At 38.6% G+C, this 72,089-nt stretch overlaps 2 protein-coding genes across 2 annotated transcripts; both read right to left on the bottom strand.

Moving 5' to 3' along the window:
• Window positions 1–19,379: 19,379 nt before the first annotated feature.
• Window positions 19,380–25,473, bottom strand: LOC127660046 (neuronal PAS domain-containing protein 4A-like). Its single transcript, XM_052150103.1, has 8 exons — window positions 24,992–25,473; window positions 24,372–24,535; window positions 24,103–24,205; window positions 23,691–23,991; window positions 23,470–23,579; window positions 23,093–23,228; window positions 21,218–23,001; window positions 19,380–21,100 (listed from the first exon to the last, which is right to left on the bottom strand). The coding sequence occupies exons 1-8, from the start codon at window positions 25,164–25,166 to the stop codon at window positions 21,072–21,074; spliced, it is 2,802 nt and encodes a 933-aa protein (XP_052006063.1). The 5' UTR covers window positions 25,167–25,473; the 3' UTR covers window positions 19,380–21,071.
• Window positions 25,474–41,859: 16,386 nt separating this feature from the next.
• Window positions 41,860–71,393, bottom strand: LOC127659778 (EGF-containing fibulin-like extracellular matrix protein 2). Its single transcript, XM_052149733.1, has 11 exons — window positions 70,849–71,393; window positions 65,608–65,853; window positions 65,427–65,475; window positions 62,676–62,888; window positions 61,713–61,835; window positions 54,915–55,031; window positions 53,343–53,462; window positions 49,216–49,335; window positions 48,948–49,074; window positions 43,888–44,083; window positions 41,860–42,810 (listed from the first exon to the last, which is right to left on the bottom strand). Exons 2-11 carry the CDS (start codon window positions 65,701–65,703, stop codon window positions 42,649–42,651), a joined length of 1,323 nt encoding a protein of 440 aa, XP_052005693.1. The 5' UTR covers window positions 65,704–65,853; window positions 70,849–71,393; the 3' UTR covers window positions 41,860–42,648.
• Window positions 71,394–72,089: the final 696 nt, after the last annotated feature.

Genomic DNA, 72,089 nt, shown 5'->3' with positions numbered 1-72,089 from the left:
GTGCTAAGGGTCATTGTCTTGTTGGAAGGTGAACCTTCGGCCCAGTCTGAGGTCCAGAGCACTCTGGAGAAGGTTTTCGTCCAGGATATCCCTGTACTTGGCCGCATTCATCTTTCCCTCGATTGCAACCAGTCGTCCTGTCCCTGCAGCTGAAAAACACCCCCACAGCATAATGCTGCTGCCACCACCATGCTTCACTGTTGTCACTGTATTGGACAGGTGATGAGCTGTGCCTGGTTTTCTCCACACATACCGCTTAGAATTAAGGCCAAAAAGTTCTATCTTGGTCTCATCAGACCAGAGAATCTTATTTATCACCATCTTGGAGTCCTTCAGGTGTTTTTTAGCAAACTCCATGCAGGCTTTCATGTGTCTTGCACTGAGGAGAGGCTTCCGTCGGGCCACTCTGCCATAAAGCCCCGACTGGTGGATGGCTGCAGTGATGGTTGACTTACTACAACTTTCTCCCATCTCCCGACTGCATCTCTGGAGCTCAGCCACAGTGATCTTTGGGTTCTTCTTTACCTCTCTCACCAAGGCTCTTCTCCCCGATAGCTCAGTTTGGCCGGACGGCCAGCTCTAGGAAGGGTTCTGGTCGTCCCAAACGTCTTCCATTTAAGGATTATGGAGGCCACTGTGCTCTTATGAACCTTAAGGGCAGCAGACATTTTTTTGTAACCTTGGCCAGATCTGTGCCTTGCCACAATTCTGTCTCTGAGCTCTTTAGGCAGTTCCTTTGATCTCATGATTCTCATTTGCTCTGACATCAGGGGCGTGTCTAGAGCATTTTCAGTGGGGGGGCCATGCTGGGGCACTGCCTCCAAATGGGGTGGCCGCCAGTGACCAAAAAAAAAAGCGAAATTCTACAGTATATTACGTAAATCCTATTGATTTTATTATTTTTTTAACTTGAATAAAGTTACTTGTAAACAAAGGTAGTAATAAAGCACATTTATGATTAATTTAGTTTTTTGTCATCCCTGTATATATCCATTAAGTTAAATTTAAGAGCCAGTGTTTATTATTTTTAGTGTTTTCATAAAACTAACAAGTTTATAAAATAAAAGCAATTTTAATAATGAGCCATTTTAAAAACCCAGAAGCAGAAATGATGTCAACTATTTTCTTTTAATTAGTTTGGCCATTACAATATACAGTAGTTTTATTCACAATCTCTTTCAAATAATAATAATTAAAAATAAAAATTCCCCCCACTGTAATAATTCAAATGGTTTGGCCAAATCATCATAGTGTTTCATTCAACATTTCTTTCAGATTCATTTACAAAAAAGCTGAGTAACACAGAGTTAAAGTTTTAGCACTGTAACGGTTCAAATGAAAACACCACAGTTTAAAAATAAAATATGGAACCATTACATTGTGCTCTGCTAATATATTAAAGAACAGTCTTTAGTTTAGAAACAATAAAAACAGTAGCAGAAAGAGAGGAAAACAGTCGAAAAAGAAAGAAGGCAGACCTCATCTAAAACAGCTGGATTCTTCTGTTTCGGTGGTGACTGGCAAGCTCACCAGTATTATTTATAATGGTTGCAGAGTTATTATCTATATTGATTAAAAATAATGGTATTGAAGGTATTTCAGTGTTGGATAGACATGTACTTATAAGTCAGTTTGCTGACGATACAACATTGTTTCTAAAGAATGTATATGAAATTCCATGAGCTTTACATTCTATTAACCAGTTTTCTAAAGCTTCGGGGCACATTTAAACCTAAACAAATGTGTTATGTTAACACTGCATGAGTTTCCTTTGCAGTCATTATCTAATATACAAATTAAAAGGGAAGTTAAATATTTAGGGATTATTATTTCTAAAGATAAAGATGTTATGGAGAATAAAAATGTGTTGAATAACATAGATAAATGTAAGTCCATATTGAATAGATGGCTGCAGAGGGATCTTACAATTTTTGGAAGGGTTCTTTTATCTAAAATGGATAGTTTGTCCAGACTCATCTATCCAGCCTTCTCCTTGCCCATATCGACATGAATGATTAAATTAATAACTAAGGTGAATTTTAAATTTATTTGGAGAAATAAGTGTTTTCAGTACATTAAAAAGGAGGACATGATTAAAAAATATGAAGACGGTGGGGTGAATGCTATCGATTTTGACATTATGAATGGTGTTTTGAAATTGAAATGGTTAAAATCCTTCATTCCTTTTGGTTTATTGTCCCCAATGCTATCTTTAACAAACTGGGGGGAATACACTTTCTGTTATGTTGTGACTTTGAGTGCACCTCGTTACCAGTTAAACTTTCATCCTTCCATCAGCAAGTGCTGCTCTATTGGAAACTATTGTTCAAACATAACTTCACTCCTCACAACACTCCAGTTTGGAATAGTAGATATATAAAATTTGGCAGAAAATCTGTATATCTTGAAGAATGGATATCTAAAGGGATTTGGGCTATTGCCCATTTCTTGGATGATAATGGAAATTTGTTACTGTATAGAGAGTTTTGTGAGATATTCCAAGTACAGAGTACCGTTAGTATTTGTAATAGAATGATTAGAGCTATACCAATTCCGTTAAGATTAATGGTTAAAGAAGACATGTTGTACTCCAAAATCTCCCCAGTACTGAGACACCTCTCCTTAGAAGGTTGTGATTTTTGTGATAAAAAATGTACAAATAGAGCCATTAGAATTTTTTTTTTACAGGCATATTACCCAAACCCAATTAGATGGGAATACGTGCTTAAAGATTTTGATAAGGTTGAAATATAAAAAATTTGGAAAAATTATTTGTCTTTTCCTCTCCCTCCTAAAGCTAAGGAGGTGAACTTCAAAATTTTAAATGAGATTTATCCTACTAAAGAATTTTTAAGATTGAAATTTTATTTTGATGTGAATAATTGTGTTTTTTGTGAAACAAATATTGAAAATCTAGAGCATGTCTTCTTTGATTTTGATCTGGTGCAACCCTTTTGGAGTGAGGTGCAGAATTGGTTAAGGTCTAAAAATTAATAGTATTAATTTCTTGTTATGTTTTGGAAAGTTTTTCATTCATAAATGCAGATGGTTTAAATCTAAACCCAACTTTAATCACTGGATGAATGAGGTTAAACTCTTGTGCAAATCTTTAAAATTTGTTAAAAATCAGAAAGCCCTTAAACTGATTTCTCTTTTGGATACGTTTAAATTAATTAAAAAGTCCCTTTTTATTTATTTTTGTTTTTTTTCTATTTAATTATTGGTTTGTTCATAGTGTTTTCTGTTCTTTGTACTAGCTTTGCTCAACCTATGGCTGAACAATTGAGGTTATATTCAGAGATTTGTTGATGTACCTTGTTTGTTTGTGTTGTTGAAGGATAATAAAAATAAAAAGTATGTCGAAACAATTTACGGCAATTGTAGACAGTAGTTATTTGAGAAAATTTTTATGTATATTTTGATAAGTCACTTGTGATTTGTATTCTTTTTTTGGCAATAAAGATGACTTTATTAAGCTTTAAAAAAATAAATAATAATAAATAAAATAATTCTTTGAATCACGAACTTCAGTAGAGTCTATAACCTGATTGGCCGTAAAATGAACCAATCACAAGACATCTTATAGGGGGGGCACCTGGGGTGGCCAATCGAATTTCAGGGGGGGGCCGGTGCCACCACGTAGACCTGCCCCTGTCTGACATGCACTGTGAGCTGTAAGGTCTTATATAGACAGGTGTGTGGCTTTCCTAATCAAGTCCAATCAGTATAATCAAGCACAGCTGGACTCAATTGAAGGTGTAGAACCATCTCAAGGATGATCAGAAGAAATGGACAGCACCTGAGTTAAATATATGAGTGTCACAGCAAAGGGTCTGAATACTTAGGACCATGTGATATTTGAGTTTTTCTTTTTTTATAAATGTGCAAAAATGTCAACAATTCTGTGTTTTTCTGTCAATATGGGGTGCTGTGTGTACAATAATGAGGAAAAAAAATGAACTTAAATGATTTTAGCAAATGGCTGCAATATAACAAAGATTGAAAAATGTAAGGGGGTCTGAATACTTTCCACACCCACTGTGATATATATATATATATATATATATATATATGTATATGTATATGTATATATATATATATATATATAATATACATATACATATATATACACACACACACACCAAAAGTTTGGAATAATATACAGATTTTGCTATTTCGGAAGGAAATTGATACTTTAATTCACTAAAGTGTCATTCAACTGATTACAAAGTATTATCATTACATTAGTGATGTATAAAACAGCACCAACACTATTTAAAAAAAAGTAATTTTTGATCAAATCTTGACAGGCTCCATTTCCAGCAGCCATCACTCCAACACCTTTTCCTTGAGAAATCATGCTTGCCATTATATCAAACACAATTGAAAGCTATTTGGTTCATTAAATGAAGCTTAACATTGTCTGTCTTTTAATATATATATATATATATATATATATATATATATATATATATATATATATATATATATATATATACTTGCCACAGTATGCAATAGACTGGCATGTCTTAAGGTCAATATTAGGTCAAATATAGCACCAAAAAAAATAAACCGCTTTCTCTAGAAACTCATCATTCAATCATTGTTTTGAGGAATGAAGGCTATGCGATGCTTGAAATTTCATACAAAGGTGGATACTACAGTCTTCAAAGACAAAGGACAACTGGCTCTAACAAGGACAGAAAGAGATGTGGATGACCAGATGTACAACTAAACAAGAGGATAAGTACATCAGAGTCTGTAGTTTGAGAAATAGTCCTCACATGTCCTCAGCTGACAGCTTCATTTAATTCTACCTGCTCAACACCAGTTTCATGTACAACAGTAAAGAGGAGACTCAGGCCTTATGGGAAGAATTGCAAAAAAAAAAAAGAAAAAAAAAAAGGCACTTTTGAAACCGAAAATGACAAAAAGAAAATTCTAGAGTGGGCAAAGAAACACAGACATTGGACAACAGATCATTGGAAAAGAGTGTTATGGATATTAACCCCATTGAGCTTTTGTGGGATCAGTTAGACTGTAAGGTGTGTGAGAAGAGCCCGACAAGACAGCCACATCTATGGCAATTGCTGCAGGAAGTGTGGGGTGAAATGTCACCTGAGTATCTGGACAAACTGACAGCTAGAATGCCAAGGATCTGCAAAGCTGCCATTGCTGCATGTGGAGGATCTTATTATGAGAACTCTTTGAAGTAGTTTAAGAACTTCTGAATTTTTTTTTTTCAAATTGTAGTAATAATTATTAATGTTTTATATATATATATATAAAACTGGGTACATACAAACTGCCAGAAAGATTATTCTCAATACTTTAGTTATAATTACTAGCAATGTTCTGTTATTTCAAAACATGTATTGGGATACAGATTGGGGAAGGAACCAAATTAATGCTATTTGGATGAGCAAAACAGTGTCAGAATACAGAAATTCTGTGATGTATAGTTCCATCTGTGACAAGAGTAGCCAGACACCAATAATCAGTGATAGACTTTCAAAAGCTATCAAATCACTTACTGTAAAGTTTCTGAATGTTTACCAAATGCTTAACAAAAGTGAATAACGCACTAAGCCATTTTTTTCTGCCAATAAGTGTCACAATAAAAATGTGGCTCTTTGTTTGAGTTGAAAGAGATTGCTGTTCCTGGAGTCACTGACATTGAGAGTGCTCTATCAGATAAGGAAGCCTGGATTGAGTCACACAAATAATTACAATTTCACTAAGAACAGGTTTTCAGAGTTAAAGCTGAGGTGTGATATTTTTTGTGCCACTGAAGTCACCAAATGGAATTGCAAAAAAAAAAAAAAAATTCAAACAGGATTTCTTAAAAGACCATCTGGCTGTAATCAGTTAGGCAAACAGTCCAGGTTGCTATGTTGGGCTGGTTGGCATGCTCAAACAAACAGAGCATCAGTATTTACACTTTCTGTTAAATCAACCAACAAACGACATACTTATAGTTATCTCTGCTTATTAGGATGGGATAGGAGAAAGTATTTTAAGAGAAGACTTACTAATAGGAAGAGGACATGTAACGAGAATGTTATCTCACATGTGACCTTGTGTTTTTTTCTTTTTTTAATGAGTGCTTGCAGTAATATGATGGTGTTTTTACGAGTTAAGACGAGTCTCCTCTTGAGACACGGTCATAGAGAAAACTCGTTGCGGATCTCATAGAACAAATTTTGCATAATCCAACCCCATTATTTTTATATGCCTATAAAGACCCCACAGACTACACTACCTCCAAAGTTAAAGTAAGGAGGCACCTCATTAAACCACTCTGTGTGAATTATATAGTGGCTATGTACTGCATCCTGCATTCTGCATTATATACAGGTGAAACTCGAAAAATTAGAATATCGTGCAAAAGTTCATTAATTTCAGTAATTCAACTTAAAAGGTGAAACTAATATATTATATAGACTCATTACAAGCAAAGTAAGATATTTCAAGCCTTTATTTGATATAATTTTGATGATTATGGCTTACAGCTTATGAAAACCCCAAATTCAGAATCTCAGAAAATTAGAATATTACATGAAATCAATAAAAAAAAGGATTTTAAATACAGAAATGTCGGCCCTCTGAAAAGTATAATCATGCATATGTACTCAGTACTTGGTTTGGGCCCCTTTTGCATTAATTACTGCCTCAATGTGGCGTGGCATGGATGCTATCAGCCTGTGGCACTGCTGAGGTGTTATGGAAGACCAAGATGCTTCAGTAGCAGCCTTCAGCTCTTCTGCATTGTTTGGTCTCATGTCTCTCATCTTTCTCTTGGCAATGCCCCATAGATTCTCTATGGGGTTCAGGTCAGGCGAGTTTGCTGGCCAATCAAGCACAATAATACCATGGTCATTGAACCAGGTTTTGGTACTTTTGGCAGTGTGGGCAGGTGCCAAGTCCTGCTGGAAAATGAAGTCAGCATCTCCGTAAAGCTTGTCTGCTGAAGGAAGCATGAAGTGCTCTAAAATGTCCCGGTAGACGGCTGCATTGACTCTGGACTTAATAAAGCACAGTGGACCAACACCAGCCGATGACATGGCTCCCCAAACCAACACAGACTGTGGAAACTTCACACTGGACTTCAAGCATCTTGGATTGTGTGCCTCTCCATTCTTCCTCCAGACTCTGGGACCTTGGTTTCCAAATGAGATGCAAAATTTGCTCTCATCAGAAAAGAGGACTTTGGACCACTGAGCAACAGACCAGTTCTTTTTTTCTTTAGCCCAGGTAAGACGTTTGACATTTGAAGCCCATGTCCAGGACACGTCTGTGTGTGGTGGCTCTTGATGCAGTAACTCCAGCCTCAGTCCACTCCTTGTGAAGCTCCCCCACACATTTGAATGGCCTTTTCCTGACAGTCCTCTCCAGGCTACGGTCATCCCTGCTGCTTGTGCACCTTTTTCTTCCACACTTTTCCCTTCCACTTAACTTTCTATTAATGTGCTTTGATACAGCACTTTGAGAACATCCAACTTTTGCAATTACCTTTTGAGGCTTTCCCTCCTTGTGGAGGGTGTCAATGATGGTTTTCTGCACAACTGTCAGGTCAGAAGTCTTCCCCATGATTGTGAATTCAACTGAACCAGACTGAGAGACCATTTAAAGGCTCAGGAACCCTTTGCAGGTGTTTAGCTGATTAGAGTGTGACACTTTGAGCCTACAATACTGAAGCTTTCCACAATATTCTAATTTTCTGAGATTCTGAATTTGGGGTTTTCATAAGCTGTAAGCCATAATCATCAAAATTATATCAAATAAAGGCTTGAAATATCTTACTTTGCTTGTAATGAGTCTATATAAAATATTAGTTTCACCTTTTAAGTTGAATTACTGAAATTAATGAACTTTTGCACGATATTCTAATTTTTCGAGTTTCACCTGTAGTTATTTTGAATAAGTTCTTAATTTGTTACTCAAAAAAAGCAACTTGCTGTCTCAAGAGTAGGCTATTTACCTATACTAATTTTGCCCTATAACTATTATCTCTATACTTACAGAGTTGGGGAGTAAAATAATACATGTAACAGGATTATGTATTTAAAATACAAAATATTAGTAACTATTACAATTTAAATAGCTGCTAATCAGAATACAGTTCGCATGATATGAGCGCGAAGCGATCATCTGTGTTCCGCAACTGCTTTTGGGTCCTTAACGTATAACATGCGAGTAAGGGCAGCTGGTGGACTTTCTGGTGCCCTCCTAGGGTAAAAATTGTGCCCCCCTAGGCAGTTGGTGCCCTTTGAAGACAGTGTAGTCTGCTTATAGGGAGCCGCTGTACTGACTCTACCCTCACTTGCAACCTTGCCAATTTGTTTGCTTTGGAGACCTGGCTGGAGTCACACAGCATGCCCTAGATTCAAACTCGTGACTCCAGGTGTGGTAGTCAGTGTCTTTACTCACTGAGCTACCCAGGCCCCCCGAAAGAACCTTTTTGTAAATTGCCATGTGAACATTTAGCTTTATGCTATGCTAAAATGCTATTTCTTGCCATTTTACGTGCACCTGTGACCAGGCATGATCATATTTTTTTAATCAAGGAAATCCACCTTTTTTTTTCTCTCTAGTAAAATCTTTTCTATTAGGACAAACATTGTATTCTTGATGAGAATCTTTGTATTGTTTTTCTGTAAAAATATAAATAATCCTTAAAACAAGATCACTTTGCTTTATCTTGTTTTAGAAGCAACACTGCATGAGATATTTAGTCTTTTTTCTGATAATTAATAAAAAATAATAATAATTGTCTAAACAAGTGAAAAATATATCAGTGCTGAAGAAGTAATCCTAATATCTAGATTACATACCATATCTAACGGAATATATTACAAATGACATTTTACAGCACGTAATCTGAAGTGGAATACATTTTGAAAGTAACCCTACCCTAAGTTTACACCATATCACTATAAACAACCTTCCATAATTGTTTCTTTTCAAGCTAATTATGTTGCTCCGTTATTAAATTGACATTTAATTAGCTTGATATACTTTGTGACCAGAAAATAAATACTTTTTTTTTAAGCCCAACATTGAAAAGATAGGAAAATTTGCCTCGAGGACAGCCGCCTTTACAAAATATGCTGTCAGAAAGATTGCGAGTAAATTAGTTTTTATGCAAAGTTGCCATTTTATTTGGTTAATAAAATATATGACCAAATTGGAGTAGCCAAGGTTATTTCGAAAGTGAAAGTGGTCAAATATATAAACACCCGCAACGATCACTCCATAGCAGTTGGTTTTCTTTCCCCTCTACTTGTCCCTACAGCAACAGATGAGTTACCATCTTTTTTTTATGTTGTTGTTGTTGTTTAATGGGGAGGTGAAAAAATGGAGGTGATATTATGTTTAGCCTGTGACTATTTTTTATATATATATATATATATATATATATATATATATATATATATATATATATATGTATTTATCTCTCTCTTTTGTAACCTTTAGCCTGAATACTAAAATACATTAGGCTACATTTTATCTCTTTGTTTGTCTGGAAGGCTGCGATGTTAGGCCTATACCTGGAATAAGTAGCCTAAGTTGAGTAAGTTTATTCCGAATGAATAAGTCTTTTTTTTTTTTTAAGCATTTATTTTAAATTCGATGTTGAAAAATCTCCTTGAAAAGGACATAAACTCCTTAAACGGCCACACGGTGGCACTCCATCTTTTAGAAATGATGCAGAATCATCAGCGCTATACGTGGCACTTGATGAGTAACTGTATTTTACAAGAATGAAAAACAACATCTCAAAGTGTCTCCTGCATACTGCTGTAAGTTTAACTTTGCCACAATAAACCCCGCAAGGAAAGTTTACATTTGGCTATTTATTTACATACACTCTTGTTTGTGCATTGCAGAATAATTACAGTTCAATACAATATTTAACTCAATCAGGTTTTGTGGAATAATGTTGATTACCATAAAAATGTATCTAAACTCGTCCCTCCTTTCCTTTTTAAACAAAAATGCAAAGGTTACAGTGAGGCACTTACAATGGAAGTGAATGGGGCAGATATTTAGTGGGTTTAAAGGCAGAAATATGATGCTTATAATTCTATAAAAGTACTTACAATAATTAATCTGTTTAAACTTATGTATTATTTGAGCTTTAAATAGTTTAAATCATCATTTTTTAAGGATTACAGGGTACACAGCGTTATGTTGTCACTGCAACAATGCTTTAAAATTGGAAATGACTTTACACAGAAAGTTAGTAAGTAAAATAAAACCTAGGCAACATGATCAGGACATGGCTACTAACCAAATAAATTAATAAATGCTCATACAATATTGATTTGTGTCGAAATTATGTTGTTTTGTGAGAAAAAGGCAAATTGCTTGACAGCTGAATTCCACCTCTGGTTTGCGTCTGTTGGTGCTTATTTTGTAAATAAAGGCAGTTTGACTGCTTATTACTACTTGCCAAATAAATAAATGGACATAAAACTTTGATTTGAGTTTATATTATTTAATTACCTTACTTGAAGAGATCACACAGTTTTCTGAGGAGGAGGAAAGATGACTTGCAATACAAAGATGACCAGTTTGATGTGACTTAATCCCTGGGTTTGGAGTTGTTATTTAGAAATATCAGACCACTAGATGTCGCCATTGACCAATCAGAATCGAGTATTTCAGAGACCCGTATAATAAGAGATTTTATCACACTAAAATCATGTTAAAATGCATATTGTTATACTTTTGAAACAGTGAGTATTTTTACATTCATAAATTGGCTTCTAAAAATGACAAATGTAAACATAACATACTATGTGTTCTATGGACATAACAGTTATTGAGGTAGCAACCAGGTATAAAGTGATAATAATTAAAGTGCAACTCAGGATACGTGTGTGTGTGTGTGTGTGTGTGTGTGTGTGTGTGTGTGTGTGTGTGTCAGTCCAGTCTCTTAGTATTGAGGAGTCTGATGGTTTGGTGGAAGAAGTTGTTATTCAGTCTGGCCGTGAGTGCCCGAATGCTTCGATACCTCTTGCCAGATGGCAGCAGGGTGAAGAGTTTGTGTGAGGGGTGTGTGGTTGCTTTGCGGATGCAGTGTTTTGTGTAAATGTCTTTGATGGAGGGAAGAGAGACATGATCTTCTCAGCTGTCCTCATTATCCTCTGCAGGGCTTTGCGGTCCAAAACGGTGCAAGTCCCAAACCAGGCAGTGATGCAGTTGCTCAGGATGCTCTTAATAGTCCCTCTATAGAATGTAGTGAGGATGGGGGGTGGGAGATGTGCTTTCCTCAGCCTTTGAAGGAATTAGAGATGCTGCTGGAATTTCTTGGTAATAGAGCTGGTGTTGAGAGACCAGGTGAGGTTCTCCGCCAGGTGAACACCAAGGAATTTGGTGCTCTTGACGATCTCCACAAAGGAGCCGTCGATGTTCAGCGGAGAGTTTTCACCTTGTGCTCTCCTAAAGTCAACAACCATCTCTTTTGTTTTGCCCACATTCAGAGACAGGTTGTTGGCTCTACACCAGTCCGTTAGCCGCTGCACCTCCTCTCTGTATGCTGACTCGTCATTCTTGCTGATGAGACCCACCACGGTCGTGTCATCTGCGAACTTGATGATGTGGTTCAAGCTGTGCATTGCTGCACAGTCGTGAGTCAGCAGAGTGAACAGCAGTGGACTGAGCGCACAGCCCTGGAGGGGCCCAGTTCTCTGTGTGGTGGTGGTGGAGATGCTGTTCCCGATCCAGACTGACTGAGGTCTCCCAGTCAGGAAGTCCAGGATCCAAACTGCAGTGGGTCTAGTGAGGGGGGCAGCTGGGTCTTAATGTGCCTCATGACGAGCCTCTCGAAGCACTTCATGATGATGGGTGTGAGTGTGACTGTACGGTAGTCGTTGAGGCAGGACACGGAAGATTTCTTTGGCATGGGGACAATGGTGGTGGTCTTGAAGCACGTTGGAACGACAGCACTGCTCAGAGAGATGTTGAAGATGTCGGTAAGAACATCTGCCAGCTGGTCTGCACTTCCTCTGAGCACTCTGCCAGGAATGTTTTCTGATCCAGCAGCCTTCCGTGGGTTGACTCCACGTAGAGTTTTCCTCACATCAGCCATGGTAAGGCAGAGCACCTGGTCGTTGGGAGGAGGGGTGGTCTTCCTCGCCACCACATCATTCTGTGCTTCAAACCTAATGTAGAATTCGTTCAGCGCATCTGGAAAGGAGGCAACTTTGTCACAGGTAACTGATGTTGTCCTGTAGTTGGTGATGGCCTGGATGCCCTGCCACATGTGCTGTGTGTCGCCGCTGTCCTGGAAGTGACTGTAGATTCTCTTGGCGTGTGCGCGCTTTGCCTCTCTGATGGCCCAGGACAATTTGGCCCTCGTTGTTCTTAGGGCAGCCTTCATCGCATGCACCGCCACAGTCATCCACGGCTTCTGGTTGGATCGTGTGGTGATGGTCTTGGAGAAGGTGACATCATCAATGCACTTGCTGATGTAGATGATCACTGATGCTGTGTATTACTCAGAGTTGATGAACATGTGCCAGTCAGTACACTCAAAACAGTCCTGAAGAGCAGAGATGGCTCCTGCTGGCCAGGTTTTCACCTGCTTGTGGAGCGGTTTTGTGCGTGTGTGTGCACGCACGCGTGTGTGTGTGTGTGTGTGTGTGTGTGTGTGTGTGTGTGAGTGTGTGTGTGTGTGTGTGTGTCATTTTCACACTCACTAGATGCTATTGTTCAAAAACTGAGTCTAATTTCACAGACACTTCACATTTGAAGATTCTTACCTTCCTGACAGTCATAGTTGGGTACACTATGGCAGCGATCATGAAGAACAGTAATATTCAGTGCCACTACAGTGTTCCTATTTGCACATATTCTAAAAGAAAACATTTCTAAAAGAAATGAGATTTTCCATGAATTGCCAAAAGATGCTGAACTTTGTACAAGCTCGGTGGTTTCAGGCAATTAAACGCAATGGAGAATAACAAAAGAATAACTTTCGCCCAATGTTAGCTGGGATAGGCTCCAGCCCCCCGCGACCCTGTACACAGGATAAGCGGTTGACGATGGATGGATGGATGGATGGATGGAGAATAACAAATAACTTTGTTATTAAACAAAGCAATGATACCATGAATACTTGCGTACTATTGTTTATACAGATGAATGTGGTACCTTCAGGTGTTTGGAAATTGCTCTCAAGGATGAACCAGACTTGTGGAGGTCCACAATTTTTTTTCTGAGGTCTTAGGGCCTCTTAGGGGTGGCTGTGGCTCAGTTGATAGAGCAGGACAGCCACTAATCGCAGGATTCGGTTCGAATCTCGGCCCACATGACTCCACATGCCAAAGTGTCCTTGGGCAAGACACTGAACCCCAAGTTGCTCCCAATGGCAGGCAAGCACCTTGGCACTGAGTATGAAGTTTGAAGACCATCAATTACATCCACAGTTACACTTCCAATTCAGTACACCTCCTATCAGAAGCCTCCTTATCCTCTTGTTTAGTTGTATCTGGGCCTTCCACATCTCTTTCTGTCCTTGTTAGGGCCAGTTTTTCTTTGTCTTTTAAATCTGTAGTGTCCACCTTTGAATGAAATCTTCAGTTTTTTGGCTATTTCAAGCATTATATAGCCTTCATTCATCAAAACAATGATTGACTGATGAATTCAATAATTTCTAGAGAAAGCATTTATTTTTTTTGACCAAATGTTGACCTTAAGACATGCCAGTATATTGCATTCTGTGACAACTCAAAAACAAACACAAAGACAACGTTAAACTTCATATAAATATTCAGTACACCATTTGACCATTTCGATACACTGGTTCTAGTAGGACAATAAATCTGGGTGATGGAGGATGAATCCCAGCTGCCTCCACATCTGAGATGGTCAACTCGCACAGCTTATCACGTGGCTTGTTGAGCGCGTTGCCACGGAGACATAGCACATTTGGAGGGTTCACTCCATCCACCGCGACATCCTCAATTCACCAAGTGCCGCACTGGGAATGAACCACATTATAGTGACCACGAGAAGGTTACCCCACGTGACTCTACCCTCCCTAGCAATCGGGCCAATTTGGTTGCTTTGGAGACCTGGCTGGAGTCACTCAGCAGGCCCTGGTATTCCAACTAGCAAACTTCAAGGGGGGTAGCCAGCCTCTTTACCACATAGCTACACAGGCCCCTAACTGAACATTCACTTGACTGTTTGAGGATACTGAGCCGGGATTTTTTTTTTTTTTTTTTGTGCTGATTCCACCTAGAGGCTGGAGATTATTTTGTAGAGTGGCACACCATCGGGACAGGTTTTTGGATGAATCTACACACTCTTTGTTTTTGTTCTGCCTACTGGCTGGAGTTTGTTTTATATATTATCTTTTGCTGTATAATTCTCACAAAATGTGTACAGAAACACTGAAAAATTCCGATGGCAAAGTTATCACGGGGGTCCTCGTAGGCATACATGGATTGAGTTTGGAGGGATAGACGCCAATTGGCGCTGTCGTGCACAGGGTTAATGTGCACGTTTTTATTTTTTCTGTTTGGTTCTGGGGGAAGTTCAGGTTTTAGTGGCCACACCAATGTTGGAATGTGGTCTTTATTGTCTTGTTTTTGACACTATCTATTTTTTTCTTATATGTCAAATGTTAAATGAGTGGATTGTCTCTCTCCACATGGAATGTGAATGGGTTTGGCACCCCATAAAAAGAAAGAAGGTTATTTCTCTTTTTAAGCGTAAGAAATATGATATAGTGTTTCTTCAAGAAACACCCCTTTCTCTGCAGGAAGTGGAAATATTTGGAAAGATATGTGTGGGCATTTTTTATAGTGCTGGCTCGAGTAAGAGCAGGGGAGTCATTACACTGATAAGTAAATGTCTACAATTCAAATGTCTCAGAGTAAAGCAAATTAGGATTTTATTATTGAAATTATAATTGTTTTAGGTGGAATTCAGGGGTAAGTCTTATATTGGCTAATATTTATGCACCGAACGTTGATGATCAGGGCTTTTTGATAGATCTTGAAGGGAGGTTGCAAGTTGCTGGCATCCTCCATGATATAATTTTGGGAGGACACTTTCATCTTTTGATGGCTCAGTCCTTGATCGTAGTGAAGCAAAAGTGTGTAAGCCCCCTAGAGCAACAATTGATGCTTCACATGATGTGTAAAAATCTTTTGAACCCATCTGGTAGGGACTATACATTTTTTTTCATCAGTCCTTAAAATTGACTCTTGAATAGATTTTTTATATCTAAGTCCCTCATTTCATCTGTTGTTGATTGCTCAATTGGAAACATTTTAGTCTCAGATCACACCCTGATGTGTTTAGAGGTGTTGCCACATATGGAGAAAAAGAAATCATATAGTTGGCGCTTTAATGTATCCCTTTTGCAAAATCCTGATTACTAACCTATGATAAAGGCTGAAATCAGTGTCTATGTGGAGACCAACTAGTCCTCACAATCCTCTGTGGGCGTGGCTTGAGAGGCATTTAAGGTGGTTCTTAGGGGCCGGATCATACAGTATGCCTCATTTACCAAAAAATCCAAAGCACTCGTGGAATTGGAAGGGAATATTAAAAGTGCTGAGGCAGAGCTGAAGTGCCAAAAGTCGTCTAATGGCCTCAGGGAATTGACCCGACTAAAATACAGATGTAATATTATTTTGTCGTGGAAGGTGGAGTTTTGACTATTCAGGATCAGACAGATATACTTTGAGTCGGGGGACAAGGCAAGAAAACTTATTTTTCTACTATTCCCTAGATATTAATAATGCTTTTAAAGAATTCTAAAGTATTTGGGTATTTTATTCCCATCAAATTTGTATGATTTAGTTAGTTAATTTTGACTCTTTAATAAAAAGATTTTTGAGCAATGTGGGTAGATGAGCTTCATTATATTTATCTAGGATTGGGAAGGTTAATGTTATTAAAATTAGTTGTATTCCAAAATTCATTTACCTGCTACAATCTCTCCCTATAGATCTCTTATTTCAAGCAAGTTCATAGCATAGCGAAGTCCTTCATTTGGAATGGTAAACATCACTGATTACGTTTCAGTAAGTTGCATAGGCCGACTGACAAAGGTGGGCTAGGCCTACCCAAGATTTAGTTTTATTATTTCACATTCGGTCTCAGACATTTGGCTCATTGATCACTTCCACCTGAGAGAGCCCCTCCCTGGTTTTGTATTGAATAGGAAATTCTTGCCCCTATTTTGACATTGCAAAGCCTTTCTATGGACAAAAGAGGGTTTAATTTGGAGATTTATTTAAATGTTGTCTCGCGCATATGGCTGAACCCTAATAAGTCCGCTTTTTGGTCAGAGTGGATTGTGAGGGGGTTGGTACACTAGTTACTTATATGAGAGTGGAGTGTTGAGATCCTTTGAAAATATGGTTCAATATTTTTGGATTCCCAGGTCTCAATTCTTTAGGTATTTACAGCTGCGCCACCTGCTCTGTACTATTTCTGGGAGTAGTATACACCCCCTAAAGCGGCAGATATTCTGGGAGTGGTGATTACTGCTTTTGGAAAAGGTCATGAAGCATCAGTGTATTACTCCCTGTTAATTCAGAGTCTGAGGGGACAGAGCTTCAAGTTCTCTTAAATGATTATGGGAGAAAGATTTAAACTTTGAATTGGAGGAGGGAGTGTGGGCTAGGATTCTAAAAAAACCATCAAGTCTACATCTAGAGATGCAAGGGTGCGCCTTATGCAGTTTAAGATTTAACATAGATTCTGTTCGACCCCCTCTAGATTGAATATGCTTGGCCTTAAAGACACACCCACCTGCTGGCGATGCCAGTCAGAAGATTTGGACACAACCCATGTTTTTTGCTGATCAAATCACTTTGTCACTCAACCATATACACAAGTGCAACAGTGGGTGAAAGTTTTGGGTGCAGTTCCAAGCAACATAGCAGTCATGACAAAGATGAGACATATACCAATTTACAATAAACATCAGATTTACACAACACAATATACATATCTAATATACACATAATTACACACAACAGAATATGCAAGTAATAATATACAATGTAATGTATACAATACACACAATATAGAATACACAGTATTCAACAAAAATAGTATATATAAAATATACAGTAGGTTGTATATTGCTGTATTGACATTCAGCCTGTCAGTTGATAGTCAGTTGCCAGTGTGTTGTTAAGAGAGAATGTATATTGATCGTGAGAGATCAAGAGTTAAAAAGTCTGATTGCTTTGGGGAAGAAGTCGTCATGGAGTTGTCTGGTGTGGGTCCTGATGCTGCGATACCGGCTACCTGATGGTAGCAGTGAAAGCAGCACATGGCACGGGTGGCTGGAGTCTCTGATCCTCCAAGCTTTTTTCACACACCCCCTGGTATAGATGTCCTGGAGGGAGAGAAGCTCACCTCCGATGATGTGTCTGGTAGTTCGCACCACCCTTTGCAGGGCTTTGCGGTTGATGGCAGGGCTGTTACCAAACCAGGCGGTGATGCAGCCAGTGAGGATGCTCTCTACATTGCTGGTGTAGAACTGTCTGAGGATGTGGTGGTTCATTCCAAACTTCCTCAGCTGTCTCAGGAAGAGGGGGCGCTGGTGAGCCTTCTTCACAATAGCCTCAGTGTGGACGGACCATGTGAGTTCCTCTGTGATGTGGACAGAGAGGAACTTGAAGCTGCTGACTCTCTCCACCAGTGCTCCATTGATGGTGATGGGGCTGTGTTCTTTGTCTTTTCTCCTGAAGTTCACGACAAGTGATGATGTACTAAGATCCAAGAATTTTGGTTGAGGGTTCAGAGTTTTATGTGTGACGTATTGGACACTCAAATTTAATTTGGCCCCAGGCTCTGTATTTTAGGCAATGGGGCAGTCATTAATAAATATATAGGGGATAGCTATATCAAATTTGGGTCCTAGCCAGAGCTATGATTGGCAGATGGATCATTCTTAGGAGATGGAAGTCTGCTGGAGCACCCTCATTTCTGGAGTGGTGCACAGAGATGGGCGGCGTGGCGGCATTTAAGGAGGTGACATGTAGAAGGATGGGAAATTGGATTTGTTAATGGGGGGGGGGGGGGCCTGTTCGGAGGGAGTGGTTTAATTTATTTCATTTTTTTCTGTATTTTCTGTTATGTTTAATTTGTGAATAAAAAAATAAATTAGCAATGTTGCATGATTTCTCAAGGATAAGGTATTGGAAATGGGGTCTGTCTAGATTTGATCAAAAATTACTTTTTTCAAATAGTGATGGTGCTGTTTTTTACAGCAGTAATGTCCTGACTATAATTTGTGAATACCACTTTGGTGAATTATTGTAACAATTTCCTTCTAAAATGGCAAAATCTGTACATTATTCCAAACTTTTGCCAGTGTGTGTGTATATATATATTAGTCTGACTTTTTAACATTATTTTGTGTTTTTAGGAGTACTAAGCTCATTTTATTTGACACCAGATGGTGTAAGAGAGCCTATCTAGGTTTCTATGACACTTTTTAGTCTCAATAAGCTGCAATGGCGGAGCCATAAGGACAAAGGCTGGAACAAAATGTTCAGCACAGAAAATGCAGTTCTATTCTGTTATGGCAGATGGTATCTATACTTTGTAATGCTTGATATATCTATGCTCCCCAAGGTGCATTGTGCCTAAAAATAGAAGTAAAGAGTTAGTGGTGATTGCACTTCACATAAAATAGATAGAATGGGGAGGAGGCTTTGAATTGCAGCTTTTGGTGACTTAATATCGGTTGCTTTAATTGGCTGACTGGCCCTTGTACGTTAAATTCATTAGCATAGCAACACAGCTCTTCCCTTGCTTACTCTCTCTCTTTCTCTCTTTCTCTCTCTCTCTCTCTCTCTCTCTCTCTCTCTCTCTCTCTCTCTCTCTCTCTCTCTCTCTCTCTCTCTCTCTCTCTCTCTCTCTCTCTCTCTCTCCTTATTGGGAAGAATGCTGTGAGAAAAGGGAGGGGAGAGCTAAAATTGGTAACTCTGAGCAGGAAAGCCCATATATGGAGTCTTACAACACTGTCATACAACGTCAAAATAGCAGGTACATTGAGTGTGAGCTGAGAGAAAGAGAGCAGGGAGGGGGGCTACGTGCGTGTGGCATTCAGTACGTGTGTACGTCAAAGCGGGAAGCTGGCGGTCTGTGTGAGTGCCTCTATGTCAAGTGTGTGCGTCAGTCTGAGTCAGATAGCATCTCATCATGTGCGTGCGTCAGTGCTGTTACTGAGCAGTCCGCACTCCAGAGAAAGAGTTAACAGAATGCTTTGAGAAGAAGGGATGCAGGGACAAGGGTGATGGAGGGATGGGAATGATGAAAGAACAGTGGTCAGCAATGGAAGACATTAGGAGGAATGAGAAACCGAGACATGAGCACTTTTAAGTGCACTTTAATATAAATGCCTCCATTTTGACAATCAAATACACTTATCAGCGAGACAAAAGATCACTGATACACAATGTCCATTCTTCATAAATAGCATATGTCAACAATGTTTTTATCTCATTGGATAGAATGTCTCTGATATGTACAGACTGTTTTTTGTACAAATGTACAAATGAATACAATCTTTAACCATTCCTCAACATGCCTAGCTAGAGGCATGTGCATCAAGCATCCATTTTTTAAAACAGCATACATACAATAAAATACTTTTTATTTTTAAACTTAGCAGTTAAATAGCTAGAACATAGGAATCAATCCTTTACTTGACCGTAGATAACTCTACGTTAGCATGTCGACACCATGGGAATATAACCATTCTCAACCCATGTCGATTATTAACTGAATAGAAATAGAACCCCATCCCTATATTCCAGTGCATTTTTGTAAAACAAAACTTTTGCTTAGTTTTTTTAACCCCTCTCAAAAAAGAAGAATTTATCATTCACACAGTCTTTGTCACCACTCCACACTGCTGACAGCAAAGTTACGATGTCACCTTGGTATTCACTGAATAAAGGTGCTGTTTCTCTTATTTCTGCATCCTCTTGTTGTGCCAGGCACACAAGAGCTTCTACAGATTGCGAGCATTACAAATATTGATGCTGCAAAAGTCCAGTGCAACTTATTCTAGCCTTGCCGATCAGAGTAGCTGGCTGTGGGGTTTGTTACCCCATCTCTTAGTAGTAGCTGGAAACATGTCTGTCCATTAATGTCCATGCATGCATAGCCATGCACAATATTTTGACTCTCTCTCTGGTGGTGTCCTCTGCAGCTTGTATCCACCAGCCACAAGGAGATGTGAAATCTTGGCTTGTCTTGCACACAAAGTGGAATTTGTTCATAAATTAAAAAAACATTTGTACATCAGGTTGATACACATTTTAAAAGAAATGTCCAAGAATTGCATTCACAAACAGAAAGCCCAATGTAGTCTGGTTTCTGTCATTATATATATATGTATATATATATATATATATTGACATTCACATTACAGTTAAAGAGCTGAAAGTTTGGAGAAAGAATATGAATCAGCTGTGCTGAAATTAACAGCTGTGCTGTGCTGATAACTTTTTAAACAATCAGTGTTTGATCCATTATGTGAATCTGAATACTTTCCACACATTGGACTTTGTGAATGTGATGCTGGATAACTTGCACTGAGCCATAAGCTATTTGTTGTTAATTTATGAAATATTTTAGAATCTTTTTTTTCATGTCCTTAAAGTTCACAGCTGAGTTTTTCACTACAAGTGAATACAAATGCAAGATTGTAAGTCAGTTTGCCCTTACAAAGTCAGAGCTGTAACTCATATAATTAATGTTACATTATAGCAGAAAGACATAACTCGTAGTCCTGTTAGGACTTGTTTTTAAGACTTGTAAAATGCATTGCTACCAAAGGTTTGCACCATTATTAACATAAATTAATGGATAATTAGATAACAATTGTGAACATGACAGTTTACTCTCAATGGATTTGAGGATGTCCCAGTCTTTTTTGGCCTTATATACATTAGGTATATATTTATTCAGTTAAATAATATTCTCTTTTTTTTTCTTTTTTTTTTTTTTTGCAAAAGTAGCTCCATGAAATATGACAATATGCCATACTTAATGAAGTAAGTCACAGACTTATTTTAGAACGGAGAATCACTTCCACTCCCATCTGTAAGACATAAAATGAAGCAACAGGGTAAAATGTTAGAAAAATACAACATTCATTCAGGAAAATTGCAACTGAGACATGTGTCAAAGTGATAAATAAAAAAAGAACAACTCTTGCCTTTGCGAAAGCACTGTTGCGGGGCATGACTTTGGAGTTGATACAACTCAGGTTGTTGCCCCAAGTCAGGGGCGATCGAGGCACCTGCCCCAAACATGGGTTCCAGGATAGCCAGCTCCTCAAGGAGGGACTGGGAGCATGGCAGGCCGGGCGACGTGGGGCTGACAAGTGAGGAGACAGGCACCGAAACTGGGGAGGTAGGTGAGGCAGTCAGCTGGAGTGGTGGAGATGCTGGCATGCCTGTGATAAGAGGTGATGATGCTACCTGTGTCTCCATGGCACTTTCAGCTACCACCTTCCCATCTGCCATATTGCCTGTGCTGACTGGCGACATAGTAGCCCCTCGCCCGGCCACATTGTTACAGTGCGCCGATTGGACGCAACAGAAGTGGCCGGCACTCATAGCAGAGACCCCATCAAAGTGCAGGGGTGGGCACCAGCTCTCAGGAGTGGAGGGGGAGGAGGGAGGGCTGGAGGAAGAGGAGAAAGAGGGTGTTGTCGAGTGGGTAGGAGAGGATGTGAGGTCCTGAAGAAGGCTCTCTAAGATGCTCTCTTCAAACAGAGACTCATCATCAGGGAAAATGGGCAGGTCCAGGGCTTTCCAAGACTTGAGTGGGTAAAATTCACCCAATAGTGGGATTGAATCAAGTCCAAAAGAATCCAGAGACTGAGATTGATGGTGTGGAGAGATGGTGGAAGGAACCAGCTTGGCGAACAGTGGATCTAAATAGAAGCCTTCTGCTAGTGTGCTGATGTGCTGGGCTAAAAGGGAGATCTCTGTTCTCTCTTTTTTTCTCTCACGCAGTGAGGAAAAAAAGGATAGGCTGGGCTGTTTTCCAGGTGAGGCTTCAGGTGTAAGGAGACCCTCTGGTGGGTAAGGGAGGGATTCATGGAGGACATCAACATACAGTGGTCCACGGACCTCTGGCAAAGTCATAACTGTGCAGTCCCCATCACCTGGACTATCAGGAGTAGGAGGAAGCTTCTCATAGAGTGAGCCACTGCCAGGCATTACTGGGAAGACAATTCCTGTGATTGGAGATGTTATAGTGAGTGGCAGCAGAGTAGAAAGTGTTGTTGTTGGAGGAGGTGGGCTGCTTTGTGGGTTTGAGGGAGCAGATGGAGAAATAGTTGGAGCTACTGTGGTTGTTACAGTTGCAGTTGATGCAAGCGGAGGCGGTGAGGTGGCTCCAGTAGGATCAAAGCTGAAATGAGGTTCCCCAAATGGAAAATTGCTTCCACCTAGCTGAGGTGTATATGGGGGCGTACACACAAACTCCTTGGTCTGTTGGACTTGGGAGGTAGGAACAGGTGGAAGAGGAAGGGGCAAGGCTGGTAAAGGGGGGTCTATCTGGAATGATGGTGGCAGCAGAATATTCTGAGTGAGGAAGTCCAAATCAGACACTGTTGCAACTGTAACTGGAATGGGAGATGATGCAGAAGATGGACTGGCCAAGGGTTCAATAGGTTCATGCTGGAAGAAGCTCTCCTCTTCTAAAGAGGAGAGGCTAGAACGTGGGCCACTTTCCAGTCGTGTTGGCTCCAGTGAAGAACTGCCACCTTGCTCCTCTGTGGAACCTGCACTGCATGCAGCCATGCTGAAGTCAAAGGACTGACCAGAGAGGCCACTGCTTCCTGGTGTGAACACTTGGTCAGGGCTGGAGAGTGTTTCTGGACTCTGTAAGCTTAGGCTCTCCTGTTGAGAAGTGTTTGAGCCCAGCACCAAGGAAAGTTGTGTCTGTTCAGAGCTCAGCTGCTGCCTGATTGACCAAGCCTCTGTCTCACTGTGGTACAGATAAAGAAAAAATAATAATTAGTGACATTATTTCAGCTAAAGTTTTAGACTTGATTTGACAGAAACAGGCTGAGCATTACCTGATGATAAAATTGCTGCTGACAATGGGGTTTTCCCCAGTATCCATCTGCAGGACCATGTAAAGCCAGACCCAGGAGTGATCTGCAGTCTCTACACGAACCACCATCTCAGCCCTGCCCTCTCCTCCCTCTCTTACTGTGTGGAAAAAGGAAAGGAGTGGTAAGTCAAAACATATTCAACTTATAATGGGATTTTATGTCATATTTTGTCATGTTCTTTGTTTCTTCAATGCAAATATGTATTACTGAGTATTGCTTACTGCAAGTGTCAAACCCTGATAAACAGCTGTGTGGTGGAAGTGTGATTATGCTGGGCCTAACCAAGCAAATGTAGCTGAAAATATTTTTGTGTTGAATCATTCAGGAGTGATACTCACACAGACTGCAGTGCTGAGCAGAGGCATGTGTTAGATCCTGAGGATGGAGGAAGCTGTACCAGGAGTGTGAGCGCAAAGTCTCCACATTCAGACCCAAATAAACATTAACGCTGAAAGTTCAAAAAGGCAAAACATGAGACAAAATGTATCCTTCCATGATCATCTGTAAACTTTTATCTGTGCAGTACTAGGAAGTAGTTTGTCCAGGTATTTAACCTTACCTGTCTTGTGCCTCCTGTAGTCTCATGTCACTGCTATGCTGAGAACGGAAACATGGCTGGAAGAAGCTGCTCTCCAGTGCAGGAGCTGATGGTGTTTCAGGGGAAGTTCCAGTTTGTGATGTGTGAGCCTCCAGAGGAGCACAAAAACATACCCACACTGGGTTGGAAGTCCAGTAGGATCCTGGGGAAGATTGACTGGAGGTTTGTGACAGGCAGTGGGCTCGGATTAGAACGAGTTTATTGCCTGCACTCTGCCTACGCACTGATTTGGAGGTGTTGAATCTGCAGCGGAACAAGCGATCTAAGAAAGAAAGATGGAAAAATAATGAACACTTGAATAACTCTTGTTATCTATCTGTTTTTCTCATGATAATGTATTTGTGTGATGACAGTGTTTTTTCAAAGGTCTCACCTGTGTCCGGTGAAGCTGGAGGCACTAGGTTACTCCTCATAATATAATGGTCCATGGGGTCTATTATGTCATACACACTGTCCCCATGAGCAACCAAATCAACCTAAGTATTCAAAAGAGAATGAACTATAGGTGAAATGCCTCTTACACTTATGTTGTTTATAAATAGACTCATATAACCTGAGATGAAAGGCAGAGGATGTCTATAAGGATTTAATGTCATTTAAAAATGTAATAACTGTTTTTCTCAAACTCAGACTCTAGCTCACCATTGAGTGTCCGAGGTGTTCAGAGACGCTGTCTGACAGGTACAGTAGCTTCCCTTCTCCAGTCAACAGCAGCAGAAAACCTGGCATAACTTGCATCAACTCATTCAGTTCTTGAAATGAGAGGAGTCCCGCAGTTTCCTCAGCAGTGCTTGATTCAGCTGTATCTGGAAAAAGTACATTCAAGCCTGAATTAACTACTACCCTTTATTCAGTTATATAATGACGTTAAAGCAATGAATGAAACTACTACCCTTTATTTAAAAACTGTATATAATGACGTAAAAGCAATCACTGAATGCAATCGCACGATCAGCACCACGGCCAGCGATCGAGTTTCAGCACCATGGAGAGCATTGTAATTTTAAAGCGCTGCTCTCAATACAGTTGTATTTTTCAAAAGGATTCGTATTTGTATAAAGACAAGAGGCTCAGATATTAGTAAAAAATCAAGTTGTACATCCACCTGTTGCTGTAAGTTGCATTGTGCGTTGCTCGAGCCAATAATAGCGTAAAATGCAGCAACACATCAACACAAAATCATATCTTTAAAATCTGCTTCTAATTTCACGCTTTAGAATACTACTCGGCTATTATTGTAAAGATACTTAAATGATATTTACCTTGAGTGAAGAAGACAGACTTTCTCGTGTACATGCAGGCTAAAGACATGATATGAAGATAGGAGAGTCGAGACTTGTCCGCATCGGAGATGGGCAACAAGTCCTTCAGGTTCCTAATCTCCGAGTTTATTTGGTCCCTCCGAGCTTTTGACGCTCCTTTAGTAGACCGATACATTATGGTTATTGACGATAAGGATTTCTTCTGATCTTAGCTGAAAGTGTTGACTACAGCGCGAGTCGAGAAAGGTGTTGAAAAGTGTTGTTAGCTCTCTCTTAAGTTGTTTTCAGTGGTGTGTCATCTCAGCACATGTCCAGAGTAAGGCTTCGCTTCTCCTTTCGCATGCTTCTCGCGGGTGTTCCCCCGCGGTTCCGCCACAGCGCCTGGATCAGGTCGCGGACCGAAGACTGGATGGATCTCCCCTCCGGATCGGAGTTAGAGTCAGTCGGCTACCGCTGAAGCCGTCTCTCACCCAGATGTCTGGAGTCTGTAAATCTGGTGGAGATACTCTGCAAGCCGGTAACTTATATAGGCTGAGGCTCCACCAGCGTAGGGGGCTCCCAACTCGCCAACAACGACGTACAAAAGAGAGAGAGGGGAGGGGGGCTGGAGTAAAGGGTGACTTCCACACACACACACACACACCGGGTGGGGATTTATACCATTCAAATCTGTATTAGAAATGCTGAAACTCACTCCTATCACCCCTCCCAATCCTTGCGCTCTGACTCTGCTCCAACGTCAGCATCCCCTCTCTCCTTTGATGACGTAGGCTTGAATTCGGGAGCTCCGGCGACGCAAAAAGCCCGATTTGGACAAAACCGAGCAATGGGCGGAGACTGAAAGTGCAACGTAGACGGAGTCACCGCACTCCGGTGTATAAACATGTTGGGGGGGCTGTTACTGAGCTGCATACGAACGAGTCTCTGAAGCCACATCCTCTTGTGTAGCACCAAACGATCGTGTTCAGTTATGATTCAGAATATGATTCCTGCGTTGCATTCCAATGTCTTGCACTACATCTTCATGGATGCAGAAAGGGTTTTGACGCAAGGATACGACGTCTGACATTGACTAGGATTAGTGCTGTTTGTCTCATGCCTCACTGCATCATGTCAGAGCCTGTTTCCACATATTTGACCAGTTGGGTGGTTACAGAATTAATATTTGCCGTATGTTGTTGTGTGTTTGTGTGAAAGTATTTGAAATGATGATAAGCATTCATGCCTCTAGATGCAGTGGTGCAAGTGCCACAGTGAACCAGACAGCTGCGTAACCGAGAACACTGAACTTATTACATAAATCATTGCTCCCTCTCCTTATAAGGGAAACGTGGAGCGAGTAAACAAAAGGACAGCAGTTGTAATGCATTTTGTCTAATGAGTTTGTGTGCGTAGGTAGACATTATTGGGACAGGCCAGTGGCATCCTCCGAATCAATCAGCGCAAGATATTGCTTTATTATGAATTTAAGATGATCCTGACGAGTGATTAAAAGTTTACGCATTAAATTGACAGCAGGTATAGCGATTATCCATCACGCCCGGTTATCCATTTTGTGCATGTGTAATACCGTTTATCCTTCCGAATTTAGATACTATCATTATTTGATCTAATACACACGTAGGCCTAAAACAATAGCTTATTTATAGCACGTGATCTACTGACGCCTCTGTATGTTTGTTCAGCACAGGTTGTTCTTTCCAGAATATCCGAGAAGCCAAAATTACTCCACTTAAATATTGCATGCATTCACTAAGCCTCTGCCCTTCGATTAGCTCTCAGAAAATGAATCGAAATGTGGTGAACGTGAACTATTTTTAGCAACTTATAGAAACCCTAGTAGTGCCTTCGGGAACGTTTTCTAAATGTTATCTTTGCTATGCTCTTTATCAAGGCGATTCCTGCTTTTTGACTCTTGATAAATAACCAGGAGCCATTAAAGATATTTAAATTTGGAGAGGAATATTTATTCAAACAATAATGTTGACATGAAACACTACTAGCTTAAAATAATATTCTAGGTAGACTTTAGAGGTGGTAATAGTTAAGTAGTCATTCACCAAGGAACACGCGCGCCTCTGCAACCTGTTGCGCGCGTGAGGAGCGCGCTTAAAGTGTCCTTGTCGCTGTTTCTAAAAATAGCCCCCTGGCTAGAGTCTTACAAAGGCGCTCAAAAAGATTTACAAACCTCGGCGACACATTTAGTAATTTTAAGCACGTTTGTTTTTCATTGTCAAAAATAGAGCCATGTGCGTGGGTCGTTTGAGGTCTAGGTCGAATATATAAATTATCAGGACTATAAGTAATTGTGTGGTATTACATTTCTGGCCACAATTTATGCAATATTGATCTTCAGATTGTGGCAACACCTTGGTGTGCTCCAAACATTGCATTGTCACACTCAGTGGGCAACTTTTCAAAAACAGCATGAAAAAGTGGCATGTGCAAATGTGCATAGTGGGAATATCAGGAAGACACTTTGAAAACAAAAGAATCCCAAGAGAGTTGCTTTACACAGGGCCCTTAAATTGCCTTTAGCGTCTTTATTTTCAGAGTTAATGTCCTGTTATGTAGGCCCCCTAGACTATTAACTATTGACTGATTAAGTCTGAATTCAATGCAGAATTTAATAAAACTGAAGCTGTGGTTTTAGGCTGCTTTGTCATGAGAGAAAAATATTGAATAATTTATACTGATCAAGATGCAATCGTATTCAGTGGCAGAATCATGCATTAACAGATGATGGGTATAGAACAAACTTAAACGTAATGATGCTTTGTAATCGTAGTGCACCATCCATGATTAAGCTCTCTCAATAGTCACCAGTTAACAAATGTATATTGGATAACTTAAGTTAAATTTCACCTCTTAAAATTGTTGGTGGGGTGTTCTGTTCAGCAGGCCCACAGGGCAAATCAGAATCACCCAAGTGTGCAATGGTTTTTGTGTAGCTTTCTCAGGAATGGCTTGTATGATTATCCCCTATTTGCTATCTTCAAAACAGGGCAAGTACAATAGTAAATGCCAGTAGAGTTAAAGGAACATTCCGGGTTCAATATAAATTAAGCTCAATTGACAGCATTTGTGGCATAATGTTGATTACAAAAATGATAAGCATCACTTTTCTGCTTTAAACCAACCAAAAACTGGCCCCATTCACTTCCATTTTAAGTGCTTTACTGTAACCTTAATTTTTGCCTTTTTTATGAAAAGGGAAAGTTTCATAATTTCAATTACCTACATTAGGATAATCCTTCCTACTGATACTTTACTTTGAAAAGACATAAATGTCCCCAGCATCTCAAAACCTTGTGTCCTGGCTTTCTGTAAAGGATCCTGTCTGACAGAAATCAGCATACAGTATATTATTAAATCCACACACTTTTTTTTTATAATGGTCCTTATGTCACAATCTAGATTTTGCGGGTTTCAGGGGGTGGAAAATAGGAATTCAATGTTTGACTGGCGGATGTGAGTAAATGGAGGAAGAGGAGGTGAGAGGAGCAGGCACAGGCGGATGCCCAGTATGATATCCCTCTCTGTTAGCAGTATGTCCCTGCTGACAGGAAGGTGTCATTTAGCTTGTGCCCAAAGAGCACGACTCAGGTGACTGTGCCCAGTTGAAGCCATCTCTGAAATTATAGTGGATAAAAATAGCAACGCAGGAAGTGAAGTTTCATAAGTGTGTTTTAGGTTAAGAATTGGAGCAATAGTTCACCTAAAAATGAAAATGAGGTCACTCATCTTATTCATAACCTGTATTACCATTGATTAATATGTGGACTGAGGCGGTCATGCTCCAAAATGACAGGGGGAAAAAAGTGTTCCAAATGACTCATGCACTATATTCCAAGTATTCTGAAGTTATACAAAACTTTTTGTGTTCCACATGAGAAAGATTTGGAACATATGGTAAATACTGACACAATTTTATCTTGGGATTAACTAAGTATTCTTATAATTTTTAACCTTACTTTGGATGGATATTAAATGAGGGTACAATAACACAATATCACCATCATTCCATATTTTACTAGATGAATTTAATACATATTTGGACCCACTTTCTGTGGCCATAGACATTATGGTGAGATTATTCTTAAGTCATTTGTCCAAACATTAATTCTGCATTTCCACCAAAGCACATTGTAAGAACTGTAAGAGTGCAATCCAGCTGAGAAGTAAAGGATGCACTAAGAATAAGAAGTTGCAAAAAATGCTTTAATTAGAAACAAAATGTCAGTGGACACTTCTGCTGTTGAAGTACGCTTGTCTTCTATCTCAAGATTCTTTTTCTGCACACTGCTGTTTATTTTTACTCTGAGAGAATCAAAGTTTTCACTCTGCCTCTTGAAATAAAGGAGCTAACCTGTCGCCTAGCAACACCTCCCACTCCTGCTGGAGCTAAAGTGTGAAAAGAGAGGAAGAGGAAGGATTGAAGCAGTCTACAGATATAAAGGTAGAGAATAGGGTATGGGGTGCACTTTAAAAGAAGGAGAGGCTAGCCCATTGTACCAACATAGTCTATGTGCGGGTATATTCTCAAAATCATAGCCTACCATGGACTGTAAATAATCTAAATGTAAATGTAGTTATCTAATGCATTGTTCAGGCATTTATGCTGCTTGATTCAAAGACACATACATTATTGTGAATGAGCAGATGTAACACTCATCCCCCTACTTGTGTAGGATATTTTTAGACCCTGTTGGATCTCTTTTGTGCTTTCACTGTCTGTGAATGGTGGATACTAATTCATGTCTCAGTGCATTTTCATTGACAAAAGTCAGCACATATTTTTTCAGTGTATTAATTAAATACTGCAAATATCTCGCCCCTGATGTAACATTTTCTTTTTTTAAGTAAATAATTACTACCAGACTATTCATGTTCCAGCAAAGTACCATTACGGTACATTTTTGCCATTCCATTTTTCATAAGGTCTTTATTTTTCTCCTTGCTGTTTAAGCTTGCTACTCAATTCCAGTGCTACATGCCAGCACATTGTGCTCTCTCCCTCCTTTCGCTCTCTCTCCCTTCATAAGTTGTTACTGATGCAAGGTTGCTATGGTGACGTGATGTAGATGTGTGACATCAAAACAGACCTCGAGCAGTAGATTTTTTTTTTCCTCTTTCAGTCAGTATCTCTCTCTCTGTTCTCCCTCATTTCATATAATGCTAAAGGCACTGCATTACAAAACACCTCACAATTTCTCCTTTTAACTACACATCCCGTCCTCTTAAAATAATGCAACTCTCAGTGGCCATAGTAGGTCCATTATTCTTTGACGTTCAAGTCTGCCTTTGATAAACGCACGGAAATAATCAATGATTTTATTTGTTCTACCTCTTTAATCCTTTGCAGACTGCTTTCCAGTCTGACTGCAATGTGCTCACAAGGTTCTGTTGATATTTGGAATACTCCAATATATACTGTATATTACCATGATTTATACCATGATCAATGGAAACATGTAAATTCTTCATGCTGTAACACCCCCAAATCTATGCCATTGGTTGTAGTAGTTATCTTTTAACACCGTTTTAATGTGGGTCATTAGAAAACCAGCAGAAAACCTGACAAAAGATGGAAAAACAAGTGGCAATGACAGAGCATTGCATAACTATTAGAAGAGAATGTGGGCAGGGAAGTATAGAAAGAGGAAGAGAATGAGACAAAGGGAGGGTGGGAGAAAGTATGGCCTTTTTAAGCTCCAGGCTAAAGTTACAATTATTGCTTTTATCCATCCTCAATTTCCCCTTGCCTTTTCATGCTTTATATCCTCCAGGAACAAATATTTTCCTCGTGATTAGTGATCATCTCAGCAGTGTGGCTGTTCTGTGCTTTTGTTGGCAGTAGAGAAGCAGAAATGGGGTCTGTCATCCACTATGGCTGGATTTGAACAATAGCAAGAGTATTTTTGGCCCTCTGAATCATTGGTATGAATTTATGAATGGGGAGTCCATTACCTGACAGACTTCTTCAGTTCATGCTCTGAGTCATATGCTACAGACTGAAAGCCGCCCCTTTTTTTCTCCTCTCTGCATTTGTCTTAAAAGAGGTAATATCACGAGGAATCAAAATTGTGTTGATTATACCATGAAATACTTTCAGAAATCTAAACTTACTCCCCGGTCCAAAAAGACCATCAATTAAAACTAAGCTTCTGACCTCAGAAACCCGAAAAATTAACAAATAACTGCCCACATTTACAACAAAGCCCATGTTTAGAAACTTGCCTGTCCAGTCACAGTGAGATAACATTTTGGAAGTAAGATTGGCCTGTATACTATCCAGGCACGGCTCGTCTATATGGGCAGGTGTAGTAGTGTCTGAGTGTGAATTTATGAAGCGGTCTCTAAAATTCATTAGATCATATTTTTCACATAAAAAAAAAAAGTCCCACATGAAATTACAAAATGTATATCAGGGTAATTTTCTGGCATGGTGTACAGTACACTAATAAGAACCATGGTGTTCATTATGTATTTATATTAACAGGTGTCATTTATGTTCCTTTCATTAGGCTACTATGATGTTAATACTTTATAAGTACTCAATAAGTACAGTAATTAATACACTAATACATACAAAATACGCAATAAAATGTTAAGCATTGTGTAGCTAATATAAGTGTAGTAATGTTCAAGTTAACTTAACACGTTGTCTTGTATTACCATATATAGCCTACATAAGAATTAAGGGTTTTGTTTTATTTGTGTACTATAATGTGATTTTCTGTGTATAGTGAAATAGTTTTCCTACTTAGAAATGTAAACTGAAATTATTTGATTTCACAAGAAAAATGAAAGAAAAAAGAGACACGAAAATACATTTTACATAATTACGCAGTGGTGGCCTGTGCATTTAAAGTCTAGGCCTTCAGTGCAATTCATGCCATTAAGATGTGTATGTATGTATATTTAGCAGGGATTACATTTACAGTGCAAATTATGGTTACTCCAGGGATGCTTGTGAATCAGCATTAGACACTGGAAATGTCCTGCCCCTTACTGAAACAGAAAATATGATTGGTTAACAAATATCCAATCATGCCGGAAATGAAGGTTCTGATTGGTGAATCAGCTTAGTCGGACTATCTGTCTTGCCCGTGCTATCATTTGTGCTCCCGCCTTCCGCAGCTCTGTGCGCACAGAGAGAATCTCTTTACACTTAAAAAAATTATAATAATAATTGCTCAATGGTGCTGTTGCATTGCCTATTTGTTGTTCTGGCGGCCATCTATATAATAACGTTTAGGTGAGCATACACAAATGCTTCTCAATATGCTTTTCATGAATGCCCCCAACTTCATTCCCTTTGTGTCACAGGAAGTCGCTGTGCTATCATTAAAAATTAATGGGATGGTGTCGCTGTCTCACGTGATGTCACTACTGAATTCAAGCAGTTGGAGGGCTATATCTGGGGCCTATAAAATGAAAATGCAATGACAGAAACTAAAAATAAATGTGATAATGTTAATATAATTTATATTTGCCTTTTTGAACATTTTAATTTATTTATTGTTTTAACAGTGGTATTTGTAACAATACCATAGTAAACACATGGAAGCATGGATCTTCTACAATACCATGGTTAGATGTAACATGATTTCTATAAAACAAACTATGGCATTTTTGTAATTATAAACAGTAGACCTACTCTAAACACATGTAAAAAAAATTAATGAAAAATATGAATATTAATTAGTTGTAGCAAAAATGTATTATATTACCTCACTCCCAAAATGTAGCTTATGACAAATTTAATAGAGCTGAAGTAATGATATGATTATATATATTATCAATCTATTTCTCCCTAAAATACAGTTAGTTATACTATAGTAAATTCACGGGTGGTGATGTAAAATTCTGTGCCGAATTCAAATGGTTTCCGCTTCTCGCGCCTTGCTTCTCTCTGATTATCGCAAAGCTGCGCATTTAGGAGTTTGAGACCTGTCTGCGAGTAAAAATGCACCTTCTTTGCACTCGCGCTGCTCTGTCCTGTGAGCAGTATCCATCTACAGAGCCATACAGGTGGATTAGCCGAGGTTGTGCCACTACCTGTGTACAGTATATGACGCTGCTAAACCAGATACTTAACATGCGTCGCTAGATTTCAGAATCAGATAAACTTTGGAACAACACTTAACATTACAAAACAACATTTGATTTAGATTATGATCAACAACAAGTCAACATTTAACATATAAGATAAAGAATGCTTAATTAGAATATTATAAACAAAATTATGTTCTAAGAAAAATATTTTTTATACTACACTTAACACTATTCATTTATCCTGCTATGCCCAGGTGTACTTCCCTAAAATAATATTTTGTATTGATAGTATGTGAATAGAGATGCAGGGCTTGTTACTCCCCTCACATGGCCTGACCTGTGTTCTTGTTCATTGTGTTTTCTGACTTTTTTGACCAAGTGCTGCTTTACAGGTCACATACAGAGGTTGCACTATAAATAACTGACTGAGTTGTACATTTTCCATCATGGTCTATATTTTAATATGTCATATTAGTTTAAATTTCACTGAAGTCTAGTATATTTGATGCTTTCTCGATAGTCAACATTTCAAGTTAAAAATGACAATGCGTGGCAAACACGAGTGTGATGAAACAGGTATTCTATTTAATAATTCACAGAGTTGGGGAACTTACTTTTAAAAGTATAAATATGTTATTGATGTTTCTGGATGAGAGTGGCAGAGCATGTCTGGTGATCTCTTTCACGCACTTGTACTTTGAAAGAGTGAGTGAAAAAACTGATGTGCAGTAGCATATAAACAGAATGTATAATATTGCTAACAGTAGAGAGCCGATTGATATGAAGACAAAGCCAAATCCCCTAAAATGTTTAGCCAATTTTGAAATCCCGATTTTGTGCAGAAATCTGACCCCCCTTCTTTCTGATTTTTAATCAGCATGACACCAGACATTTTTTTCAGGTCCGAAAAGGCGGACATATCTGGGAAAAGCAGGACTTATCTGCGTGTAGCACCTGCGACTCTGCATATCTTTCAGAAGGATCCCAAAGTTAGAAACAATGGCTGAAGATTATTCTGACTCCCTGACCATTTCAGTCTGATTTAGTAGTTCATGCATCACATTTTAGCATAGATTGTTTTGTAATTATGCCATATAATGTAGGATTTTAAAATGGAGACAAAAAAAACAAAACACCCATTTTATTCTAAGGCTCAGAGAAAGTCAGAAATTGTCATTTTTTTGGTCCATAAATACATTACTAATATTATAAGTGGACCTTAATGAAAAAGACATATGTTCCCTTTAATTTACTACACAGAGGGAGAGTAAAAATAATATTTTACCCATGTATGGTGTGTATTTATACTGTATGAATAGAATGGATTCATCTGGTAGAGAAATGGAATGTGAGTGGGATTTGCATTTTGTAAATATGGTGTTAAATCTGCCTGGAGCACCATTTCGTTTAGCCACAGACACTGTTTTTAACACCCTATGTTAACACAGCAGTCAGACTCTCACCCGCAGACTCATTCATGGTTATAGTCTCTCACACATTACTCAAGTTATCATGAAGATACAATCACTTCACTGACTCTCTATCCATCTCTGACATGCATAAGCAGCATTGGTATGTCCCATAAGCCGCCTCCTCTCTTTTGGCTCAATTTGAATCCTTAGGTCTCAGAAAACAGATGGGTCCATCTCTAGGCCACATTTTGGGTGCATTATAACAGCACTAGCATGAAATCGCTGTGATTATGTGAATGGAGAGCGGTTCATATACTGTACATTTGAAAGAACTGCTGTGGTAGTATTTCTGAAATTCATTTTACTGATTTAAAGAACTGTGCTTCCTTTTTAATTGAAGGTACTCTCTCTTTATTGCTGTCCCCTCTGCTTGTACACCCACGTGCCCATAGCAACATATTGTGGGTATCATAGTTACCACATTTACGCAGGGAGAAAATTAAGGATGGGTTGTAGAAGTACCTTTCACTAACCACCATTAGCAAGAAGCTTAAAGATGGCTTCTCTTATTCAACCAAAAGTGAGATAATAAAAGTCATGTAATGAAACAAAAATTTTGAATTTCAAGTCTATATTTTAGAGACATTTATAGGGGTGGCAAAAATTCAAATAAAAGCATCTCACTGAACTTTCCCCTAATTTCCCTGCTATAGAATATAGGTTTAGCTCCCAACTGTGTTTTGGAACATGATAGCTGGTGGTCTACATTCACTAAGTGCTTTATTAGGAACACCTATACACCTACTTATTCATTATTTTATCTAATCAGCCAATCGTGTGGCAGCAGTACAATGCATAAAATCATCAGATATGGGTCAGCAGCTTCAGTTCATGTTCACATCAGCCATCAGAAAGGGAAAACATTTTTTATCTTAGATATTTCAACCATGGCATGATTGTTGGTGCCAGATGGGCTGGTTTGAGTATTTCTGCAACTGCTGATCTCCTGGGATTTTCACACACAACAGTCTCTAGAGATTACTGAGAATGGTGCCAAATACAAAAAACATCCAGAGAGTGGCAGTTCTGTGAACGGGAATGCCTTGTTGATAAGAAAGGTCAACAGAGAATTGCCAGACTGGTTAGAGTTGACAGAAAGTCATCAGATAACCACTCTGTACAAGTGTAGTGAGCAGAATAGCATCTCAGAGTGGAGGACCACGTCGGGCACATTATTAGGAACACAGTTTTCCCAATAAAGTGCTGAGTGAGTGTATATCTGGTTCAAGCTGATAGACCATCTTGGACCAGCAACAAACCTACTGCCATCTTAAGGATTTCAAGCTGGTTTTTGGAACATGGCAGCTGGTCAATCAGATAATAACTAGCTGGGACCAGATAGGAACCAGTTTAATTTTACAACAGGATTCATATTTGAGAGCCATTAATGTAATTAGCCTTCCTTGTTAGGTTCATCTGAATAGCTAATCAGTGGCAGTTGAGCTAGAAGGCTCTTATTATCAAAGTCACTCCAGCTCAGACAAGGTCTTAATCAGGGCACATCAGTAATATTCAGAGGTCAATTTAATTCCCTTAAACAAATGGCCCAATTATCAGTGACCAACACCTGTACCTTTTCACTCTCCATTTGTGAAAGAGTCTCTCAGTCCCCCTGTCTGCTCTTCTATGGTGATCCTCATTTAATCTGGATGCAGTGGACTGGAGCTAATGAGGCATGTTAATGGGACAACTCTATAAACCCCAAATGCCCATTTGAGCAGGTTATTCTCCACACAAAACGCTTTAACTGTTCATTGTGGTGTCGCAAAACATCCGCATTGAACCATTTATTTAGAAGGGATATTTCTAATCCTGCATTAGCTTGTCTTAATTAGACAAGTTGGCATGTTTCCCTAGTGTTTATATTTAGGGTTACATGTTAAATTTAAATAGAAGAGTTTCCTGTTTGACCATTCCCTCCCCTCTAACACACACATGATTAGCAAATATAGATAATGTTTATACTTATCAGTTGTTTGTAATGTTATTAATGCAACGGATGTCACGGATGGTGAGTGCTTGTTTTGTAATGGCCTTATGTTTACTGTATATGAAAGAGGGGGTGGAGGGCAATAGTGTTTCCTCCTGTCATTCAAAAATAACTTAGTATTTTTAGATAAATAGATTGTTCCTGGCTGCGCAAGGTAATCAGATCAGCAATTTCTTCTAGAGAAGCTCACACACACACGGTTACACTATGGTGAGGACAAAATGAAAGATTGCAGGCACAGCATTAATATTTTTGGCCTCAGTTACCAGTTTTTATTGTACATTTAATAGGAATTTTTACAGTGTGTGGTTTTTGTTTAGTTCTTTGTGGGTTGACACATTTGGCTTGTACCTTTACTGTCCTAAGTGACCTGTGTATGTTCACAGACCTGCACTCTAACTTGGTCAGTTAACAGGAAGAAAAGAATCAAGATGGCAATTGGATGGAAGTCTTTAGTCTTCTACCTTTTTCAGGTCAAGGACTTGGTCGAAAGAGATATGAAGCAGGGACCCTATTTTACATTTTATATAAAATTGAGAGTTACATTTAAAGCCTGCCGTATATAGTATAGTACCATAACCAGGAAACTCTGGATTTTCTTTAGCCCTGACTTTCTGAGTTGGGGGAGTGTCAATTTAAGAATCAAGATGGAAGCAAATTGTTATTGGTAATCATTCCATTTTGCTTGTGGATTTTGACGGTGCAGTTCAGTCTATATGCATTTTTGTACCATTAATGAAGATAAGCAATAAAGCTTGCCAGAAAATAAGACTCATTTTATGCTGGTTAATGTGCAGCTTTCACTTAATTTTGGTGCATTGATGCTTAAAAAGCTTAACGTCTTCGCCAGTATGATAAAACGAGAGAGAAAGAGAGAGAGATAGAATGAGAGAGATGTGAAATTGCAAAACGGGTCCGTTCTTTTTGAATAAAATCACTTGCACACACATCACATTGTACTGACGATATCCAACCTCAAAAGAATGAACTTCACAGGAGGACTTGAACACACCAGAAGTCCTGGGTTAGAGTTAAAAAGAACATAGTGACTATGTGTACCCAATAGTCTCCTGGAAACATAGAACTTTATGACAAACTGCATTATAAGTGTCGGTTCAGTGGTGAGGGTAACGGCAGTGAGACTTTGTCTTTTTGACTTATGTTCAATTTCGCATTTATCACTCCTTTTTTCTCATTCTGTTTCCTGTCTCATTTTTTACATTTTCTTTAATGCTACATAAAGGTAGTTTTACTATAGTCATATTGTAGCAACCATGTTTTTTTGGTAGAAACCATAGATTTGATGCATTTAACTAAAGTGTTATGGTGTTTATATAGTAATAATAAATAAATAAATAAATAAATAAATAATATTTTTTTGGTTTCTATGATTTTACTACAAAACACAATGGTAATACTATGGTTACTGTAGTAAAACCATGGTGGATTTTTGTAAAGGAAGGTTAGGGTTAGGTTTTGGATTGGTGTAGGTTGTCTGTGGGAATATAAATAAGCACAATAAACATGCTGCAGTGATGCCCCTATACTGTTAGTATTTAATTAGGGGTGCAAATAGTATCTACCATGATTTGTACAAGGGTTGGGGTTGGAGCATATGTCCATAGTGCTGGGCTGGGAATGCATAGGTTAATGAGTTTGATGGTGTTCCCTGGTCCTGGAGTTCAGTCCATTCCCACTCCACCCACTCACCTGCGCACGTTCTGGATCGGACTGACCCAAAAATGAGGTCATATTGAAATGAACTGAAATAGTGTCCCTCTGCTCAACAGGACATGAGCCTGTATGCATAAAATGTTCATAGACTCATGCGTACTCACTCACATTTTCTCAAGGACACCTCCACATGCGGAGGCATTTTGGCACAGCTCATCAGCCCTCCTCTCTCTTTCTGTGCCTGCTGGGTGGGTACAGCACATCTTGCTCCTGCGTTTGGCTCACATTTGGGTGTACCGTTTGTCTGACATCCAGCAGGAAATGCCGTGAGAATTCCACGTTCTCACCCACATACATCTCCTTCACCCACTCCCTAAAGAACATGTCTTAATCATGTTCTCTATGAGGTAATATTTGAACCTGCTGGGACCATCTGTGTTTATGGATGCAAGCATATGTGTTGTAAGAAGGCCGTAACCACAACATTTTCTTCGGATTTGTGGTTGACCATATTGGTTTTTCAATAGCAGATTTTTTAAACTAGTATATTTGGTCTCCCCAAAAGTGAATACGTGGTTACAGTCTTGGGTTGTAAAATTTTCAAGTGTGTTTAAGTGAGTGTATCCTTGTATAAATTATCGTTCACAATTTAATAGTCTAGCTCTGCACAGGCCGTCAGATCAGTTCGCGGGAAGGAGTAAAGGAATCAGGTTCACTGGATATTTAGGTTACGAAACCAGATGCAAGCTTCAATCACTTCAAGTTAAGTCTGTTTCGGGCTTCCGACTCTATGTGCTGCACTGCCCCCAAGTGGCAGACTAGAGTCCAGCTCCAGAGCCATAATTATGTAAGACATTGCAGGGAATGAGTCATCATTGGGTCTTAACAAAGGGTGTGCGTGCGTGCGTGCGTGCGTGCGTGCGTGTATGGAGCAGTGGGAGAAGCAGTGGAATGGGCGAATAAACGTGAAAGCGGGTATTTTCCCGTTTCTTTTTTTGGATGTTGGTGATCAAGTGGTAATTCCTCAAAACATGCTAAAGAATAAGCAGATAACAGTAATGCTGTTAATTGCAGTCAGAAATTTTCACTTAAAAAAGTGAGATTGGACCTATTACCCTGATCTTCATACAAGTATGTGAAGTTAGCTATCCTTGTATTTTCATACTGATTTAATGCAGCATTAATCTGCCTATTTTGAACTAAAATGGTCTTCTTTTGACCAAAATGTATTCATTTTATAATCTCCAATTATTTTTACATAATCAATTTAAATATTTAGTAGACTAATGAACAAAAGAGGTTTTAAGACCCCCCCAAAAAAAGAACCTTAAGCCCCACTCATACACACAATCATAAAAGCCTTGTGACATCATTAACCCATTAGCTTCGAGTATAATAATTCCATTATGATTCAGACTTCCTCTCTCTTTGATAATCTGAGCATAGTCTTCCTTTGTTTTCAGATCAGATCTGAAGAGTGCTAATAATCTGCATCTGTACATCAGTGGACACAACACAGTGTACTCATCGATCAGTTTTGAAATAGTGCTAACTGCTTAGTACTGTCTAAATTAAATTAAATTGTCTTGCACTTCAAAATTGTATATATAATTCATACAAGATGCTTTAGATGATTGTACTAAATAAAGAATTTGATCTATAATAAGGGGAGAATAGGGCCAGTTGACACTTTTTACTCCAGTGAATATTTCACAGGGCAGGTTTATTTTTGAAAGTAAATTTCTCTATAGGCACAAACCTTAAAATCTTACAAAAAAGATATGAAACATTTCCACTGTTATTGCCCTGGAAAATATAGTCCCAATAATGTGACATATTGTCACACGTTTTGGCTAAGTTTTCACAATGAAAACTGACATTAAACAGCATATAATTTAAACAGTAAAACAAATATAAAACACAAAACATTTAATAAAATGGCATAAAAACGCATGTACATAAACGTTAACATATCAACAAAAATTTAACAACAGAAATTGTAATTAATAAATTGCATATATTTATAATATTAAATATTGATGTGGCAACTTGCCCCAATTTAAAAGTGACTAATGCCCTGACCAGTGTTGGTTAAGTTACTCAAAAAAGCTAGTAATAACTTCTCTAAATTAGTAATGAGATTCATTTTCTGATTATTTATTTGAAGAAACACATTTCTGATTACTTTACTATTTAAAATTATCACATCATTTACTTACCCTCATGCCATCCCAGATGTGTATGACTTTCTTCAGCAGAACACAAATGAACATTTTTAGTAGAATATCCCAGCTCTTTAGGTCCATACAATGCAAGTGAATGGTGAACTTTGAATCTCCAAATATCACGTCAGCATAAAAGTAATCTATAAGACTCCAGTAGTTAAATAGGTGTCTTCAAAAGTGATATTATAAATGTAGGTGAAAAGCAGATCTATATTGAAGTCCTTTTTTTTACCATAAAACTCCTTTCACATTCTTCTTCTTTTGTTTTTTGGCAATTCACATTCTTAGTGCATATCGACACCAACTGGTCAAAGGTCAGATAAAAAAGGGTTTAAATATTGATCTGTTTCTAATGTAGATGTCTCCATTGTCATCTCCAGAGAGGATGCGGAAGGTGTTATAGGCTCCAGGATAGACATTGGTGGCCTGGATCACCCACACCTATCATATCGCTTCTGATGATATGGATTTAACTACTAGAGTCTTATAGATTACTTTTATGCTGATTTATGTGATTTTCAGAGATTCAAAGTTCACCATTCACTTGCATCATATGAATCTTCAGAGCTGAGATATTGTTCTAAAATTATTCATTTGTGTTCTGCTGATGTCACATTCTAAAATATTGTCTACATATCCTCTTTGTTCATTGACTTGTTAAGGGGCACACGCCCTTCAGATGTCTAAGAAATGCAAAAAGATGTATATATTAACATAATGCATGTTTTAAATGTATTTTACCTAATAATATTTTAAAACATATTTGTAACCCTAGTCATGTACTTAAAAGTAATTCAATTAAATGCAAATCAGTAACTGTAATCTGATTACAAGAATTACAAATTGTATGTGTTACACTACTTTTTTACATAATTATATTACTAATACAAGTTATGTTGTAGTCAGATTACACCAAAAACTTTCAGTAAAAATCTAACTTCATATCATGGCTGACTCTTGTATGAATATATTCCAGTGTTGTTTTATTGTTTTCACCTGTTTAACCACCAGCTATAGCAAAACTATGACTGGAAATTTTAGAGGATTTTAAACTATTTTTGGTTTGGTTGGCGTTTCGATTTTGAGCTGATTTCGAAACCATACAAAAACACTGCTGAAGAAAACACATTTTTATAATTGGACTTTTGTCTCAAAACCTTATAGTTACTATGGTCTAGCCCTTGTAGCAACTAGCCCCAGTCTCCCCTAAACGGATGTGTACATATTCCCAACCAAACCTCTTTTATTTCAGTTCTTTATCTCATCAGGGATGTGCTAATGTGGCAGCAAAGAGGCGGACAGTCCAATAGCAGGGTTCCAGTCTATCCCGTGGTTAGATGACTTTAAGAGATTGGAGGGTGGGCAGCAGGGCATGTGAGCGAGACTTTCCATTAGGAGGAAGAGGAAGCAAAGCAAAGTGATAACAAGAAAACATGCCCAAAGGAATGCAAACAAATGTGGTTCTGGAACCACATTTTTATGAACTTATCAAATTTATTACAGTAATAAATCCAGGATTGAAAATACAACATTGGCAGCGTGATATAGAACAAACAACACAAAGTAATGTGAGCATTATTGATGATAGTTGAAGGCAGAAAGCTGGAATGACTGAGTGGTTACTGAATAACAACAATGAATAAAAACAAATACTAAACTCAAGGATGGAAATTAGAAAGTGGAAAATTAACAGCGACTAAAGCTTAACACTACGAACATACACAGATGTATTTATACAGTTTTGGTGCCTTGATATTGTTGTTGATACAACTATTTAAATTGGATCGATTTATAATTATTGCTGAATTCTGCACTTGGAGACCATACCAATGGAAAAAGTCAATAGCTCTGAGACGATAGCTGCACCCCTTATCCTGAGAAAGAGGTTAATTTAAAAAAAAACAACAACAACAATGGGAGAGTAGCAAAAGATTAAGGCTACATGGGTCGTACAGCAGGTTTGGAGTCATAGTGCAGCTGTTAATTACAATAAGACACAATATAGTAAGTTGGTAAGACATTTTGTCTTAAAAATAGAGTGCCTGTCTCTAATACCCCTTTTTATAATTTATGATGTAGTAGTTGTATAGATTGGTACATCGTTCATGAGACCTCTATACAATCCTACAGAGGCAGACATATCCAGCTCAAAACCCTCCTTGTTGGATGAATCAATCAGTGCTAACACCCCTCAACCTCTTTTTCCCTCTCTTACAATCTCTATATCTCTTTCCATTAAAAGGCATAAGGCCCCACGTAGATCGTTAAGCGCAGAGCAGAGCTGGTGTGTAAGTTCATGAGGGGGTTGATTGAAACCATCTCCAGATCCAGCACATATTCTCTGGGGCCGTTCACGGTGCGGGCGAGAACAAGCATGGCGCTGACATTGTTGATTTGCTGAGGAAAGACACATGAATTACACAAGATCATTCCAAAACTATGTTCCGTTAGGAAGAAATTGAAGCTATTTCTCAAGTTTATCAGTCTGGATGGATGGGATCAAAAAATATTTTTGATTTGTACAGTCGGTGGGTTTCAAGCCAGCTATTTTTATGCACATTTGAAATTGCACATAAGAAATCATGAATGGAAACTCTTGTGCGAATAAACTTTCAAAATTAGCTTAAAATTTGATGCGCTTGGAGGAGGTGGATTTTCTAGAGTTTTGCATTAGTTCAAATGGAAATTGTATATTTGCAAACCGATGACTTGTTTTGACCATTCGTGCATGTGTTATGAGTGTGCAATTAGCTTTATGTGACTAGTCCACCGAAAGGTCTGACCTTGGCACACAATTCTAATAAATAGCGCTTGCCATTCGGAGGTGGTTAACCCACAGCTGGTCGATAAAGTGTGTCCTCACAATCCGCCAGAACATTTTTGAGAGCGGCCGCTCCCAGGTATGCAGAGACTGGCAGTGTGTGGGAATCGCAGCAATTTCAGCCCACATTAAATCAGATATTACACTTATTCTGTTGTGTCTCGTGGATGCATTTAAGAAAATTAGATACCTGCTCCAATCTTGCAAATAAAACTGTCCTCAAAGCAGGAAGAGGTCATTCAGCTGCTCCATCACGACAAGGCCGGCTCCCTCATGATAATGTGGATCACGAAAACGATGGAAACTCGCAACAATTTGTATTTTCTCAAGTCTAATTTTCAGAGATTCGCTTAAAAAATGCAAAACATTTTGGATGGCAACCCAGCATGTGAATTAATTAGCAATAAATAGGCATCACTGTAATTTATCCTGGCAAACTCCTCTGTTCAAAACAACAGTGCTTGCTTGTTCTTTGTCACGCATTCTATAATCAACTATCAAAATGTTGTGAGATGTTTACTGCGCATTTTTAAGAAGTAGACTTCAATTCTCAAACCAAAAAAATAGCAAGCAGCATGGCAGTGCTCAGTAATAGTATGTAATTAAGGTATTCTTTCAGAATATTAATAATAAATAAAAAAAATGTATCCTACCCTGATGTAGAAGTCTCTATTGTCATCTCCAGAGCGGATGCGGAATTTGTTATTGGCTCCAGGATAGACGCTGGTGGCCTGGATCTGAAAGATATCTGATGGAACTGAGCGCTCTGAGGTGATACTCATATAGCGATGCACTATGGAATAGGGCAGGTCTTGACAGCCAGGCTTTGTGACAGGACATGTACAGCGACTACAGTGAAGAGAGAATTACATCAGTTTGGAAAGACTTACAATACAATTTTACTAGACTGAATTGAATTTAACTTATCTGAAATAAACTGATAACATTTTACAGGACTTAATTGAAATGAATTAATTGTATTGAATTTACCTGAACCAAACTGATTAAATTTTACGGCACTTGACTGAAATGAGTTGAAGCAAATTGAATTAAACTTATCTGAACTGATCAAATTTGACAGTACTTGACTGAATTTTACTGAATTGAACAGAAATTAATTAAATTGAACTGAACTGAATTGAAAAAATTAACAGGGCCTGACTGTATTGAATTTAATTTTATTGAATTGAACTTTTCTGAACTGAACTGCTCAAATTTGACATGACGACTGATTTTGATTGAATGTAAATTAATTTAATTGAACTGAACCAAACTGATACAGTTTTACAGGACTTGACTGAATTTAGTTGATTTGAATTTAACGGAATGGAATTGAGGGCCGGGAAAGACAGGAAGTGTAGTTCATACAAGGACAGTGAAACACGGGGCTGACAACAAGGAAAACGTGACATGGAACGTGATCAGTGATGAGTGAAACAGAAAACACGGGGCACACAACAAGGGATCGTAACATAACCCCTCAAAAGGACCGGATTCCAGACGGTCCTAAAAAACATAAAAATAACAAAAACAAACTAATGTCCAAGGAGAGAGGGGCTAGGACAGGGGGAGAACAGACAGACCAAAGGGGGCACAAGGGACACAGAGACAGTCCAAGGAGACACAAGGGGCAATTAGGCAGTCCACAGAGGCACAAGAGGCGGACAGGCAGATCAGGGAGGCCGAGAGGGCAGACAGGCCCCGGAGGCGCAAGGGGCACACAGGTAGACCAGGGAGGCCGAGAGGGCAGGCAGGCAGTCTATGGGGGTGTGAGACGGGGCCAGGGTCAGGTGGCCTGGGGGGCGTCCGCCGGGTAGGGACAGGTTTAGGTGGCCTAGGAGGTGGCCATAGGGCAAGGGCTGGTTCAGGGGGCCTGGGAGGAGGAGTGGCCACTGGGGGAGCTGGCGGAGCAAAGGAGGACTGAGGCGGAGCAGTCGAAGACGTGGGTGGCGGCGCCGAAGGAGGCGTAGGCAAGGCCGCAGGAGGCCCTGGGGGCGGAGCAGAGGCAGGCAGAGCCATGGGAGACACTGTGGGCGGAGCAGAGGCAGGCAGAGCCATGGGAGACTCAGGTGGTAAGGCCTTGGGTGGGTCAGGAGGCGGAACCGTGGTGGGCTCTGGAGACGGGGACGAAGGTGGCTGAAGAGATGGAGCCGTGGTAGGTGGAGCCAAGGAGGACTTCGGAGGCGGCGCCGTGGAAGGCGTAGGCGGAGCCGAGGGAGGCTCTGGAGGTGGAACTGAAGGAGGCTCTGGAGGCAGAGCCGTAGGAGGCTCGGGAGGTGGAGCCGAGAGAGGCTCAGGAGGCAGAACCGAGGGAGGTTCAGGAGGCGGAGCCGGGAGAGGCTCGGGAGGCTCAGGAGGTGGAGCTGAAGGAGGCTCAGGAGGCGGAGCCGAGGAAGGCTCGGGAGGCTCAGGAGGCTGAGCCGAGGGAAGCTTCGGAGGCGGAGCCGTGGTTGACGTAGCCGTGGGAGGCTCCGGAGGCGGAGCCGTAGGAGGCTCGGGAGGCGGAGCCGTAGGAGGCTCGGGAGGCAGAGCCATAGGAGGCTCGGGAGGCGGAGCGTAGGAGGCTCGGGGCGGAGCCCTGGGTGGCTCGAGAGACTCGCGAGGCGGAGCCCTGGGTGGCTCGAGAGGCGGAGCCCTGGAAGGCTCGAGAGACTTGAGAGGCGAAGCCCTGGGTGGCTCGAGAGACGTTTGAGGCTTCTGGCACTGGCTCACTGACGTTAGAGGTCACAGGCACTGGTTCGCTGATGTTTGAGGCTTCAGGCTCTGGCTGGTTAGCCGTGGTATGCATGAGCTTGGGTCCGCTGGACACTGAGGGCCGAGCCGCGGGGGGTTCTGGGGACGGAGCTGCGGGAGGCGGAGGTCGGATAGCAGAGGACTTTCCCCTTCTCCTCTTCCTCCGGGCGGGTGAGACTGGCGACGCTGGAACGCTGTGCGTGGTTGGTGTGGCGTCAGGCTCGCTGACCGTAGCTGACGTGGGCTCAGGCTCGCTGACCGTGGCTGACGTGAGTTCAGGCTCGCTGACCGTGGCTGGCGTGGGCTCAGGCTCACTGACTGTGGCTGGCGTGGGCTCTGGCTCGCTGACCGGGGCAGGCGTGGGCTCTGGCTCGCAGACCGGGGCAGGCGTGGACCGGGAGGTGGAAGTTGACCGTGCTGGCTCATGGACAACGACAGGCGTCGGGGTGAGCTCGCTGACAGGTGGGGCTGGCGTGACAGGAAGCACCATGGACGACTGGAGAGTGACCACTGTGGGAGGAGAGGTAGGGTCCTCCTCAGTGACGCCCATGGTGAACGGCGAGCCGCAGACCAGTAAAGTCGCCTCCATGAAGTCACGGAGCGTCCAGTAGCGCGTTGCGGTGGCAACCGCTCCTTCAGTGCGGCGTTCAGATTGCCCCTGAAGAAGACCACCAGAGAGGAGTCCGGGAAATCCGAGATACTTGCCAGCTTAAGGAAGTCGCGGATGTGGTCCTCTATAGGGCGGTCTTCTTGCTTTAAGCAGAGCAGGTGGTAGTTTGCTCATTGAACCGCTGGATCCATTGTGGGTCGATCGTTCTGTTATGCAATGGGAAGTCAGGAGAAGGCAGACGGGAGGTGCGGATCCAACTGCGGTTTTTATTGACGAGCATAGACAACTAAACAAACACAGGAACAAAGGAAAGGTCCACGATGGGAAAATAAACTAAAACACGGAAGAACATTAAGGGGCTACACAGGTTGGGGAAAACATCCACGAAGGGCAAGGAAACCTCAGACGGACACGAATAAACCTACGGAACATGAACAGCGAACATGAAATGACAACGATTGACAGGGGAAAGGGAAAACAGCTGGGTTTATATAGACAGACACAGTGATAACAAAATAACGAACAGGTGCGGACAATAACACTGTGACAGCGGTGATGAGGGCCGGGAAAGATGGGAAGTGTAGTTCATACAAGGACAGTGGAACACGGGGCAGACAAAAAGGAAAACGTGACATGGAACGTGATCAGTGATGAGTGAAACAGAAAACACGGGGCAGACAACAAGGGATCGTAAAAGAACTTTTCTGAACTGAACTGATATAATTTTAAAAAATTTGACTGAATTGAGTTGAAGTGAATTTAATTAAACTTATCTGAACTGATCAAATTTGACAGGACTTGACTGATTTTGACTGAACTAAATGGAAATAAATTGAATTAAACTGAACAGAAAAACATTTACAGGACTTGACTGTATTGAACTGAATTTTAAAAAGAATTACATGGCTTGACTATTGAATTGAACTGAACTATTCTGAACTGAACTGATATCATTTTAAAGGATTCTACTGAATTGAGCTGAAGTGAATTGAAATAATGTTATCTGAAATTATAAAATTTGATATGATTTTTACGGAATTGAACAGAAATGTATTAAATTGAACTGAATTTAAAAAAAGTATATGCTTGACTGTATTGAATTGAATTGATCTGAACTGAACTTATAAAATTTGACAGAACTAAACTTAATTAAACGTAAATTAATTTAACTGAACTGAAATTAAAAACAATTCCGGGCTTGACTGTATTTAATTAAATTGATTTGAACTTATCTGAACTTAACTTGAAAAATTTGACAGAACTTGATTGAATTCAACTGAATTGAATGGAAATTAATTTCATTGAACTGAACCAAACGGATAAAATTTTACAGGACTTGACTGAATTGAGTTGAGTTGAACTGAATTGAACTTATCTTGACCTGATAAAATATGACAGGATTCGACTGATTTTTACTGAATTGAATTTATATTAATTGAATTGAGCAGAACTGAAAAAAATGACGTGGCTTGACTGTATTAAATTAAATTGAATTTATCTGAACTGACCCGATAAACTTTGACAGGACTTGACTGATTTTTATTAAATAAATGGAAATGAATTGAATTGAATTTAACTGAACAGAACTTTTAAAGGGCTTGACTGTATTTAATTAAATTGAAATGATCTGAACTTAATCAATAACATTTTACATGATGACTGATTTTGACTGAATTGAAAGGAAATTAATTAAATTGAACTGAACTGAATTGTTTACATTTTACAGGACTTGGTTGAATTTAGTTGAATTGAACTGAATGGAATAGAATTAAATTTACCTGAACTAAACTGATAATTTTACAGGACTATGTATTTTGACTGAGCTGAGCTGAAGTGAATTGAGTTATATAAAATGTAATTAAATTCAAAGACTCTTGAAATGCTGATTTAGACTGAATTGAGTTGAACTGAACTGCTTTAATTTTCATTCAGTTGAGTTATATCGAACATCTATATATCTGACAAACAAATCTGTGTACAGTAGTAAACGATATTCGCCACAACGGTACCAAATTAAGAGAATGTGTACCGTGTCAGACAAATTGGCTTAAAATTTTGGATGTCATCCATCTACCCAAATATTTCTTCAGAAATATCTGACCACCTGTTATTAATTTAAAGCTTGTGGATCTGTGCAGATGATGTTAAGACATGCACAGAGGCAAAGGAACTGGCCTAAGGTTTGGAAAAATAAACAGGGCAATTTCTGAAACCGTGTCAGGTATGCCACAAAAAGACTCTATTGGTGAACAGTGATTTGAATTAAAGACATTTAATGGAGGAGAAAATATCTCAAAATTTCCAGTGCGTAAGTGTCTAAGTTTTCAACATGCTGTAAGTGCTTGCGGTTTTTCCAAATTGTTTACTTACTTGTCGGACACTTGCACATAGGGTTCCTGACAGCTTTTGGAGTTGACACATTTATAGCCTCCATGAATGTTCACACAAGTTTGTCCATCAGAGCACTGGTGAGTTCCAGTCTCACATTCGTGTATGTCTTGTTGTAGAGTAAAACACAGATAGCAAATAAATCATTTAACAGTCTACAAGGAGAGAATGTCTCCGATTTTTCATCTCAGTTTATGGAAAAGATGAAGAAGAAAGTGTGTCCGTGAGAGTGCATTCAATTGAGGCAAACCTTGACAGAGACGTGTACCCAGGAGCTTATAGCCATCAGGACAGACACAGGAGAATTTTCCAGGCTCATTTACACACTGATACTGGCACAGGTAACTGGAGGAGCTGCATTCATCTATGTCTGAAGACAAATGGTGGGAGAGATATTTGAAGACAATGAATGAAAAGTAACAATCTGAACTTGTTAGTTGCTCCAGTTGTAAGTTGTATGTACTGTATCGGTGTATATACATATATATATTAAATTCAATAATATATATATACATCGATCAGCCACAACATTAAAACCACCTTCCTAATATTGTGTAGGTCCCCCTCGTGCCACCAAAACATCGCCAACCAACATCTCAGAATAGTATTCTGAGATTATATTCTTCTCACCAGAGTTACCGTAGACTTTGTTCAAACCAGTCTGGCCATTCTCTGTTTACTTCTCTCATCAACACAGTGTTTCCATCCACAGAACTGCTGCTCACTGGATGTTTTTTTGTTTTTTGCATCATTCGGAGGAAATTCTAGTGACTGTTGTGTGTGAAAATCCCAGGACATCAGCAATTACAGAAATACTCAAACTAGCCTGTCTGGCACCAACAATCATCCATGCGATTATCTAATCAGCCAATCGTGTGGCAGCAGTGCTGTGCAAAAGATAATTCAGATAGGGGTCAGGAGCTTAAGTAAATGATCAACCATCTGAATGGGGAAAAAATTAGATCTCAGTGATTTGGACCGTGGCATGATTGTCGGTGCCAGATGGGTTGATTTGAGTATTAGGGGTGTGAAAAAAATATCATACCGTATTGTATCGTATAATACGCTCCATAGGTGTGAGTGAGAGTTCCCCAGCCACTGGGGGTTGTGTCAGAAAGGGCATCCAGCATAAAAAACCTGTGCCAAGTCAAATATGCGGATCACGGCTGGTCAGCTGTGGCGAGCCCTAACGGGAGCAACCGAAAGAAGAAGATTGTATCGTACGAAACCATGCTCACTATACAATACCATATTTATCGTACGATACATAAACACATTATAGTGTAATTAAAACCAGTCAGCGCAATATTGTGAGCTGCTGAACAGTCTTCTCTCAAGAGAGGCAACTGTGAGAGTGCTCACAGGAAAACAGAGCAACATACTTCCTGTACATAGGCGAGAAGATCAATGGCAAACGCCAAGTAGAATATACTGCAGCGGAACAGCTTGTTGAATCTGCCAAACAACGGTGTCATGTCCTGGTGCTACAGTACATAAAACATGTCATTTTATTAATGCCGATATCACCGCACAAATCGTTGGATTTGTGAGACAGAAACAGTAGCAGTAAGTTTCACAGCCTCCTCTCCCAGCAGACACTGAGTGTGACAACTCATTAAGTTATGAGTCATAACTATCAAAAAACAGCTTATTCAAAAAATTACAATGTAAGAAATAACATGAGATTTATAATTATTTACGTTTGACTTACGTAAACAGCTTTGAGAACAACACTAGCGCACATGATATAAGCCAGTAATAATGCCGGTAATGTTTACATGCAAAGTGAAACAGAGGGAAGAAAAATACAATAAAGAAATTACATATGCCGATCGGTTTTTGCTCAAGCTGCTAAATAATATTGTATTATTATGTACATATATTGTAAAACCAGAGGTCAGGTTCTTCTCGAGGTCTTTTTTTTTCACCATTAAATAATGTTGAAAGGAGTTTTTTCCTTATTGCAGTCACTTCAGCTTGTTCACAGCTGAGCATGGTTTTCTATAAAGCTGCTTTGAAACTACGCGTATTGTGAAAAGTGCTATACAAATATAAATTAGGCCCTACTTGAGAATAGACAAATTTATTTTCTCAAGAAAAACATGAAAATTGTGAGTTCATATTAGTTTTTTCTCAACAAGATAATTAGAGCTCGGCTTTTTGTTGCTAATGTCAGACACTTTTGTGGCATTTATGATTTAAAAAACATTTTTGTAGAACCATTGAATATGTTTGAGGGAAACATTTGCGTGTGCTCGTATTGTATTGTTTCGTGAGGCTATGCATCGTATCGTGAAACGTGTGTATCATTACATGCCTATAAAGTGTGTATATATATATATATATATATATATATATATATATATATATATATATATATATATATATATATATATATATATTACTTTTGTTGGAAAACATTGACATATTGTGCAAAGCATTTCTGATTTGTTTGATACTTTCTCGACTATCACAAGTCAGTGGGGCAGCTATCTGACCTTTTTGGAGGGCTCGCTATGTAATTAATAAAAAAAAAACATTTTAGAAATTGATGACTTGGGCCAAATAATAAAGAAAAGCAGCCAATAAGAGCCCAACATACATGGGAACTCCTTCAATGCAGTTTAAAAAGCATCCCAGGGTGATAGACCTCAAGAAGTTGGTTCAGAAAATGTCAAGAGTACATGTCTGCAAATTCTAGGCAAAGGGTGACTACTTTGAAGATGCTAAAATATAACACAGTTTTGATTTATTTTGGATTTGGTTTAGTCACAACATAATTCCCATAGTTACATTTATGTTATTCCATAGTTTTGATGACTTAAATATTATTCTAAAATGTGAAGAAAAAATATATAATAAAGAATGAGTAAGTGTTTTAAAACCTTTGTGTGTGTGTGTATATATATATATATATATATATATATATATATATATATATATATATATATATATATATATATATACACATATATATATATATATATATATATATATATATATAAGAAATATCACGAGCAAGAGTGTGATATGGCCCTACATGTGTGCTGTAGGTAATCACAGCAGTGCTGATTTAGGACCATATAGCACGATTGCGAGTGTGATATTGCTTATATACAACGATTCAAAGAACAAGTACATTTAAAAAAATTAGGAAAAACTGAGTACAGTCAAAACGCATTTGTGCATGGAACTATGCGTCCAAGCCTCCGTTAGTAATTCAAAAAGTCATTTCAGAAATAGTATCACAGCTTGTGCTGTTTCTAACAAGTTATTGGATAAACAAGGATGACTGACTGTGTGTGTGTGTGTGTGTGTGTGTGTGTGTGTGTGTGTGTGTGAGAGAGAGAGAGAGAGAGAGAGAGAGAGAGAGAGGAGCGTGTGCGAACACCTGTCAGCTTTCTCAGTGGAAAAATAGCATCCAAGCGGGGGTATTTCTCCCTATTTCGCGGTAGCCAGTGCATAAGAATCGATAGCTATAGATACAGCAATGTCCTCCTCCATTTTAAACAGCACCCATTGTGTAATTAATCAGTCTGTTGTGTCTCTTGGCTGTGATCAGCCGTAATGCTGAAGTTTTTCGTTTTAAGCTGTTTCCTAGCTTTAGTAGTTGTTATATGATGCGGATTCCCATAACGGCACCTAACTGGCTCATATTACACTACACAAATTTCTCTTGCCACAACCTGCTGGCTAACATATGTAATGCACAAAAAAACTGATTCTCTTAACAGATCTGCACTACTCTTACACTTTAGTTTAGAATGGCACGAACACAAGCGGAGTGATTCACACAGAGTAAAGCGTCAGAGTGCTGATGGTGTCAGACCATCAGTGCTCATAGAATGCCTCTCATCCAATCAGATTCAAGGAACGGAACTAACTGTTGTGTGTATATATATATATATATATTTTTGTGTGTGTGTGTGTGTGTGTGTGTGTGATTTGGCTTTGACAACAGGGATGTTTGTTGGCAGGTTAGGGTGGAGTTGGGGATTGGGAGGGGGAATGGGGAATTCTGTGCATTTATATTTTCCTTTTCTGTTTCATGTGTTGGAATCAATAAAAAGCATTAATCAGAAAGACTAGCAAATAGCTTGTAGCAAATAGCAAATCATTCTCACAATTTCAACAAAAAAATCTATGTTAGCCAGCTAGATTTGAAGAATTTGTATCAACAATATTCAATACGTAACACAAAATCAAATGTTCACATTTGCAAGGCACAAAACCCCATGTACATACAGGCTCCGCAGGCCAAATGACAGTTCTGTCAACTGGCCTGCAACTCTTACACTGGCCCTGTGCCATACTTATTGTTGAGCCATGTACATTTATTTTTGCTTACAGATTTGTTTGTGTTTGCTCCCATCTTACCATTGCAAGCAAAGCCGTCTGGCCCCAGCTCAAAACCCTGATCACAGCGACAGAGGAATGTCCCATATGTGTTATAACACCTCTGACTGCAGGGGGCCCCCATGCCACACTCATCAACATCTAAGCTCAAGCAAAATGACACAACAGACAGGATTACATGTTAAAATATGCAGTGTAAGGCAGACTCTGAAATGGTACAGTAAATTAATTAAGAGAATAAGATAACCATAATCCTTTTTGAGTTGTATTGGCCAATTTGTTGAAATGGCTTTTCACTTCAAGCAGATGAAATATTTGAATGCTGATGTGTGTATTTTCTGTGCCACTAAATCACTAAACGGAATTGCAAAACTAATTATTGTTTTAAAACAGGTTTCGTGAACTCTCCCCCCATTTTCGATTGGTTGGACAAATAGATAGTCTAGCCCTAATCTCATGCCATTGGTTAAGTCAATGTTGCTGTCAGGCTCGTCAGGATTCTCAAACAAACAGGCTAATGTTGTGATAGCACCACAGAGCCAAAGTTTTTACACTCTTCAGGGAATCAACCATCAAATATCTAATAGTTGTCTCTGCATATGAAGATAGGATAGAAGAAAGTATTTACCATACCATACCAACTTTATTTGTTAAGCACTTTACAACAACCAAAGCTGACCAAAGTGCTGTACATAAAAATATAGAAAAATATACATAAACATATGTACAATTAATAACCATACAATAAAAACAAAGTAAGAAATACAATCAAGTAAATAAAATCGAGTAAATAAAATCGACCTCTTACTAGGTGTTAAAAACCACAGAGAAAAGATGGGTTTTAAGAAGGGTTTTAAAAACAGATAAAGAAGAGGCCTGCTTTACATGCAAAGGCAGATCATTCCATAGTCTAAGGGCAGACACAGCAAAGGCATGGTCCCCTCTGAGCTTACGCTTAGTTTTAGGCACAGTCAGGAGCAGCTGATCATCTGACCTGAGAGCGCGGACGGGTTTATAAGAGTGTAGAAGCTCAGAGAGGTATGGCGGGGCAAGACCATTTAAAGATTTAAAAGCAAATAACAGAATTTTAAAATGGATCCTAAATTGAATAGGCAGCTGTAATGAAGCTAAAATAGGGGAAATGTGCTCATGTTTACGTGTGCCTGTTAAAAGACGTGCTGCTGCATTTTGTACCATCTGGAGACGGGTGATGGAGGACCCACTAACCCCCACATATAGGGAATTGATCTTTTGACTCAGAGATATCCTAAAGGCAGCATTCTTTTTATTTCAGATATATCCAATCAGGAGGTTTTTCTCATTTTTCCTCATATTTGCAACAGTATTAACTTCTCCCTTCCTCCTTGTGCATTGAGCACAAAGTGCTCTTTTACTGGTTTTGGCTGTTACTCAAAGAAAATGAGGTGTAGGATGGAATTGTGTAAGAACGTGGGCTTGGATTCCGAGTGCTCTTGTGCGTGTGCGTGTGTGTGTGTGTGTGTGTGTGTGTGCGTGCGTGTGTGCGTGCGTGTGTGGTGGCTTGGCCTATGACTCAGGGTATGGGCGTGGGAGTAAGCGTGTGGGCTGGCCTACCGATACAGGAGCGATTGTTGCCAGCCAGCTGGAACCCAGGGTCACACTGGCAAGAGAATGAGCCAGGGACATTAACACAGCGATGTTGACAGTAGCGGTATCGGCACTCATCAATGTCTGAAAAAGAATAAAACACAAAAACCTGAGGTCACATATATGTGTTCTTCTATTCCTTGTTGCTATAATCATGTATTTTTGTTACAGTAGCCCCAAAAAGTTTTTGGATTCTTAAGCCACACCTAAATGGCATTACTTTATGTAACAAAATATCAGGATTGGCAAATGGTTGTAGACCTTTTCTCAAAACTTACTATATAACATTGACCATGCACATGGTCCACTAAGCTTGACAAACATAATGCTCATTTTAAACAGTATGTCTATTGTTTTATCATTTAGAATCTAACAAGCACTTTGTGAAATGTTTTGTTTGAGAAGTGTACTTGTGTTGTATTTCTTTAAAATGAATGTCACTTGATTTAATATTCTTTAATGTTATTCAATGACAAACACACAAACACATTTTTTAATGTGGGGTAAGTTTCCCAATACTTTTTGGGACCACATGTGCAACTTTAAGAGTGAATTAAGCCTTGTGGTCAATATTCCATGCTTATTTTTAGGGCCAGTGGTTTCCTGTTGTAACTGGGTGTACTGTAGCCCTGTCTCTGGCAAATGTATTAAAATTTCTTAGAGCCTTTGGGTTAGGATTAGAACAAAATAAGTTACCCACAGAAACAACAATTGACTGATCTTTTACTATTCTTTGATTACTCTTTTCTTTTGAGCTATGGAAGCTAACACATATGGCAAGCCAATTAGAATTTTAATCATTTGCAGGATACGAATTACTAGTTAAAATGCTCATTTGTGATATCAGGAATTTAATTACTACTAGAGTAAGTTCAATTTTTTTTATATCAGTAATTACATTTGCACATTTGAATTCTTGAAATGACATCATTACTCACAGATATACACATTCTTGACAATTTTAATTTCATTCTTGATGTCCATAACTGCATTTTCTCTAGTAGAATTTCACAAGGATCTGTCATTCTCCTGTTTAAAATGCAATTATAGATATCAAAAATATATTTCTTAGTTCAAATTTTTATTTCACATATCAGCAAAGCATTTCTTACTAGTAAAACATTTTATTTTTGATATCAACAATTATATGGTTACTAGTACAAATATCCATTATTGAGGTTAAATATTGAATTACAACTAGTAAAATTCCTCATTTTTGATATCAGTGATTTGGTTTTCAAACCAATGTTTGATATCTGTAATGTAATTGAAACTGGTAAATATATTTAATTACTTTTCAACTTATTAATATCCAAAATCCATTTCCAGATATCTGAAATACCAAATCTAACATGTTAAAATACATTTACAGATATAAAAATGTTGCATTTTCACCACCTGTAATTCAATTGTTGATATTAGGAACAGATATCTGTACTTGATGTAAACATTTAATATCCTGTGAATGATTAAAAGTCAGTTTGGCTTGCCATAGATAACAGATCAGTGTGAAATTCTACTATTAAAAATGCAATACAGTTTTTATTAGTTAAAATTCAATTTTAATGATAATTCTTGATATTTGTAATGAAATTACTACTAATGAAAATGTAAACATTTTATATCAGCGATTACATTTGAAGTATATGTTCAAATGTAATTGCTGATATAAATATTTTACATTTTCTTTAGTAGTAATTCCATTACAAATATCAAGAATTATCATTTAAACTAGTAAAAATTCAGAATCAGAATCAGAATGAGCTTTAATGCCAAGTATGCTTACACATGGTGAGAGAAGCTTCCAGTGCACAAACAATACAACAACAATACTAAGATTATAAAAAAAGTGAATATAAAATATAAGTATAGAAATACACAATAAGACCAAAAAAAATATGTATGATATATATATAACTATGTATGTACAAATCTGTTATAAACCGATAGTGCAAGGGAATGTAATGGCAGAATAGGTAGGATATGTTTGATATATAAATAGACTAAGCTGTGTATTGCACATAATTATTGCTCAATGGGGCAGTTTTAACTGTTCCTGGGATGGATAGCATGAGGGAAAAAACTGTTCTCCTGCCTGACACTTCTGGTGCTCAGCGCTCTGTAGTTTTGGCCAGAAAGCAACAGTTCAAAAATGTAGTGGGCTGGGTGAGTGGGGTTTAGAGTGACTTCTTCTCACTATGGAAGAAGATATAGGGCAGGGGGCTACCAATAATTTGTTCTGCATTCCAAACTGTCCTTTATAGTTTTCTAAAGTCCAATATTGTAGCTGAACCAAACCAGACAGTTATTGAAGTGCAGAGGACAGACTCAATGACTGCTGAGTAGAACTGTGTCAGCAAAGGCTGTGGCAGGTTGAATTTCCTTAACTGGCAAAGGAAGTACAACCTCAGCTGGGCCTTTTTCACACTGAAGTCAGTGGGTCTCCCACTTCAGGTCATGTGAGATGGTAGAGCCCATGAACCTGAATGAATCCACTGCTGCCACAGTGCTGTTCAGAATGGTGAGTGGGGTGTTCCACCTGAAGTCCACAATCATCTCCACTGTTTTGAGCATGTTCTGCTCCAGCTTGTTTTGACTGCACCTGACAGCCAGCTGTTCAACCTCATTTCTGTATGCAGATTCATCATCATCCTGGATGAGGGCGATGACAGTAGTGTCATCTGCAAACTTCAGGAGCTTGACAGAGGGATCCTTGGCAATGCAGTCATTTGTGAGAACATTGGGGGAGAGCACACATACAAGGAGGGCACCAGTGCTGATTGCAAAGGTGCTGTAAATTAATTTCCCCATTCTCACTAGCTGCTGCCTGATTGACTCTTCAGAAAGCTGGTGATCCACTGACAGATATAGGTGGGAACAGAGGGTTGGTTAATTTAGTCTGGAGAATAGCTAGGATGATTGTGTTGAAAATGTTTCTGGAAGACCCGGCAGACATCCTCTTCACATATCTTAAGTGCAGGTTGACTAGCAGGAGTGGGGAGGAGAGTGGTTGTAGGAGGTGTTGATCTTTGTGTGAAGTGAAGATCAGAGCAGGTGTGGGGTGTGAGAATGTGCTTTTCAAATCTACAGTAAAAGACATTCAGGTCATCAGCCAGTTGTTGATTCCCTACAGTGTTGTTGTCTTGTAGTTAGTAATGTCTGGCAGGCCTCTCAACACTGTTGCAGGTTCGTTAACTGACAACTTCTTCTCAGCTTCTCAGAGTAGCTTTTTTTAACCACTCTAATCTCCTTTTTCTGTGTGTTTCTGGCATGATTGTACAAGATTTTATACCCACTTCTGTAAACATCCTCTTTGGACTGACAAAGCTGGCTGAGTTTTGCTGTAAACTATGGTTTGTCACTGTTGAACATTAAATAAGTCCTAGTAGGAATGCACATATCCTCACAGAAACTGATATATGATATCACAGTATCTGTGAGCTCGTCCAGATTGGTGTCTGCAGCTTCAAAAATACTCCCATAAGTATAGTCAAAGCAGGCTTGCAGTTCCAGCTCTGCTTCATTGGTCCATCTTTATACAGTCTTTTCTTCAGGTTTAGCTGATTTAAGTTTCTGCCTGTAGGTGGGAAGATGAACCAGACAGTGATCAGAGAGTCCCAAAGCTGCTCTAGGGAGCGCTATGCATCCTTTAATGTTGTGTAGCAGTGATCCACTATGTTTCTGTCTCTGGTGGGGCATTTAATGTGCTGTCTGTATTTTGGCAGTTCATGGATGAGGTTGGCTCAGTTAAAATCGTAGAGAATAATAATAAGTGAGTCTGGGTATTGTTGTTCCATATCTGTGATCTGATCAGCCAGCTGTTGTAGCGCTGCACTCACACACGCTTGTGGAAGAATATAAACACTCACCAGAATAATCGAGGAAAACTCCTGTTGGCGAGTAGAAAGGCTTTCCGTTGATAAAGAGTGCTTCCAAATTAGGACAGCACATCTTCTTTAACATTGTTACATTTGTACATCAACTTTAGCATGTTCCACCGCCTCTCGTTTTCCCCTTTACCTCCAAAATGCTATCCGCTCTGAAAAGCTGAAAGCTTAGCAGGTGTAACGCGCTGTCTGGAATGGCTTCACTCAGCCTGGTTTCTGTGAAGCACAAGGCAGCAGAGTTTGAAAAGTCCTTGTTTGTACGAGTGAGATGTAGTTCATCTGTTTATTTGGAAGAGTGTGGAGATTCGCTAGATGAATACTCGGCAGCACTGTTCGAAAGCCACGCTGTTGGAGCTTGACCAGTGCGCCAAGTCGCTCCCTTGTATGCTTCTCATAGCACGCTTGAACAACACAGCTGCACCTCCAACTAAAATGTACAGCAAAACATCTGAATAGTCAAAAACCGGAAAAAGATTGTCTGGTATGTGCTGCAGAATATTCAGCTGTTCCACCCTGGTAAAACTGATTGGAAAAAAAATATTACTAAACACAGGATAAAGAAACAAAAACAACAAAAGAATTGAGGAGCACCACACAGAGGCTGACATCTGCGGCACCGTCTTGCATTTGAATTGTTGATATCAACAATTGATATCCTGCAAATTATTAAACTTAAATTCGGCTTGCCATACAACACAAGTGTTTATTTTATGTAAAAATTGCAGTAGTCCCACTTATAGTGACATTTAGTGACAGTTTCTTGTACCAGTATTGAAATTGTACCCAATCAAAATTTTTTCATTACTCTCAAGAGTTTACAGATGTCTACATCTATATATCAGTATGTGTTTCTTTAGAGCTCAACTACTAGAGCATGGCACTAGCAATGGCATGGTTCTGAGTTTGATCCAAGGGGCCACATAAACTAATGAAATGTATCTTGAAAGCAGCCGTTTAAATATATATTTACATACATACTGTATTTACATATGGGCCGTTTTTTGTTTTTGTTTGGGGTTTTTTGGGCAAATTCATGTCCCATGTGTTTAATTGTATTAAAATTGACAGATTTTAAAATTGACAGATTTAAGCTTTTTTCTTTTTGTTATATGGTCACGTTAAAAAAGAAAATTTACAAAAGTGTCACTGAAGAGCATTTTTGTAATTAAATATAAGACAAGTGATGTTTGAAAAAAAAAATGAAGGTAAATATCACTTGTGAGAAGAATATCTTTAAAAGTAAACATTTTTAAAACTTACATTTCCATCACCGTCATTTCCACCACAAAATAATTTTTAACACAATACAGAATTTGAGATTTGTTGGAAATGACAATGTGGTGCAAATTTTTGTAAAAAATATGTCAGAAATCTCCTATGATGCACATACACACAGTGTTGGATAGAGTATACGTAGACAAATAAAAAAATAAAAACTTTTGATAGCGTAAAATAGTTTTTAACAAGACAAGTATTCAAAGTGCCCGAAGCTGAAGAAACCAAGAAACACCCAGACATATAATAAATTACATTTAATACATATAAATATACGTATATGGTGTTGCAACTTAGCAGCTTTAGAGTACACTGCAAAAAATTCTGTAAATTTACAGCCAAACTTCTACAGCAGTCTACTGTGATTCTTAAATACAATAGTTTGCTGTCAAAAATTTTGCATTCTGGGAGATCAAGAGCAGGCTCACTGTGAAGTGACTAGTTTTACAGTAAATGGCGGTTATTAGCAAGGTATTGTTGGAAAATGAACATTAATAATCATTATACCATCTTAGTGAAAGCTTTTGAACCATATATAAAAAAAGAAAAACATGCATGATATATCAAATCTGTGGCACATGGTTAGTGATCATGATGTGCCTTCCCCCCCTTCTCTGTTCATCACACACCAGCCTTCACTTGTCTAAGTAAAATTTTTAAAAGTACAAATCAACCTTTGGAGGAAATAATATTCCATGCAAAATGTTGCCAAAATTTAACAGTATATTTTTATTGAATAAATAGATAAATACTGTACACTGTAAAATAACAGTATAGCACTGCATTGTGGGATACAGTGGTGAATTACCCATAAGCCTTTGTGCTGGAATAAGTATATGTGCTTAGGCAATGCCTTGGGGCTTTATGGCGACATGTACAAACATTTTTATTCAGAATTAATAAAAGTTTTAGTTTTATTTAGTGTTGTTGCTTTGTTAATAGTTGTGTTTTGTTTGAAGTCACCATTACGGTGATTAGTGCTCTCTTGAGCTGGCACCTTTGACCTTCTGTATGGTTAGATTTTGTCATTCCAGCCAGTGTAATTGTGTTTTAGTAAAGCACAAGTTGGTGCACTGGGCTACATAGAAAACTACACTTAAGATCAGACTGTAAGTCTGATCATAACTTGGAAATGTCACTATGTGTGGCAATAGTATATGCATTATACAAAATCATATCATTAAAAGCAGTGAATGACATTTAAATTATGTGATGTCAGCATAGTGAGTGATTCTTGTTTCTGGTGAACTAACATAGTATGAGTTGCCATCAAGACAGACACACACATAAATACTTGGCATAAAAAAACTAAACAATGGTGACAATCAACAAACACACTTTAACACAAAAAATTAAATCTGAACATTCAAATACAATTAGCTAAGACTTCAACAAAAATAAAAAAACAAAATAAACCAGTAAATAGTAAAAAAGACATGTAATTCCTTAATGCATGCTGGGAACTTATTTTAAGTGACAACATAGAACTGTGAACATCACACTATTACAGCTAATCTGTAAATATACCAGAGATTACTGTACTGAAATATAGTTATGAGTTGTATTATCAAATACAGAGTAGTGTAACAGATAGATTTCTCACCAATGCATTCTGTGCCCACTTTGCGATAACCATCTGGACATTGGCAAGTGAAGGAGCCTTCTGAATTGAAACACTGCTGACTGGGTTGGCAGTCATGAGTGTCCCGTTCACATTCATCCACATCTGTGTTCATGAGACAGAATCATGGATATTAATTGTAGACAAAAATCTGATTTAGCTTTTTGCTTTCCTGATCTTCTCGATTATGGCACTGTAGCTAATGCAACTCTGGATCGTTGTTATTGCAGCCAAGAACATTTATTGTTTCACAGCTCATGGGATGTTCATAAATCCTTGCTAACTTTGTGCATGTCTACATGCCGCTCCTGAGTAATGCTATCTCTATTCATGTCCTCTTGATGGTAGACAACAGCTGCGATGTCTCAGCCTTAGTATATCCAGTGACCCCCTGCAGATCAGCCCCCTGCCAAGACTTCAGCATGATTCCCACAGTTGTCTGAGCGAAAAAAAAACATACTGACCACCCTAAAAACCATCTGTTTCTGGCTGACTCATTCAAATGCTGATAGTCAAAACTAAACATTCCAAATACTGTCATCGTTTACTCACCCTCATTTTGTTCCAGACCCATATGGATTTCTTTTCTTTGGAACACAAATGGAGCCTCAGTCGCCATTCACTTTCATTGTGTGGAAAATAGATTCTGTGAAACTCAATGGTGACTGAAACTGTAATTTTGCCTAGCATCACTTTTTGTGTTCCATTGAAAGAAGAAAGTCATACAGGTTTGAGAAAACACAAGGGTGAGTATAGCATGACAGAATTTTCATTTTTGGGTGTAACATCCCTTTAACTTTTATTTAAATGTTTATCCAGTCACATACAATTCAGTGACTCTACAATGGCATTCTATCGTTTACAATAGTTGATACCCCCCACATTCACAGGCCATCTAACACCTGTTCGTAAAACACACTCACACACATATTTTCACACGCTCACCCAGGCATCTGTCTCCCTGGGGCTCAAAACCTGGAGGACATGGATTGAATGGCTCATTGGCCGTGCTCTCCAAGCCAGGGCGGATCTGGTTGGGTGGATCAGGTGCTGGGATGACTGAAGCAGAGCGAGGGAGGCACAGGTACCCGCCATAGTGGTTGAAGCACTTCATTTCTCCCTTGCAGGCCACTGGGATTGTCTCACATTCATTTATATCTGAGGACACAAAAGTAAAGACAACATGATAAATGCAGGTTCTTGATTATGTTTTAGGTCAGATGGGTTTTCAACCTTCATCCCTCACCCAGATATCAGCCAACCCAAAGATCTCAAATATATATATACAGGGAATACATGTAAATGGGATTACGTATTCAAAATACAAAATACAAGTAACTGTATTCCACTACAGTTACAATTTAAATCATTGGTAATTTCAATACAGTTACATTAAAAAGTATTTTGATTACTGAAGAGATTACTTTGCATTTTGTTGTCATTTGTTTTATTTAATATTTTGTTCAACATATAAATGATGTGATCCAATGTGCATTTGAACAGCAGTGAAACACTTTCTTATGATGTGTTACATTCATACGAGCATACAGAGAAGTAAGTTTGAAGTAAGTTTAGAGCACAAGAAATAGAAATAAACCTGTAAATTGTCAGCTTTATGCTAAACTAAATTCTATTTCTATCCATTTTACATTCACATGTTACCAGGCACAATCATATTTTTTATCAAGAAAATTCACATTGGATCATCATTCTTTTTTTTTTTTCTAGTAAGACCTTTGATAATAGGGCAAAAATTTGATTCTTGATAATAATTTTTGTATTGTTTTCTTGTAAAAATATAAATTTGATTTATCTTGTTTTAGAAACAACACTGCATAAGATATTTAGGTTTTTCAGAGAATGTATTTTTAACATGTGTATTTTGTCTTGCTGTTCTGGCAAAATTTTTATAGTCAAAAGATGTGAAAAAAATCAACCAGTGCTGAAGAAGTAACACATAGTATTTAGCATACGTTTTACATTTAAAAATTACATTTTATAGCATGTAATCTGTAGTGGAATACATTTCAAAAGTAACCCTCCCATCCCATTATTTAATGCTTACCAGATTGTTTGTTAATATTCAAATAGTTATAATTGTCATGAAATTCTTCACAAAAAAAATTGCTAGCACAACTATAAATATTAATAAATGTGTTAGGTACATTAGAAACTTTTTTTTATTTATTATTATACCTTTTGATTAGTACTAACATATCATTTGAAGAAGGTGACATTTTCAGACAAAAAAGAAAATCCCATGAAATCTTAAAGGGATAGTTCACTTCAAACTGAACATTCTCTAATTATATTCTTATGCTCATGCCATCCCAGATGTTCTTTTGCAGAAAACAAACAAAGATTTTTAGAAGAATATTTCAGCTCTGTTTGCCCATACAATGCAAGTGAATGGTGACCAGACCTTTGAAACTCCAAAAACTACATAAAGGCAGCATAAAAGTAATCCATATTACTCCAGTGGTTTCATTTATAGTCTTCTGAAGCAATCCAATGGTTTTGGTTGAGAAACTGATCAATATTTTAATCCTTTTTACCATAAAACTCCACTTTCACTTTCACATTCTGAACGTGAAAATGGAGATTTATTGTAAAACAAAAGGACATAAATATGTCTGCATATAAACTGTTTCTGACCCACACCTATCATATCGCTTCTAAAGACATAGATTTAACCACTGGAGTAATATGAATTACTTTTATGCTTCCATTATGTTGCTTATGGAGCTTCAAGGTTTTTTACCCATTCACTTGAATTATATTTTTGTGTTATGCAAAATAAATCATATCTGGGATGGAATGAGGGTGGGTAAATAATGAGAGGATTTTCATTTTTTGGGAGACTATACTTTAATATATCTTAAAGAGTCAATAGACCTTTTTCACACTCAGGGTTTTGGAATGCAGTAGTAAACATTTGCAGAGTCAACTTCGAGATCACAGCAATATTATATTCACTTACCGATTTGCTCCAAGACCAAAAGAAAAAATCCACTATTATGTTTGAATGAGTTTCCAGAAGAGTAAAAGAAATGGAGAGCGGTGGATTAAGCAAGTCAGATGGGAGAAAATGCCACATTTTCTGTCACTCTCTCAGCAGCTGTCGTCATTTTTATTTATTTTTTTACTAATTCCAGGGTAATATAACAATAAGCATAATGTTATAAATTAACACTCAATTTACACTGCTAAATAAGGCAGAAATGCATCATCCCATTCTGTAAAAAAGGTCTATAATGAATATAGTCCTGAATGATTCTCTCCCATCCAAGATTTCTCAGTGGATATGCTGGTGTTATTTAGGATTGCAATAGTTTTTCCATCAACACAATGTTTAATAACAATGTTATTAATAGCCAATTAATATTGTTTAATGGTAGTTTATCAATAAACTGATGTTCATTATTGGTTAATGTTAGTTCATTATGCATTAACTAATGTTAATGTATACAAATTGTAGAGTTTAAAATGTATTAGAAATTAACATTAACCAAGATTAACAGATGCTGTAAAAATATTGTTAATTGTAAGTTCATGTTAACTATTAATTAATCTAATGCTAACATATATAACATACTTGTTAAGTATAACTGAAAATTCTATGTTTTATATTATCCATGTACCATTGAAAACCCTGAGTTCAGGTGATGCCTATTATGAGAGGTTTATATGTTTTACCTTTGCAGTGGTGGGTCTGTGAATCCCATTGATACCCATCTGTGCATTCCTTTAAAATAACAACAGATAAATGAATGCATACTTATGCACATGAAACTGGCCGCAAAGATAAACATAAAGGCCTTTAATTCAGAGAGAGAGAGAGAGAGAGAGAGAAAAGAGCGAGGGAAACGTTTCTTACCATGTATGTGTCAGTTTCTGTGGGTGGCTGTGAAAAGGCGTGATGGACAAACACAAAGATACACATACAAAAGAGTAGAACACACTGGGGCCGCATCCTCACACACACACCTTCAACAGGCTCTTATGAGCACAGAGAAATAAACACCTCCAGGAGTGTTGACAAAAGAGAAGGACTCAGACAGACACACACACGCACTGGTAGAGTCTCTGAATTAGATGTTGAGAAGAAGTTGCACTGTGAAATCTGTGAATGAAAAGAAGAAAAAAAAAACAGTATGTGAAGACCTCAGAAACTAAACACATCTCAGTTTAAACATACTTATGTTACCTCAAAATTTACTTAGTTGGTCAACATAAGACCCAATATAAAGTTGCAAATATTATTTAATATTTAATTGACATTATATAACTGCATATTTCTATTTATGACTTTTACTTGGTTTCATTTAATGTAGCAATATCCTACTTTAAAATCTACAGTTTAAAATGTGGCTCAATCTGTTATTTATTGAAAACAAGGATCTGAGTTTTCCCACTCGACACAATTGTGATCATTGACGTGTCCAGTGAGCATAATTTATAAAAACACATACACTTGAATAATAGATTAATAATAGATCTTTTAAATGTGATGTTCCAAATCTGATATTCATATCTAAAAGAGCTGGTTTTACAAACCTTTACTGAATTTGGAGACAGGTATCATCTTTCAAACTGGAATTAATTGTCTCTACTCCTGTGACTATTTACCCCACCAAAGTAAATATGTTCCTATGAAATGAAGTCTTCATTTTCATTTATAGTTGACAATTCCATGAAAAATACACCCACAACTCTTATTAGACCATACAAACTCAAAATTAAATGTTGGTCACAAATGTTACCAGTGTCATGGTGGTTCATTTAAACTGTCAGTGATCCAGGTTTCGTGGACGCTTGAATTTCTTGATAACCAGGCTCCCTCTGGTGGTTGTATTAAAATAGCAATTTTCTCACATTGTTGTGGAGAATCACAAGACAAACAGAATGCTTAAAATCACAGAATATATCTTATTTTTCTTAATATGAGATAGAATCCAGAAGGAAAATGCTAGAAGGAAAAATTTGCCTGTCAATTATTTTCTAATGATTGCATAATCAATGTTTGATTGTGCAAGTCTTTTGTTATTTGAAAAGCACGATCTGAGAGACAAAAAGAGAAAACTTAAGTAAAGAATGTTCCTGGTGAGAGTGCAAAGACTATAGGACTTAAAAGGATAGTTCACCCAAAAATGAAAATTCTCTCATCATTTACTCACCTTCATACCATCCCAGATGTGTTGAACACAAAAGAAGATTTTTAGAAGAGTTTCACAGTTCTGTTGGTCCATACTATGCAAATGAATGGTGACCAGAACTTTGAAGCTCCAAAAGCACATAGAAGCAGCATAAAAGTAACCCCTATGACTCCAGTGGTGTAATCCATGTCTTCTGAAGAAATATGATAAGTGTAGGTGTAGGTGAGATTCTTCTAAAAATCTTTGTTTGTGTTCTGCAGAAGAAAGTCATACACATCAGGGATGGCATGAGGGTGAGTAAATGATGAGAGAACTTTATTTTTGGGTGATCTCTTAAGTAGTTTTAGAGCAAAGATTATATTAGGTTTGTTATTTCAAAGACTTGCTGGAAGAACACGTGAAATACTGAAAGATTGAAATTCTTATAAAAACCTTTCTGACTCTCAGGAGAGTGAAAAGATTTTCAAGGGTTTCTGTTAAAAGCAATATACTGGCACATGAATGCACACTTTGCCTTAACATTGCCATTTAGTCAGTGTGTTTGCAGGCACATTATGGAAATACAACACCAGATCCAACATGACACAGAGCCAAACACTACTACTTAGAGTGTTGTTCCTGAACAAGCAGGGTTTAGAGAGGCCAGACTGAAAGTATTGTCATGTTGACCCAATGCGACAGACAGCAAGCCACAGGGTGACGTGCAAACCTGCACATTCTCCTCCAGTTGCATCATCCTCCAAATAGAATTGTTGTGATTTTTGGCCAAAGCCACATAAACTTATTCAAAGGACTTACAGCAGCCACCGTACAAGAAACACTTTCAAGAAAGACACAAATGCACTTAAATCTTGTGAAAAGATGGATGCACTCACAAATATTTCATCATTACTCTCTCTTTTTGACTGACCTACATGCTACTTGTGGTTTGAGTAGAGAACCGCAAAATCTCGAACCAGGCTGTCCCTGTGATGTTGCATATGGACTGGGGAAAACCTGAAATTGACCATCATAAACAAACTTGAGGCCAGCAGGGAGCTAGGTCCAGTCACTTGGCCAGTGTGTGGGCAGTGTGGAGGTTATACCATGTTGTACGAGGGGCAATTGACCCTCTGGAATGCCAGTGGAGAGGATGTGGGCATCATTCTCCATAACGGTCAACCTAGCCATCGCTGTGTTCCCAGAGTATCAGATTCCCGGGAGAGCCCCCAAATGTTTACCGGAAAGGGCAAGTGTTGCTACCCAGAATACCCTTGTTTGAGCCCCCTGCACAATGATATACCAAAAGTTTTATTTTGGTGTTGTAGGCTACAGTCATTGTATAGCTACTTAATTGTACACAGCATAATTAATTGGTGTTTGGATTGGCAATTTAGATGATTTATGATTAAATAAATACAGCTGTTTTTTTTAAGATTAGGTAAGTAGTACAATGACTTTTGTCCAGTGTGTTTCTCTGAGTAATTATACAACCACCAATAGCACAAGTAATACAGATCTGACCTGATGGGCACACCGCTGCAGGGACCACACACATATAATGACAAGCACTCTTCGCCTACTTTTCTCTCAACCTTATAAAAACACACACACACACTCAAACACTTGTCCAGTGTCATTTTTGCTGTTAACAAAGTCTACCCATCTGGGCATTAAACTTGAAGTCTGACATGTTGACTAAAGCATTTATGCTGTGCCAGGTCTTCAGTTTTATACCTTGCTTGCCAATGAACATACAATTGTATAAATTGTAGGTCCTTTCCACCCACTCAAATGGATATTTTAAATGGGATTTTTATGCCTTGTCAGAACCCCCATGGCCCCATGAGTATCAACTTGCAAAAGCCTGCAAAGGCATAGTAATGTTGGTACTTTTTCTGAGTATATGAGCACTTACAGGAAGCATTTGTGGCATAATATGGATTACCACAAACATTTATTTTGACTTGCCCCTTCCCTTCTTTAAGAAAAGAAAAAATGTTGGTCCCAGTGAGGCACTTACAATTGAAGTGAATTGGGACAATTGGTAAACTTTCAAATACTCACTGTTTCAAAAGTATAGCCACAAGATGTAAACAATATGCGTGTTAACTTGATTTTAGTGTAATAAAATCTTTAAACCCTCCAAAAACTGGCCATATTGACTTCCATTGTAAGTGCCTCACTGTGACCTTGATTTTTGCTTTTTTTAAAGAGAAGGATGGAGTCTAAATCATTTTTTGCTGTAATCAGCATTATGACACAAATGCTGTCGATTGAGCTTAAGTTGTATTAAACCCGGAATATTACTTTAACCACACTTAAAATGTCTGAATTTCATTGCATAGATAATAAAATATGTAGCACCTGCAAAACAAATTATGCTAGACCTTCTCTCTGAACTAACTAAACTTTTATTAGTCATTTTTGCAATGACTTTTAAACAACTGGTCCCAAGGTCATTTTAGTAGATGTGTGAAGTCAGATACCCTCAAGTTCACACAGGTGTTCGACCTAGCAGAATAACAACAGGTGTAGATCAGTACATATGGACATGTAAAGTGTCCATATACTTTATATCTTATTGTTGTTCACTATATCTATTTTTTAATTTCTTTTAGTGAAATTCCTACCTTAAGGTTTGTACTTATAGAACTGTATATCATTCTTTAAATTATTGTAAATGCCACCTGAATAAATGTTGTTATCTAATGCAATGACATTCATACATTTTTATGTGTGGCTAACGTGTCCAAATACTTTTTGTGATGAACATTCCATTTCAATGTCATTCATGTTTTAAGTCACTCAATGGTTTGGTTTCCTGACACTGAGGACTTTATTACCTTTCACAAACCAGAAACAAAGCAAGTTATAGACAAGATCATTTCTGGTTACGTGATCACGTGCACACTATTTACATACTGCATACCTCAGCAGTTCGGCCAAGAGATGATGATTTAGTATTTTCAAATACCAAATATAGTTAACAAATTCCACTAATGCAGCTAAAATTCAGGGCCCCAGTCTGTACTAGGTCCGATTCTTTCACTTTCTGCTTTTAAATGAATGCTTGAGTCAGCATCCAGCCATTAAAATAATACAACTAACTACAAGTAATTAGCAAAATACATGAACAAACATGCTGTTGGCAGTGGCCTGTGTAAGTACAGTAAATCAGTGTTCTCTGCTCTGATGTCATAGAGTCATTTTATTGTGCCTACATTTTTACTACAACACCGGTGTTTCATGCAAACACAACTGTTACCACAAATTCCACAAGCATTTGCGTGTCCTCAGAACCTCTGAGAATCTGCACTCTGCAGTCTTTTAAAGAAAATCAGCTCACATAAACAGACAGCATTTAGTATGAATCAGCGTTTTGTCTTTAAAAATAGAAACACTATCCAAACAAAGTCACCGTTTGCATTGGCAGGGATCAAATAACTTAGAGTGAATTGCATTAATCTGGTTGTGAAACAGTGGTTGGAATAGAGATTGGAAAGTTTTGCAACACTGCAGACTGTCTCAGCGCATTTAAAAATTTGTAAAACCATCTTGATTGTTGAGTAATAAATGTGGGGAGTTTCAATGTTAAGAGACGTGGAATAGCCTATATAACGTGATTGATTGTTCTCTCAATAGACTGGAGTGTGGTGTCTGTAGGCTCTGTAGTCATGGAAGAGTGCAGGAGTGTGACGTGTGACGTGTGCAGCCTTTCAAGAAGCCTGGAGCAAATCTGCCCAATTTTCCTTAGTCTGCCCTTTATCTGTTTCTGCCTCTACCTCACTCTCTGTCGCACACTGTCTGTGACATAACTTCCTTTCAGCCCCTTTCTGCTGCAAACTTGACATTCCTAATATAGTTAGATGACCATATATGCAAAAGCAGAGAGACTCCACTCAAACAAAAGCTATTACAGCTAAATATAACATTACATTAGAGTGCAATATGACATTTTATTTTTTCTTTGCTATACTCACAGGCCAGGTTTATAGCTTAGGCACGTTTCTCCAATTTCTCTATCAGTCTATGACTTTTCTTTCTTCTGCTCTCCTTTTCTTCCAGTTGCTTTGTGGTCCCTCTTCTCTCTTCTTTCTGTGCAGTTGTCTTCTCTTCTATCCTCACTCCTGATAGAGTGAATGTGGAGACGGACAGCTGGACTATGAATGTATGCAAGGGAGAGAAAGACGGAAGAGAGGCGAGAAGGACAGCCCATTCCAACCCCCATACAGCCCCCCTGCACGACCATCCTCCGCCCCCATCTGACCCCCCAGGATAAAAATTCCTGGTCTGTGGCCCAAATTCTAAATCTGTCCAGTTCTACAACAGAACAAAAGCATACAGATTCACACACGCATTCAACCAACCCCCCTTCATACACATAAGCAGCAGCCCCTGCACCAAAGCAGAGACCCCACCTGGTTTCATTTAAACTCACCCCCACAGCCATCAACTTTCTTTCTCTCTTTTTCCCCTTCACCTTGTCATCCTTCATCTTTCCCATCTTTTTCAGTTTGCTCTCGCTCTCTGTTCATTTCATTCGGTCGGATATTTATAGCTTGGGAGAAGTTGGTGGAATGTAGACAAAAATTAGAGAGCAAACTCGAAAGAAAAAAAGAGAGACAGAGAGAGAGAGAGAGAGAGAGAGAGAGAGACAAGGGCAGAGTTAAAAGGGGAGGATAAGACACACATCTACTTGGAAAAGTTGTTCACTTTTTTGCAGTGTCTAAATATTTAAACTGGAGATAGAAACGAGAGTAGCGAAAACACTGGCATTCTCACTGCCATTACACCTTTGCTTCACAAACTCTAACTAAAGTGCATGATAATACATTTTTTCTTTTTACAGTAATAAGTACACAGCACCAGCAGAGTCAAGGAAAAAGGCTGTCAATCTAAGATCAACAAAGATTAATTAACTTATTAAGATTAACCATCACGGAATTACAAAAATAGTAACTGTTTTCAAACAGACTTAACAAACACTCCCCTCAGAGCCCAAATACATCACCCAGACGTGTATTTGATGTGTGTGTTTGCATCTGGAAGATGTATTTTTTTACGTTGTTTGCTCATCTGCAATACATCTAAAAGACATGACGATAAGTATGTCTCGGGTGTCAATAAGACATTCAGAGACTCTGTCTGCTACTAGTCAGAAAACAGATAATCCCATCCCAAACCTACACCATTTGTTGAGCCAAACTTGCTGTGTTGGCCT

This window comes from Xyrauchen texanus, chromosome 19 (genome assembly GCF_025860055.1).
Source record: "Xyrauchen texanus isolate HMW12.3.18 chromosome 19, RBS_HiC_50CHRs, whole genome shotgun sequence".
Classification (NCBI taxonomy): Eukaryota; Metazoa; Chordata; class Actinopteri; order Cypriniformes; family Catostomidae; genus Xyrauchen; species Xyrauchen texanus.
The sequence above is the reverse complement of the archived record's forward strand: the minus strand, read 5'-3'. Positions and strand labels throughout refer to the sequence as shown.

Coding starts and splice junctions, on each gene's coding strand:
- LOC127660046 (XM_052150103.1), bottom strand. CDS start 25,166: ATGTATCGGTCTACTAAAGGAGCGTCAAAAGCTCGGAGGGACCAAATA. Junction 23,580..23,690: donor CTACAGGAGGCACAAGACAG/GTAAGGTTAAAT, acceptor TTGAACTTTCAG/CGTTAATGTTTATTTGGGTC. Junction 23,229..23,469: donor TGCTCAGCACTGCAGTCTGT/GTGAGTATCACT, acceptor TTTTCCACACAG/TAAGAGAGGGAGGAGAGGGC.
- LOC127659778 (XM_052149733.1), bottom strand. CDS start 65,703: ATGCGGCCCCAGTGTGTTCTACTCTTTTGTATGTGTATCTTTGTGTTT. Junction 65,476..65,607: donor CAGAAACTGACACATACATG/GTAAGAAACGTT, acceptor GTTATTTTAAAG/GAATGCACAGATGGGTATCA. Junction 55,032..61,712: donor AGTGGGCACAGAATGCATTG/GTGAGAAATCTA, acceptor ATTCTTTTTCAG/ACATTGATGAGTGCCGATAC.